Source organism: Salvelinus alpinus, chromosome 21, assembly GCF_045679555.1.
Source record: "Salvelinus alpinus chromosome 21, SLU_Salpinus.1, whole genome shotgun sequence".
NCBI lineage: Eukaryota > Metazoa > Chordata > Actinopteri > Salmoniformes > Salmonidae > Salvelinus > Salvelinus alpinus.
Genome location: NC_092106.1, coordinates 5,491,159 through 5,561,057, shown reverse-complemented (window position 1 = coordinate 5,561,057; position 69,899 = coordinate 5,491,159). Strand labels below are relative to the sequence as shown.

The 69,899-nt window shown below is 43.8% G+C and overlaps 2 protein-coding genes and 1 pseudogene across 6 annotated transcripts; all 3 read left to right on the top strand.

The window, feature by feature from the left end:
• The first annotated feature begins 16,211 nt into the window (after nucleotides 1–16,211).
• On the top strand, nucleotides 16,212–20,593 carry LOC139547483 (NLR family member X1-like; annotated as a pseudogene).
• Nucleotides 20,594–23,807: 3,214 nt separating this feature from the next.
• nherf4a (NHERF family PDZ scaffold protein 4a) lies at nucleotides 23,808–42,468 on the top strand. Its single transcript, XM_071356636.1, has 11 exons — nucleotides 23,808–24,009; nucleotides 25,245–25,427; nucleotides 25,576–25,637; nucleotides 25,812–26,023; nucleotides 26,339–26,543; nucleotides 39,952–40,088; nucleotides 40,248–40,455; nucleotides 40,766–40,962; nucleotides 41,233–41,451; nucleotides 41,728–41,952; nucleotides 42,062–42,468. The coding sequence occupies exons 2-11, from the start codon at nucleotides 25,414–25,416 to the stop codon at nucleotides 42,092–42,094; spliced, it is 1,512 nt and encodes a 503-aa protein (XP_071212737.1). The 5' UTR covers nucleotides 23,808–24,009; nucleotides 25,245–25,413; the 3' UTR covers nucleotides 42,095–42,468.
• Nucleotides 42,469–45,480: 3,012 nt separating this feature from the next.
• On the top strand, nucleotides 45,481–68,345 carry LOC139547654 (ubiquitin conjugation factor E4 A-like). Of its 5 annotated transcripts, none has more exons than XM_071356633.1 (21): nucleotides 45,506–45,591; nucleotides 46,304–46,369; nucleotides 47,379–47,550; nucleotides 47,873–48,043; nucleotides 48,894–49,006; nucleotides 49,347–49,499; nucleotides 50,364–50,523; nucleotides 51,075–51,277; nucleotides 51,490–51,681; nucleotides 58,620–58,953; nucleotides 59,091–59,217; nucleotides 59,749–60,056; nucleotides 61,360–61,492; nucleotides 63,290–63,480; nucleotides 63,597–63,697; nucleotides 63,848–63,961; nucleotides 64,581–64,755; nucleotides 66,006–66,186; nucleotides 66,482–66,629; nucleotides 66,724–66,881; nucleotides 67,138–68,345. In XM_071356633.1, the coding sequence occupies exons 3-21, from the start codon at nucleotides 47,421–47,423 to the stop codon at nucleotides 67,271–67,273; spliced, it is 3,228 nt and encodes a 1,075-aa protein (XP_071212734.1). In that variant the 5' UTR covers nucleotides 45,506–45,591; nucleotides 46,304–46,369; nucleotides 47,379–47,420; the 3' UTR covers nucleotides 67,274–68,345. The 5 variants fall into 5 exon arrangements, 4 of the variants coding, with proteins under 4 accessions (XP_071212733.1, XP_071212734.1, XP_071212735.1 ...); XM_071356635.1 differs by having other exon boundaries at nucleotides 45,521–46,039; nucleotides 46,083–46,369; XM_071356632.1 differs by lacking the exon at nucleotides 46,304–46,369 and having other exon boundaries at nucleotides 45,481–45,591.
• The last annotated feature ends 1,554 nt before the right edge of the window (nucleotides 68,346–69,899 follow it).

Below are 69,899 nucleotides of genomic sequence, written 5' to 3'. Positions count from 1 at the left end.
CACTGCTGGCTTGCTTCTGAAGCTAAGCAGGGTTGGTCCTGGTCAGTCCCTGGATGGGAGACCAGGTGCTGCTGGAAGTGGTGTTGGAGGGCCAGTAGGAGGCACTCTTTCCTCTGGTCTAAACAAAGATCCCAATGCCCCAGGGCAGTGATTGGGGACACTGCTCTGTGTAGGATGCCGTCTTTCGGATGGGACGTTAAACGGGTGTCCTGACTCTCTGAGGTCATTAAAGATCCCATGGCACTTATCGTAAGAGTAGGGGTGTTAACCCCGGTGTCCTGGCTAAATTCCCAATCTGGCCCTCAACCATCACGGTCACCTAATAATCCCCAGTTTACAATTGGCTCATTCATCCCCCTCCTCCCCCCTGTAACTATTCCCCAGGTCGTTGCTGCAAATGAGAACGTGTTCTCAGTCAACTTACCTGGTAAAATAACGGTAAAAAAAAAAAAAAAAAAAAAAAGATGGTGAGGAAGGCACTTTCAAAGAATAACCAGGCATCCTCTACTGACGGGATGAGGTCAATATCCTTCCAGGATACCTGGGCCAGGTCGATTAGAAAGGCCTGCTCGCTGAAGTATTTTAGGGAGCATTTGACAGTGATAAGGGGTGGTCGTTTGACCGCAGACCCATTACGAATGCAGGCAATGAGGCAGTGATCGCTGAGATCTTGGTTGAAAACAGCAGAGGTGTATTTGGAGGGCAAGTTTGTTAGGATGATATCTATGAGGGTGCCCGTGTTTACGCATTTGGCGTTGTACCTGATGGGTTCATTGATAATTTGTGTGAGATTGAGGGCATCAAGCATAGATTGTAGGATGGCCGGGGTGTTAAGCGCGTCCCAGTTTAGGTCACCTAGCAGCACGAGCTTTGAAGATATATGGGGGGCAATCAATTCACATATGGTGTCCAGAGCACAGCTGGGGGCAGAGGGTGGTCTATAGCAAGCGTTAACGGTGAGAGACTTGTTTCTGGAAAGGTGGATTTTTAAAAGTAGAAGCTCAAATTGTTTGGGTACAGACCTGGATAGTAAGACATAACTCTGCAGGCTATCTCTGCAATAGATTGCAACACCGCCCCCTTTGACAGTCTGTGGCTGTCAATGTTCAATACAACACAGTGCACTTCAAAGCAACTTGCCTGCTGGAGGTCATTTTGCAGGGCTCTGGCAGTGCACCTCCTTGCACAAAGGCGGAGGTAGCGGTCCTGCTGCTGGGTTGTTGCCCTCCTACGGCCTCCTCCACGTCTCCTGATGCACTGGCCTGTCTCCTGGTAGTGCCTCCATGCTCTGGACACTACGCTGACAGACACAGCAAACCTTCTTGCCACAGCTCGCATTGATGTGCCATCCTGGATGAGCTGCACTACCTGAGCCACTTGTGTGGGTTGTAGACTCCGTCTCATGCTACCACTAGAGTGAAAGCACCGCCAGCATTCAAAAGTGACCAAAACATCAGCCAGGAAGCATAGGAACTGAGAAGTGGTCTGTGGTCACCACCTGCAGAACCACTCCTTTATTGGGGGTGTCTAGCTAATTGCCTATAATTTCCACCTTTTGTCTATTCCATTTGCACAACAGCATGTGAAATTTATTGTCAATCAGTGTTGCTTCCTAAGTGGACAGTTTGATTTCACAGAAGTGTGATTGACTTGGAGTTACATTGTGTTGTTTAAGTGTTCCCTTTATTTTTTTGAGCAGTGTATATGGAAATTAAAATCAATAGAAGAAGATTGAGGCTCTTCCAACTAAAACCAAACCTGGGCACCAATATAGATTCACACATATCTCAGCCTGAGCTATAGCAAGAAAAATAATAAAAATACGAATATTACTGAACCGGAGCACGTGAGAACTCACACCACTGTTTCATGATCAGATTCAAATTTAAAAAAAGTTATCCAATGCTGCGGAGGTGCAGCTTAAAGTTATTTACCCGAGAGAGTCAATAAACGCAGCAGCCTCTTCAGGTGTGTAGAGTTTCTTAGGCGATCCGTTGACCATAATCTTCAATGGGGCCGGGTACAGCAGTGCGTAGTCCATCTTCATTCTCTTGAGTCGAGCCTTCGCCTCATCAAACCCTTTGCGTCTTCGTACAACCGCTGTGGAGTAATCATTGAAGAATGAGACCTTTGGACCTTTACGTTGACTACCGTCAGAGCCGATGTTTCTAGCCGCATCCATAACGCGCTGCTTGTCGGTGAAGTTGTGGAACTTTATAACCACTGGCCGTGGGCGCTGGTTGGGACCGGGTATCGGTGCTTGAGAGCGATGGGCTCTGTCCAGCTTCACACGACCAGCCTTAGTGTCCATTTGTAGGTAGTCAGGGATCCATTCCTCAAAAAAATTTACTGAACGTGTCCCTTCAGACTTTTCCGGGAGTCCCACAACACGAATATTACATCTGCGTCCTCAATTATCCAAGTCGTCAATGTGCTCCGCCATTTCGCGCACATGTTTCTCAAGTGCTTTTATCTTAGTGTCCATAGATGTAGTTGAAGTTTCCAATGTAGCAATTCTTCCTTCCGCCTCATCAACACGTTTGACAACCCTCTGTAGTTCAGCTGAATGGCCTGCTATTGCTTCCAAGACCGTTCTTATCTTAACATCGATCACTTTAGTAATGTTGTCCGTCATCTTTTGAATCACCAGGTCCATTGTGCCTGGATCCGCAATGGTGTTAGCTTTGCTAACGTTAGCTAGCTCCTCCTGCACATCTACAAGGATGGTGGTTTTGGTCAAGTTCTTAGTAGTTCTGTTGGGCATATTGTCGGAGATTTTTGAGAAATAGCCATCAAGACTCATTGTAGGATAACTTATTTAGCCAATTCTACCACTTTTTCAAGCTAGGAGATTAATGAAAAAATATGCATTTACGAATGCCACGTGAGCTCGCTGAAACACAGTGTTCTCTCTACGGCGCCATTTTGTTTCCCCCATACATTTCTTGTTAACTAACTATAGTTTTGGCAAGTCGGTTAGGACATCTACTTTGTGACATCTAATTTTTCCAACAATTGTTTACAGACAGATTATTTCACTTATAATTCACTGTATCACAATTCCAGTGGGACAGAAGTTGACTGTGCCTTTAAACAGCTTGGAAAATTCCAGAAAATGATGTCATGACTTTAGAAGCTTCTGATAGGCTAATTTACATAATTTGAGTCAATTGGAGGTGTACCTGTCGATGTATTTCAAGGCCTACCTTCAAACTCAGTGCCTCTATAATTGACATCATGGGAAAATCTAAAGAAATCAGCCAAGACCTTAAAAAAACAATTGTAGACCTCCACAAGTCTGGTTCATCCTTGGGAGCAATTTCCAAACGCCTGAAGGTACCATGTTCATCTGTACAAACAATAGTACGCAAGTATAAACACCATGGGACCACGCAGCCGTCATACCGCTCAGGAAGGAGACACGTTCTGTCTCCTAGACATGAACGTACTTTGGTGCGAAAAGTGCAAATCAATTCCAGACCTACAGCAAAGGACCTTGTGAAGATGCTGGAGGAAACGGGTACAAAAGTATCTATATCCACAGTAAAATGAGTCCTATATCAACATAACCTGAAAGGCCACTCAGCAAGGAAGAAGCCACTGCTCCATAACCGCCATAAAAAAGCCAGACTATGTTTTGCAACTGCACATGGGGACAAAGATTCTACTTTTCTGAGAAATATCCTCTGGTCTGATGAAACAAAAATAGAACTGTTTGGCCATAATGACCATCGTTGTGTTTGGAGGAAAAAGGGGAGGCTTGCAAGCTGAAGAACACCATCCCAATCGTGAAGCACGGCAGTGGCAGCATCATGTTGTGGGGGTGCTTTGCTGCAGGAGGGACTGGTGCACTCACAAAATAGATGGCATCATGAGGCAGAAGAATTATGTGGATATATTGAAGCAACATCTCAAGACATCAGTCAGGAAGTTACAGTTTGGTCGCAAATGGGTCTTCCAAATGGACAATGACCCCAAGCATACTTCCAAAGTTGTGGCAAATTGGCTTAAGGACAACAAAATCAAGGTATTGGAGTGGCCTTCACAAAGCTCTGACCTCACTCCTATGGAAAATTTGTGGGCAGAACTGAAAAAGCGTGTGTGAGTAAGGAGGCCTACAAACCTGACTCAGTTACACCAGGTCTGCCAGGAGGAATGGGCCAAAATTCCCCCCAACTTATTATGGGAAGCTTGTGGAAGGCTACCCAAAACGTTTGACCCAAGTTAAACAATTTAAAGGCAATGCTACCAAATACTAATTGAGTGTATGTAAACTTCTGACCCACTGGGAATGTGATGAAAGAAATAAAAGCTGAAATAAATCATTCTCTACTATTATTCTGACATTTCACATTCTTAAAATAAAGTGATGATCCTAACTGACATAAAACAGATTATTATTTACCTGGATTAAATGTCAGGAATTGTGAAAAACTGAGTTTAAATGTATTTGGGTAAGGTGTATGTAAACTTCCGACTTCAACCGTAGTTGATTCAATAAATAACAGTCATCAGATTAATGAAATTAAAGTCACGACATATGTACATTTCTTGTGTTACCTTCTGATTTATAGGATTTTTTTTTTTAAACTCTATAAAACTTTAAAACCTATTTAGTAAATATTATATTACCTTTTTTCTTGAACTGCATTGTTGGTTAAGGGCTTGTAAGTAAGCACTTCACGGTAATGTCTACACCTGTTGTATTCGGCGCATGTGACAAATACAATTTGTTTTGATCTCTCTGTTGATGTTGCCAGCTGTTATTTCAATCCAGATGCAAAGGGTTATACCCGGACCAACAAAACTATGTCACAAAAATCTAGAATCTATTTTTTTCCTAATTTCTCCCTTTTTGTTACAATTTGTTATGGATGTAGATCATCAGTTGGCTCCCTTTTCTGATCCTCATTTGATTTCCCCGAATTTACAAGCTACTAAAAAATACAAAGGTATTCAAGGATATTGGAAATTAAACAACAGACTTCTTAAAGATCCTATTTTCATTGGAAACATCAAGTCGTTAGCCAAAGATATTTCTGCAAGAAAAGACTTGGGTCATGGAAGTAGATGGAAATTCTTCAAATATAAAGTAAACGTGCCAAATAGCTGAAGCACCTTAGAGAAGAAACTTTGATGAGCATGCTTGATAGATTATCTTTCTTTAGAAAACTATCTGAAGAAGAGGAGTCTGTGTTCAAGTCTTTACAACTAGAATTAGAACAGCTTTACACGGATCTGGCAAAGGGCGCCTCTGTCAGATCAAGAGCAAAATGGATTGAAGAGGGCGAAAGAAACGCCAGTTATTTCTTTGCACTTCAAAAGAGAAACTACAAAAGAAAATCTATCACAGCACTCAACATGTATGATGTATTATCCAAAGATCCCATTACAATATCAACATTTGTCAATTCCTTTTATGAAAACCTTTACAACTCACAATTTCAGGAAGATGGTTGTGAAAGCTACATTTGCCACATTCAGAATTATGTCCCTGTAATTGAGGATGATTTCCACTCAGTTGGCGATTCCCCTTTGTCAATTGAAGAAATTAGAGAGGCTCTGAATTCTATGAAAAAAGGGAAATCGTTTTGGGAGTTACTAGAAGACCCTGTTTTTAATATGTTTCAAGATTGCATTGAAAATGTTGAAATGGTCTCCATTATGAAACAGGGCCTTATTTCACTGATTCCGAAGCCCGATAAAGACCCTTCTCTCATTGACAATTGGGGACCAATTACTTTATTAAATATTGATTACAAATGAATTGCTCTGGTTTATGCCAAAAGATTAAAGAAAGGAATAGATACCATTATACATGAGACTCAAACAGGACTTATGAAGGGCCGTCACATAAGATCCAACATTCATTTAGTCTTGGACCTTTTAGATTATTCAGATGCAATTGACTCAGATGCTGTTGTTTTATTTTTGGACTTCTATAAAGCCTTTGACACAATTGAACAGGAATTTTTCTTTCGGTCTCTTAAACTTTTTGGTTTCGTGGAAAATGCTATCAAAGTCATTTGCATGTTTTACAAAGATATAAATAGTTCCGTGTTACTAAATCTCAACACATCCAAAAGATTCAGTATCAACAGAAGTGTACGACAGGGAGGTACAATTTCGCCCTTTTTACTAATTTTGGTTGTGGAACTATCTCTAGATATTCTGAATAATGCAAATCTGCATGGCTTATCCATTTTTAACAGAGAAATCAAAATTTCACAACTGGCTGACGTTACTACTCTTTTTTTTAAAGACAAAAACCAGGTCGCCCATTCCCTTAATTCCCTTTTCACTGCATTCTCTATTGCATCTGCGTTCAAACTGAATGACTCTGATGATACAGAAATATAAATAATTCCTGTAAAGGACTGTGTTAAATGTTTAGCAATACATCTGTCAAAAAACCACTTAGTCAGACAACATATGAACATGAAGAATATATTTAATAATGATCTTTCTATACTTGGGAGAGTGCTTCTGTCCAAGGCAGGGGGACTGTTTCACTTTGTGTACCCCTCATCTTTATTTGTAAATCCTTCTACCTGTAAAGAGATCAACAAGACCTTTGACTTCCTCTGGAAAATAAGTCTCACAGACTAAAAAAGTCAGTCCTCTCAAATAAAAGATCTGAAGAAGTGTTGGATTTTGTTGACATAAATAACACTTTCAAGATCAATTGGTTGAAAAGGTGTTTGGTCAATACAGAATCAATTTGGTATTTAATTCCAAACAATGTGTTTAATAAGTTGGGAGGTCTTACACTTTTACTGAAATGTAATTATATTCCTGAAGGATTACCCGCTAAATTGACTAGGTTTCACCAACAAGCTTTAATGTCCTGGAAAATATGTTTCCTACACATTTTTCCCCACATAAAGCTATTTTGTGGAATAATTCAGACATAACTGTAAGGAATAAGTCATTGTTCCTTTCAGAGAGTTTATTTATGTGATCAAAGCCATTACCAGTGGTCTAAGTACACTAATGAAAACTCATCTTAGCTTTGGTGATGATCACAGAGTTTATCCAGAACTCAGCTTGGAAGGCGTGGGCTTACTTGAGAAATCTTGTCGTAACAAATACATAAGACAAATTTTCCATTCACGGAACCAACTTATGCCCAGGGGAAACACGTTCTGGAACATGCTTATTCCTGACATTGTCTGGAAAAAATCTTGGTTGATCCCTTACAAATATTGTATACCAAACAAATGTAAGGTAGTGCACTTTAAGATTCTACATAAGGTGTATCCATGTTATTCTTTGTTATCCAAATTTGTTGAGATTGATGATATCTGTGTTTTCTGCGAAAAAGGAAGGTGAAAATCTGACTCACTTGTTCTAGGAATGTAAATCTGTGATACATTTTTTTTATACTAATATGTTACTATTGCAATGATAACAAGACCATTGAAATTATGATGATTTTTTAAATTCTTGTTGCCAAATACTTTATACACAAACAAAAATTCCAGAATTCTATCCCAAAATTACAAATATTTTTGATTGAATTTAATTAAGACATTATCAATTGTGAATAACAAAAAGAATAACATCTTCCTGAATCATTATATAGAGATTTTTTTCTGAGTGAATACAATTACACTGGAATTGTAATATATATATTTTTTATGTATATATGTATTGTATGTATTTAGTATGTTCTTGTTTATACCTGCGTTTTGTTTTGTTAGACATGTTTGATGTAGGGATGTAAGTTGTTTGTATAAGGAATAAAACATATAAAACATTTTAAAAACATTTTTAAAAACGATGTAGCCTGTCATGCTTGCCCAAATTGCTAAAATGTATCAAATCAGAATTGCTGGAGTGGGCATGGGACAGTTTTGTTGAGTAACTAAAGAATAGCCTATTATTCAGAAAGTAGCCTAACGCTTTTGCTAATTGATGCAGTTCTATCTACTGTACTTAGTGTCTTTCCATAGAAATCACCCAGTTTACATTTAATGGCAATGCAAGGGGGCATTGAACTATTCCAATCAATTTAGTTGTGTATCCAAATACTTTGCTCTTGATCATGACTCTCAGTTCCATTACAAATAAGAGTCATTGGACGAAGGCATCTTCTGTACAGGGGAGTTTTGTTAAAAGCCCCGACGCTCTGCATCTCATTAATACGGTTTTGGAAGCATAAGGACCTTATCTTTCATATAAGAGAGAAATATTTTTTTTTTTAACTGCAACTGGCAGGTGTCTTCACTGACATTTTCAACATGTCCCTGATTGAGTCTGTAATACCAACATGTTTCAAGCAGACCACCATAGTCCCTGTGCCCAAGAACACTAAGGCAACCTGCCTAAATGACTACAGACCCGTAGCGCTCACGTCCGTAGCCATGAAGTGCTTTGAAAGGCTGGTAATGGCTCACATCAACACCATTATCCCAGATACCCTAGACCCACTCCAATTTGCATACCGCCCAAACAGATTCACAGATGATGCAATCTCTATTGCACTCCACACTGCCCTTTCCCACCTGGACAGAAGGAACACCTACGTGAGAATGCTATTCATTGACTACAGCTCAGCGTTCAACACCATAGTACCCTCAAAGCTCATCACTCACTAAGCTAAGGATCCTGGGACTAAACACCTCCCTCTGCAACTGGATCCTGTACTTCCTGACGGGCCGCCCCCAGGTGGTGAGAGTAGGTAGCAACACATCTGCCACGCTGATCCTCAACACTGGAGCCCCTCAGGGGTGCGTGCTCAGTCCCCTCCTGTTCTCCCTGTTCACCCACGACTGCATGGCCAGGCATGACTCCGACACCATCATTACGTTTGCAGACGACACAACAGTGGTAGGCCTGATCACCGACAACGACGAGACAGCCTATAGGGAGGAGGTCAGAGACCTGGCCGGGTGGTGCCAGAATAACAACCTATCCCTCAACGTAACCAAGACTAATGAGATGATTGTGGACTACAGGAAAAGGAGGACCGAGCATGCCCCCATTCTCATCGATGGGGCTGTAGTGGAGCAGGTTGAGAGCTTCATGTTCCTTGGTGTCCACATCACCAACAAACCAAAATGGTCCAAACACACCAAGATAGTCATGAAGAGGGCACGACAAAGCCTATTCCCCCTCAGGAGACTGAAAAGATTTGGCATGGGTCCTCAGATCCTCAAAAGGTTCTACAGCTGCAACATCGAGAGCATCCTGACTGGTTGCATCACTGCCAGGTACGGCAACTGCTCGGCCTCCGACCGCAGGCACTACAGAGGGTAGTGCGCATGGCCCAGTACATCACTGGGGCTAAGCTGCTTGCCATCCAGGACCTCTATACCAGGCGGTGTCAGAGGAAGGCCCTAAAAATTGTCAAAGACCCCAGCCACCCCAGTCATAGACTGTTCTCTCCACTACCGCATGGCAAGCGGTACCGGAGTGCCAAGTCTAGGACCAAAAGGCTTCTCGACAGTTTTTACCCCCAAGCCAAAAGACTCCTGAACAGGTAATCAAATGGCTACCCGGACTATTTGCATTGTGTGTCCCCCCAACCCCTCCTTTCTGCTGCTGCTACTCTCTGTTTATCATATATGCATAGTCACTTTAACCATACCTACATGTACATACTACCTCAATCAGCCCGACTAACCGGTGCCTGTATATAGCCTCGCTACTGTTATTGCCTCTCTACTGTATAGCCTCGCTACTGTTATTTTCCACTGTCTTTTTTACTGTTGTTTTTTATTTCTTTACTTATCTATTGTTCACCTAATACCTTTTTTGAACTTATAAATTGCACTGTTGGTTAGAGCCTGAAAGTAAGCATTTCACTGTAAGGTCTAGCTACACCTGTTGTATTCGGAGCACGTGACAAATAAACTTTTGTCAACTTTTGTCACGATTTGATACACACCTATAGTTTAGGGTTCCCACACAGCCATATGTCCCATGTTACAGCGCTTGTTTATGGAAAACCGACTGAAGACGGAGGAGACCACCTGTGCAAGAAAACAGCTCAGTTGTGAATTTCCATGAATAAAAAAAAGTCTTAACATCCAAATATTGCAGGTTGTTCCGGTGTTCGGAGCATCTAGCATAACTCGAGAAATGTAGCGGAAGATGTAGTTGTGTCGGATGGAGGCACCCATGTATGGATCTGTGCAAAACTGCTACAGAAAGTGTATCTTTTTTATTTGAATGATTCTTTCTCGCTGATGAAAGATAAGGGCCATATGTTTTGAAAGCAGTATCGTAAGCAATGATTATTGATGTTTTCTAAACGTTAAAACACAGTGTCGGGATTGTAGTTCACATGAGCCAGTCATGGGCGAAGCTAACCGCTGAAAACTGTAGGGAGGAGAAAGAATGCTGCCTAGAGTTTAAGAGCTACCAAATACTGTACCCACCCACAACAAAAGGGGGCATTTGGTTTATGCATTGCACTATAGGCCTACCGCTGGCCAATCGGATGGCTCAGATGACCGTGTCTGCTGTAATGTAGCAGGCATAAAAGAAAGCTACAGCAAAGTTGATACTGTGATATTTCAAAATGTTCAAAACCATGACTAGAGAGACTGTCAATGAATACAGCAAAGAGATGCTGTTTTTTTTGAGTGAGTTCATGTTTAAGTTCTCACTCTGTCAACACTTTGTATTCAACACTTTTATAAGCCATAAAATGCGCGTTCTTCCTATTTCCACTAGTGCTACAACAAGCACTGCAGAAGTAATGAATGAGTAGGAAAGTGTATCTATAGGCTTGTGTTGTTATTATTAGCGGATTGTGTATTTTTTTAATGTCGGTGAATATTTCAATATTTCTGTTCATAGGAGTACCGACATGAATTTGTGCATAATAATGCGGTGCCACTCAAGTTTCAGCTGGAAGACGGTGTCCCTTTTTGGTCAGTGTCACTGGAAGAAAGGGAGAGTGGAGGGATGTTGAGGCAGACCCTCAGACTTGCTTCACAAGTAATACAACAACAGATCTATTTCCGGTGTGATCATATAACCTACCTCAAATTTTGAAATATAATTTTTGGCCCGAACAACAATGCATTGGTAGGGCAATTCAAGCAAAGCCAATATGCAACAATAATGTATTAGCTTACTGCACAAACATCATTGCTACAGTACTGTTTTGAATTGGTTGATGTTGCATAAACTTCAGTTTTTTTTAATCATGTTAAAAAAAACTGAGCGTTAGATCTCGGCTTGCATTTTGACTCAAAGTGACCTTGACTCAGAAAAGATTGGTGATCACTGTTCTAGAGTTTTCCCTGTTAACACTATCAACGTTTCCCATTACTGTGGCATTATGATCAAATCAATGCAATATTAGCCACTTTCAATGCATCATACCAAAACCAAACTAACTATGCAATAGATTTTGTTGTAGGCAGAATGCATCAGAGTAGGATTCTATTGCTTTGACATATTACTAATTGACCCATACTCTACACAGACCAGTGTGGCATAAACAATCAGAGCTGCAGCAGGGCTATATGCAAATAGACCATTGCCATATATAGATCTATGTCATTTACTTTGAACTGGACTGTGTTTACAGCATGAGCAGTAGTGAGTAGATGTGGCTTATTTTGAGATCAAAGCGAGAGCTGCATGTAACTACGTGTGCACATTTTCTTCATATCCTTTGCTAGTTAGTGAGTTCTTAGCCCAGTTATAGATAATTTGTAGTCAGCAATAGGGGAGTGATTGCTTCCTACACGAGCTCTTTGAAAAGCGAGTCAGGTAAAGAGCTTTTTTGTCTTAATGGGCAGTGTTGTATTTTGAGACAGGCTTGAATAAGCTAAGTAGCCAATATGCAGAGGATACCATAATTTGTCTGATTCTCTGTAATAATTTTATAGGAATAATAATGCATTATATTTTGTAAAGTGGTTTCTTGAGTCAAACAACACAACAACATTTTCACTCACCTCCTTGTCTGAAGGACCACTCCCGAGTGGCACAGCCGTCTAAGGCAATGCATCTCAGTGCTAAAGGCGTCACTACACGACATTCTGAACCTTGTTTGAAGTCATTAGGTCACATGACCAAGGAGCTATTGAAATTGTACATTTTGTACAATCTTGTGAGATGAAAATTGACAAACTGTCACGCCCTGACTTTAGTTATATTTGTTTTCTTTATTATTTGGTTAGGTCAGGGTGTGACAAGGGTGGTTTGGTTAGTTTTGTATTGTCTAGGGGTTTTTGTCTTGTCTAGGGGTTTTTTGTTTATCGATGGGGATTTTGTATTGTCTAGGGGAATGTAGGTTTATGGTGGCCTGAATTGGTTCCCAATCAGAGACAGCTGTTTATTGTTGTCTCTGATTGGGGATCCTATTTAGGTTGCCATTTTGGTTTTGTGGGTAGTTGTCCATGTTTAGTTGCCTGTGAGCACTACGTTGGCTTCACGGTTCGTTTGGAGTTTTATTGTTTTGTTGGCGACATCGTTAATAAGTATGTACGCTCACAACACTGCGCCTTGGTCCATTGCTTAAACAGACGGTCGTGACACAAACTAAAGGATGTGCAATGTGTAGGCCCACTGAGTGGACATTCTGAACCTTGTTTGAAGTCAGTAGGTCACATGACCAAGGAACTATTGAATTTTTTTATTTTGAAAAATTCATGTAAAATCTTGTGAGATGAAAATGGACCAACTAAAGCGTGTGCAATATAGAAGGATAGTTAGACAAGGTTCAGAATGTCCACTGAGTCAAGTAGGTCACATGACCAAGGAGCTATTGAAATTCGAATGTAAAAAAAGTTTGTACTTTGTTTACACTCCCTAACTAATTCAACTAGGCATACAAAATGCTGCTCACATTTCCACATGTTTATTAGCTTTGGAAAGCGAATTAATGTCAAAATCGTGAAAAGAAGACCTGTACAATGTTGTGTGCAATTTTTCCAACATCATGACACTTGGAGTTTGTGGCTCAAGTGGTTTGAAAGCGCAAATGTCCGTTGAATATTTATTTATTTTTTATTTTATTTCACCTTTATTATTTCACCTTTACACATGGAATAAACAAACATACAATCAATAATACAGTAGAAAAAGTCTATATACAGCATGTGTGAATGAGGTAGGATACGGGAGGTAAGGCAGTAAATAGGCCATTGTGGGGAAGTAATTACAATATAGCAATTAAACACTGGAATGGTAGAATGTGCAGAAGATGAATGTGCAAGTAGAGATACTGGGGTGCAAAGGAGCAAGATAAATAAATACAGTATGGGGATGAGGTAGTTGGATGGGCTATTTACAGAGGGGCTATGTACAGGTGCAGTGATCTGTGAGCTGCTCTGACAGCTGGTGCTTAAAGCTAGTGAGGGAGATAATATCCAACTTGAAACTGTCTTTACCTCGGATAAATATTGAGGGTCTTATTCTGGTGACAGATGATCGAGGCTTGACAGCCGTTTGACAAGTAAAAATATTATTGCTATTATCCATAATAATCTCATATTGTAGACTAAACCCGCACAGCCTACCCGCACTGTATCTGCAAGATTTTGGATAGAGCGCACGTGCCAGAACAAAGCAGGCACATTTGCTTTTTAACTCAACAGTGTGACAAAACTGTGACAAAACTGTCTGTAGAGTTGAAAATACATTTTGTGTGCATTAGGTCATCACGCACTGATTTGTATCTGCAAAAAGTCATTTTGGTGGAAACACACCACTGGTGGGAGAATGCACATATTTTCTTTAATGCGGATTCTAGAGTATTTCGCATATAAATCTGTCGCCAATTGGATGGAAACCTAGCTAGTGGCAGAATAAATTCAACCACTGTCACGATCGTCTTGTGGAGAGAGAGAGGACCAAGGCGCAGCGTGTGCAAAATACATTCTCTTTTATTTTAGAGAAGGGAAAAAAACACGTAACGAACACTATAACAAAACAACAAACGATCGTGAAGCTATAAACGTTAGTGCACACACAAGCTACAAACGTACAACATAGACAATTACCCACAAAACCCAAATGCCTATGGCTGCCTTAAATATGGCTCTCAATCAGAGACAATAAACCACAGCTGCCCTAATGAGAACCAATTTAGGCAGCCATAGACATACAAACACCTAGACAAGACACTGACCCATTAAACGTACAAACCCCTAGACAAACCAAAACACATACATTCCCCATGTCACACCCTGACCTAACTAAAATAATAATGAAAACAAAGATAACTAAGGCCAGGGTGTGACAATCACACATTTTCTTCATCACATAACCTGAGAACAACCTCTGTCTGGTCCATAAAGCATGCATGTAACAAACAGTTAGCTACAGCATGGTCAATAAAGTTCATGTTTCCGACATTTTCGGACTACCAAACAACTATTGATTTAGAACCACAGAGAGTTACCTCAAGTCGCAAAGAAAGCAGGAGCTGCCTCCAGTAGCTGTGCGTGGGTACCGGGGATGCCAAGCCAGGGGAAAAAAAGACAAATTACAACCTGTTGTGATAATTGTTGTTTGCTCTATAACCAGTTAGTTCATATGCCTTGACACTGTGATATATAGGCCTAAGGCCAAGACAATAAGAAGACAGTGGCAGAATAAATTCAACCACACCTTTGTTTCATCACAAAACCGGAGAGACACCTCTGTCCGGTGAAGTCCACGAAACATATTGAATGTTACAAACAGGTACATGACCTACAGCATGGTCAAGCAAGTACATTTTTCAAACATTTTGGGACTACTAAACAATTATTGATTTAGAACCACGGAAAATTACAGCAAGTCGCAAAGAAAACAGGCCTCCACTATTCCAGGACCATTTCAACTTTAACATAATCTAATCACCTCTGCTGAGTCATAATACAGTGACAACTAAAAGATACCAAAAAACGATTTAGACCAAATCAACGTAAATGAAATATGATGTGGCTGTCCATGGCCCTGATTTATGTGTGTGTGGGGTCTATGACTGTGTCATACAGTACAAGCTTTTAGTTTTTGTTATCCTAGGCTACCTGGCTAAAATGCTTGCTCGCTAGACTAACTTCCTTTCATGGGCAACAATGTGCCAAGCCTACTCAGCTCAACTCAAATCAAGTGAACAGGTCTCGACTTTATAGTGAAATGCTTACTTACGAGCATTCTTCCAACAATGCAGTTAAAAATAAAATATGGATAAGAATAAGAGATAAAAGTAACAAGTAATTAACTACTACATCTAGCTATATGTTGAACTTCCATCATCTCAGTCCAGGGCCACAATGTATACATTAATGGTTGGATCAGAATCGCCACTAGAATCATTTACTCTATACTGTATGTATTATGTATTCCTTATAACCACTGAGAATGATATGATGTGGTGACTGTGTTTGTCTTTATATGTGAACCACTGACAAGCAGAGTCACTCCTAGGAAGATGAGCTCATGTCACAGGTGACTCAACATTCTCTTCCACAGAAGTGCACATTTGACACAAACACCAAACCAACTCCTCAACACCCGGACATTGACATTTTACAGTTCCACCCCTACATACAGTGTAAACAGACAACACATAGGGGCGGTTTCCTGGACACAGATAAAGCATAATACTGGACTAAAAAGCATTTTATTTATGCCGATTCTCCATTGAGCTTTCTTTTTAGTTCAGAACTAGGCTTAATCTCTGTGTCCAGGAAACCACTCCATAATGTACTAGTCTTAGCGCTCGATCAGTATTTTGTGTGTCCTGGAGACATGCTACCTGTTGTGACACGTAAGTAGAGAAATAATCACTGTTGTTGAGTGAGCCTCTGTGTCTACCCCCACAGACAGCTGAGGCTTCCAGGAGGACTATGGAGGAAGTTGAAATACTTAGATTCAGCCAGTGGATTTCATTCAAGGCTTTTTTTTGCTCCAGTGGGCCTGAAACAGGCAAGTCTGGTCCATAATTAAACAGGTAAACCGAGTTTGTACGCATGTCCCATCACTTAAGGTTGAAGTCTGGTCCTCGTCATTCACCCCATCTGTTCTGTAGGTCCCTGCTATGTATTAGGAAACCTCCTTCCCAAGTGAATGGAAAAGATTGGCACCATCTAATTGCATAAGCCTATTCTCTCTTATTATGCCCTTTTCTTTGCATGTTTCAGCCACACGTCACATCACATACCGGGCATTATTTCAGGGTAACTATAAGGAAAATAAGTATGCAATTAACAGACAGGTATTAATAAGCAACAAAAAGTAAGAGCACAGAGGCCATGCACGTGGAGCCACTCATCCTGGGGAGGAAGCCAGAGGAGAGGAAAGGGCCCTTAATCGCCCGCCTCCTCAAGGCATCCCAGGCCCATCAGAGTGCCTCGGTCACAGCGGAGCAGCTCTTTGAGCCCACTCAGCAAGGAGGCAGGGAGCGGGGCTTTAACATGCCACTGTACGGGGTGGTTGGGTCAGGGAAGAGCCCGGTGGTGTGGAAGCTGGTTCTAGACTGGTTCTAGTCTTTTTCCAACCCCAGTAAGTTTTGATGAAAAATGTTTAGTAATGTATATGTGTTGATAATTTAATTACATTTTTTTTAGGCCAGTATTTTGGTAACCACCAGATTGTCTGGCCTTGACCCACATCCCTACGAAGTATGTGAAACGCTACGCAGAGATGTGGCTTCAATGACACAGATCGCCAGCGAGCATACCTCACAAGCCGACTGCTGCAACAGATTGGAGAGAAGCCGAGAAACCAGGAGGCCCAGTCCCTCATCGAGCTGCTTTATCACTTTTGACCTTATTGCTGGCTGACTTGTGCCATCCTCCACTTTTTACATTTCACCAACGTCCAGGCACCCATAAGTACGCTAACTGGTATCCATACCAGCTTCCTGAGGCTCAACGTTGGAGGGGAGGTGCTGGACACGGGTGGAAATGTATCTTCTCTCGAGCACCAGAACTCATTGATGCTCTATGTGGTCCACACTGTGGGCAAACTGGACTGTGACGGAGTCAACAAAAAGCACACTTCCTTCTCCGAAGAGGAACTGGAACAGTTTGTTGGGGGTTAAGACCAAAACAGACAAGGAACTGCGTCAGCTGGCCGTGTTCCGCACTGATATTCTCGACTTCTTTCTGGTGCCCTGCGTCGAGACCAAAGGGTCAGAGGTTGATGAAAAGAAGAAGCACTATGTGTTTGCCATTCCCGACATGCAAGAGTACCTGTCTGCTCTGTACACCGCCCTCGTGAGAACAAGACAGCTCTGGAGAAGCTGAGCAAAGAGGTGACCGTGGCCATCGGACAAGTGGGCGAAGACGTCAACACCCTTATCAGCATCATCTCTAAGTTCATCCCCCGCGGGGTCTTCGCTGTCTTCAACCTGCTCAAGCTCTTTCCAAGCCTGTTAGAGAAGATCAGCAGCAACAGCAAGGGCCGCATCGCCCGCACCCTGGTAGCAGAGATGTTCCACAAGGAGGACAGCTTCAACAAGGACGTGCTGGACCAAGTAAAGCAAAGCCTGCCGGGAGTTCACGGCCCCCAGCCCCAGGAGTGCATGGACAGCCGGTCCTTCGAGCTCTACCCCATCTTCATGGGCGTCCTGCTTCGCTACGGGAACCGGGTTCAGCTGGAGCAACTGGGCTGCAGCATCAAGAGCACAACGGTGGCTCAGATCACACGGAACCTCAAGAAGCACCTGGCAGCGGAGATTGTGAAGTGGCAGCCCTCTGAGGAACTCATGGTCCTCTACGAGGAACTCATGCTCCTCTACGAGTACCAGAATCCCAGGCTCACGGCAGAGGTCCTGCTCTCCATCCGCAGCATCAAGCTGTCCCCCTTGCGCATGACGCCCCTCAAGTGCTTCGTCCTGAGCTCTGTGCTGGCCTGTATACTCTTGAGGTACCACCTGGAGGAGCTGGACCTTTTTTTCCTGTCATCTGACCAACGACCTGCTGACCATTCTGTGACTCGCCTTCTGCCACACCCTCAACCTCAAGTAAGAGGAGGCTCGATGTGTGGGGCTTTAGTCAAGTCAACTTTTTTTTTTTAGGGGCTTGGGAAATAGGATTCTCACCAACTCACAAGATTGACCTCTTGTATCTGTCCATGGTAACAGTCACTACTTACCACAGTAAACCGTCATATTACTAGTGTATTTTTACCTACTAAGTTACATATACCCACTGTTCACGCGATTGAGTTATGTTATAATTTTCAGAATACGGATGGTAAATCGAAGGTGGCCCAAAGCCTTATCAGTAACACTCCAAATCCTCTATTTACTGAGAGGTGTACAAACATGCAGCAATATTTGCTGCTTTTGGCTTGTATTGCTAATTAATGTTTGCCTTAAAATCATTAACTGCCAAGTGACATATCAGGTCCTGACTTGATCCATCCAGTATCATTCATGGATTCATTCATGGTAGGTTTGACATTGTAGCCTAAATGTGTTTGACTTGCTGCGTAAAAAGTGTACTGATATTCTGATGCTGAGTATTGAAAGGAAGGAGCATTGGGAGTAAAAGGAGACTTTACTAGCCATAATATAACCTTTGATATCTATCAGGTTTCAGGTATGACCCAGATGCAGACAGTGTCGATTTTCTAGTACAGGGGCAGGCAAACGACAGGTCAAAGTCAGGCAGAGGTCAGTAATCCAGACAGGGTGCAAAAGGTCCAGAATAGCAGGCAGTCTCAGGGTCAGGGCAGGCAGGGGTCAATAATCCAGTGAGGTGGTGCAAGGTATAGAACTGCAGGCAGGCTCAGGGCAGGCAGAAAGGTCAAAACCAGGAAGGACTAGAAAACAGGTGCAAGAACAGACAGGAGCATGGGAACAGCTGCTGGTAGGTTTCACGAAACAAAACAAACTGGCAACAGACAAACAGAGAACACAGATTTAAATACACTGGGGATAATGGGGAGATGGGCAACACCTGGAGGGGGGTGGAGACAAGCACAAAGACAGGTGAAACAGATCAGGGTGTGAGATGTCTATTTTAGTGTTATCAGGTTATTGAGCCTGGCCTGCTCTTTGGTTGTGGTTGTAAAAAAAAGCATGGTGTTACTTCAACAAGACCTGCAACATGGAGTTTAATCTGTGTTCAAGCTTTTAATCTGGAGTTCACAAGTTTAAAAGGAGTGTAATCTGTGTTTTTTAAAATATGTTATTGTTGTTCTATTGACAGTACCTGGAGATTCGTGGTTTGCAGGCTAACACGTGTGTGGGCATGTGTTTGTGATAGCTGTGTATGCTTTTTTTTCTCTGTTGTCTCCAGTTTAATAGCCTGGGTCCTGAGTCCTGTATTCTCCTGAAAGATATACTACTTGACCCCAACAGTACTATTAGATCTCTAAGCTTTAAATAAATATTGCCTTATTTATTCATTTGCTTTGGTCAGAAAGGGGCAATTTCTCTCATTTAAGAACTTGCTCACTTTACACTTCAAATAAGATATTGAATGTATGAAGATACAGACAACTTGTCCAAATGAGTGTTGGTCTAATGTCTAACTAACAGGTAACATGCTGCTTCAACCAGTCTTCACTTGTCCAGTCTGAATGCTGATACAGTGCCCTGTGACTGTCCCTCTGTAGCCTGTGTTATAACCCCCTGTTGATGTCCAGGGCTCGCTGTCTGCTGGACACTCTGCCAGGGAACCAGTCTCTCATGCTGCTGTCCCTGATGCACATGGGCATGGGCAATACAGGGGCCCGCGAGCTTGACGAGAGGCTCAACAAGCACACTGGCCTGCAGGAGCTCAACGTGGCCTACAACAACATCGGGGACAACGCTGCTCTGACCCTGGTGGACGCCTGCAGTGAGCACCCGAGCATCCACACTGTGCAGTAAGCTAATCATCACTGTATCAACATGTCCTGGAATTACAGTAAATGGGATTAGGTGGGGCATAAAATTATTCTGTGGGGGCCAGATTTTGCTCGTGGGCCTACAGCTGCAGACCACTATACTAAAAAAAAGAATTTACGTGACTCAACCACTATGGTTTCTTTAGTATTTTATTTGGGCTATTTTCTTTTCATCATGCACTTATTATGTATCGTCTGTTTGAATCAAATCGAACTTTATTTGCCACATGCGCTGAATACAACAAGTGTAGACTTTACCGTGAAATGCTTACTTACAAGCCCTTAACCAACAGCGCAGTTCAATAAGAAAATATTTACCAAGTAGGCTAAAATAAAAAGTAATAATCCAAAGTAACTCTAAGAATAACAATAACCACAAGAATGTGTCTATATGTAGGTTATGTGTATACATTAATTCCATTGTGTTCCACAGATTGTACCCGAATCCTCTCAGCAACGTCAGGAAGCAGTCCCTGTACGTGCGAGAAGTCCCATTGGAGCAGGGAGGCACGAGGCGGCGCGTGAAGGTGCTGGCCTCCGTCACCGAATGCTCAGACATCTCGGAGGACTGGCACCCCATCCTGAGCGTCATCAGTAAGAAAGCCTCGTCCTGGGAGCGAGAACTCATCTGGGAACAGCTGCAGATCTTCCACCGAGACCTGGAGTGGGGCAGGCAGCAGGCGCCAAGCTTCTGGCAAAGATGCACTTCCGCAGGGTGGAGAACGGCGTCAGGCAGACCCTGCAGATGCTACTGAAGAAGATACCTACAGGGACTGACGAGAGTGCCAAATAATGGAAAAGCAATGTTTGGGGATTTTAACTTCTAGTTGCACACAATCCCGGATCCGGGAGCACCCCCATCAGTAAAAAAGCTGACTAGCATAGCCTAGCATAGCGTCACAAGTAAATACTAGCATCTAAATATCATTAAATCACAAGTCCAAGACACCAGATGAAAGATACACATCTTGTGAATCCAGCCATCATTTCTGATTTTTAAAATGTTTTACAGGGAAGACACAATATGTAAATCTATTAGCTAACCACGATAGCAAAAGACACCACTTTTTTTCCACAATTTTTTTCCTGCATAGGTAGCTATCACAATTTCGACCAAATAAAGATATAAATAGCCACTAACCAAGAAACAACTTCCTCAAATGACAGTCTGATAACATATTTATTGTATAGCATATGTTTTGTTAGAAAAATGTGCATATTTCAGGTATAAATCACAGTTCTACATTGCAGCTGCAATCTGAAATAGTGCTGAAGCAGCCAGAATAATTACAGAGACCAACGTCAAATACCTATATACTCATCATAAAACATTTCTGAAAAATACACAGCGTACAGCAAATGAAAGACCAACATCTTGTGAATCCAGCCAATATTTCAGATTTTTTAAGTGTTTTACAGCGAAAACACAATATAGCATTATATTAGCTTACCACAATAGCCAGAAACACAAGCCGTTTACCAGCAGCAAAGGTTAGCGATCCTAACAAACCAGCAAAAGATATATAATTTTTGACTAACCTTCATATACTTCATCAGATGACAGTCCTGTAACATCATATTACACAATGCATATAGGATTTGTTCGAAAATGTGCATATTTAATGGCACAAATCGTGGTTATACAATGTGATTAGTAGTCAAACTTCAAGCAATCTGTCCGGCGCCATCTTGGAGAGGCACCTAATCTAATCGATAACTAATCATAAACTTGACTAAAAAATACAGGTTGGACAGCAAATGAAAGATACATTAGTTCTTAATGCAATCGCTGTGTTAGATTTTTAAAATTAACGTTACTACGATATACAGCGTGCGCTAAAGCGAGACCGCACCGCAATTCATGGCGGAATTATTGTTTCACATTTTTCAACATAAATACGAATTAATAGCATGAAGACCTCTTACTATTTGTTGAGCTTCCATCAGAATCTTGGGCAAGGTGTCCTTTGTCCAGAACAATCGTCTTTTGGTTGAAAGATGTCCTCTTCAACCGTGTAATTAGCAGCTAACGTTAGCCATATGCCGGAGAGGTGTCCAACTCGTGACGACGCATGACAAAGAAATTCCAGAAAATCGCAATAAACTGCTATAAGTCGGTTTAAATTAACTACCTTATGAAGTTTTTAAGACAAAAAACAAATTAAATCAGAGCCGGAGATATAGAACTGCTAAACCGAAAGCTTTTCAGGACGCCATGCTTGGTGTCCCTCCTGCGTCAGGCCCCGCGTCGAAAAGGTCGGTACTTCCGTTCCAAGAGGCTTTATACTCCCCCAGATGGTGCTATCCACTCCATTCAAAGTCTTACCGCTTACTGACATCTAGGGGAAGGCGTATGCAGTGCATGTAGCCCTGTAGCTTACAAGGGAATTTATAAACCGACCCTGGAACAGAGACCTCGATATCAGAAATCTCACTTCTTGACAGGAAGTGAGCTGCAGAATGAGTTCTGTTTCACTCAGAGAAATAATTCAAACGGTTTTAGAAACTAGAGAGTGTTTTCTATCCAATAGTAATAATAATATGCATATTGTACGAGCAAGAATTGAGTACGAGGCAGTTTAATTTGGGAACGAATTTTTTTCAAAGTGTAAACAGCACCCCCTATTGACAAAAAAAAACCTATTGACATCATGAGCCATGATGTACTGTTGTAACTTTAATGTGTTACAGAGTTAATGTTTAAGTTAATTCATTGAGCTGTATCTAAAGATATGTAATTACATATGTAATTGTATTGGTTAGTATTGAATTACGCTTTTGACTGCAAGTTCCAGAATGCCTTGCGACAGGAAGTAGAGAGCGAACGCTAGTTAATTAAGTGCAATTGACAGGTGATTATTGATGGCTCCTTTCCGCTAGCATCTTGTTTGCATTGCTCTGTAGAATCTAAAGTTGTTAAATGTAACGAGAACAAGTATTATTACTAAAAGAAGCTTTCATTTCAAACCCGACGTCCTGAGTCATTACTTTGAAGATAGTTATTCTGTATGTTCAATGTGCGGTATTCAGTATTTACAAAGTCTTCCACTTTCAACCATAGCATAAGCCCACGTATCCATAGCCTTGAAGAATTTTAGCATGTGAGAAGTGGAACAGCCAAATCTATGCTAAATTGATTGAATAACATATATTAATGGTGTGAAACAAAGTGTCCTTTTCAAGCCTAAGTAGGAAGGTGTCATACCCAATTATGCAAGTAGATATATTTGTTTTGGGCCTCCTTGTGTACTCTGTGTTCCAAATTTGTAGTATTTTGTATTTTCTCCCAGTTTTTTTGCTTAAGTATGTCTGTTGGTGTTTAAGAGATATTCAAGTAGGTTTGAAAGGAAATGTGTTGTGTTTGTGCTCATTAATTCGTGTTTCGCTGTTTTAATTAGGAACAATCAATTGATAAAATGGAGCAACATGGATTGATGCTTGAAAATACATTAAGTGTTGCATGTAATGTATTCAGTGCAGGCTGTGCTGTGCTGCATCATCAAACCTCCTTTGCTTACAAAAAAATAAATAATCATAGTTTATTGACCAATAGGATTACTTTTTTGCTCTTGCCACAATATAGAGAAGTAATGTGCACTTTTATTAAATTTAATTGAAGATCACCCATGAACTTCAAAGTCCAAATCAATGTCATTACAGTATGTCTATTTTGAAATTAATTACATCAGGTTTAGAATGGACAATGATCTACTCAAGGTCCCCGCACCAACACATTGAAACAAGAGGGCTAACCTAGATCCTCATATAATTTCCAGATAGGCTCATTGCTGTTTTAGTCTCATTGTGCCACTAATCAACCACCAACGTTTTGAACCATTCTTTCACCTGCAGTGTAGCACTCATGACCCCCAGTGGCTTTAACAGTGTAGTCAATATTGTCAAATTGTTGGTATCAGCTTAAAGTTGTTTAAGCTCGTAAACCATTTTATGATAGCACTTATCTAAGAAACCTGGGGAGTGTTTAGTGTTGTGATGGGTTACCAGGTCTGGTCACAGGTTAGCTAAACATTAAGCCTAGGAGGCCTAGTGTTATGGTGGAGGAAGAAGGAGTTACCGTCTCAAATGCTGACATAACAGAGGAATCTTAACGTCCCAATCTGCTGTGCACCTTGCACCTCCACACAACGTCGGGCAGCCAGGAGGACGTCCAGACACAAGGACAGACAGCAGCCATGAGGTACACCACAGGTAAGAGTCTGTTTTTCTAGGTCTAGACACAAGGACAAGAGGATATAATGTTCAATGTACAAGTTTTGGCGCAAGGCCTTTCTAAAGACCAGTCTCCATTGTTTTCTATGTCAAGACACAGACATGCTTCTCCGTTTCCCAAGGCTGGTCTTGCATTAGAAATCGAACGAGTACACAATATGAGATTTGTATATTCGAATAGCATTTTACATTACAATAGCCTTGTGAGTGTGTTTTAAAGTGTGTTTTAATCATTGGTGATTAAAGGTAGCCTTCTGTGCTGTGTGACAGTGCTACGAAGTAACAAGTTTGATTCTAAAATCAAAACTGTATTGTACATTTTGTGTTTTTTTGGATGAATAATGAATTGTTAACTGCTACCCCCTCAGCACACATGAATATGCTAGCCTACATTGACTGCTGAATCCAAAATAAACATGTTGATAGTCAACATACAACATGGGCAGTCCTTTCTAGGTCTACCTATAATAGAGAATGAAAAAAGGTAGCATTCCTTTAATAAAAAGCCCTGTGATGAAAGCTGTCCGGTCCCGCCACAGCTAGAATAATGACAGTCAGCAGATAGCTGGGAACATGACACTGCAGATATCACCACTAACAACCTGACAGCCTGCACAGATCTCTCCTTGCCAAGAGGTTGAATGTGGGTGTGTGTCGTCTCTCTCTGTCTGTCGTCTCTCTGTCTGTGTGTGTGTGTGTGTCTGTGTGTGTGTCTGTGTCTGTGTCTGTGTCTGTGTGTGTGTGTGTGTGTGTGTGCGCGCGCAACAGTCGAGCAGGAGGGGAAGGGATGAATTCTGTATACAAATGAGAAATGCTTGTATAAGGACTGGCATGCTGGGGCGTGTGAGTGTCCTCCTCATCCTAATGTTAGTCATTAGGCCAGGTTAGGATATTCATGATGAAAGACGAAGCCAAACCTTAGAATGACGTTACAGTAATAAGTAATGAATGACTTGACTGTGCCTCTCAAATGCTATGCTGCGACACGGGTCACAAGTTTTTCTCTCACTACGATTCATTCATCAAAGTAATCTGTAAGGACATTTACTGTACAGCTCGACATAGAAACATAGAAGGGCTGGACGCTGGAGAGACGGTATATCTTTGAGCTAATGATCACCTTTGATTGTGTCCGGACATGGCCTGGGGAACATACAGTGCCTTCAGAAAGTATTCATACCCCTTGACTTATTCCACATTTTGTTGTGTTACAGGCTGAATACTTTCTGAAGGCACTGGATTTCAGTTGGAGATGAGTAAACTGGATGTTTGGACCAAGGACACACAGCCACAGGGAGAAGGTCATTCCTGGAATCATTACTGCGGAGAAAACAAACTTGAGGGATTTTTCTTTTTTCTGTCATTCTAGGTCTTGAGGATGCAATGGAATTTCCAAGGTACGTTTTTTTTTTTTTTTTTTTGATGGCTATGAATTGGACTAGAGACAATTGTCATAATACAAAATAGGACATTACCGAATATGTCCTTAACACACATCCTTAAAGCCAATTCATGTTAAAACCTTTTTATTTTCCTTACTCAAAGATTCACCTTCAATCCGAAAGAGGGGATCGACAATCCAGCCTTGGTCATCTCAGACGACCCTGGTAAGGTTTGAAAACGAACACATCCAAAATCATCCATCATTTCCCAACGCATGGAAGATGGTCTGACTAGCAGTAGTTCATCAATCATAGTAATCAAGATAAGCCTGACTTCTTTAGGTATCCACACACAATGCCCATGCTATGTCAATGGCAGTGTTTTGTCTTGCCCTCCAGAGCCAGACCCCAGTCCGGTACCCCGCCTGTGCCAGATAAAGTGCAAAGAGGGCCAGAGTTTTGGCTTCCATCTGCGTATGGAGAGGAGCTGCCGGGGCTATGTTGTCCGCCAGGTGGATCCGTGGAGTCCTGCAGCGCTCAGTGGGCTCATGGACGGGGACCGTGTACTGGAGGTCAACGAGGACTTTGTCGACAACATGGAGTTCCCCAGGGTGAGAACCAGACGTACCGTTATGCCAGTGGAATCATTGTGTACACGTTTCTTAAAGCTTTGGCACACAGATGTGAGTTCTGTATGTCATGTGGGTCTGCTTCATCACATGTGGGTCAGAACCAGACTTTAAGAGATCTGAGAGAACCTCTTCTCTTATAATGTCTCCGACAGTGTCCTCTGCACATAAAGCTGCCACACACTACATAAACAGGCTCCTGCCCTATGAGCCATTCTGGCTCGGACAAGGCTTACCTACTTGGTCTAAACAGAGTCTTTGTTTCTTAGCTGCAGCATGTTCTTCTCTGATTTACAGGTGGTGCAGAAGATCCAGGCGTGTGGACTGCAGCTGTTCCTGCTGGTTCTGAAGGGGGAGGAGTATAATGAGGCGCTGGCCCAGGGACTGGACCTCCAGGCTCTGACCAGGGCTTACCGAGGGGAGACGTGTTCCCGGCCCAGGCTGTGTCACATCACCAGAGACCCTGTCTTAGGTCTGGGAATCAGCATCATCCCCATTGAAGGTAGTTATGAGTTATTCATTCCGTAATCTTTTTTGGCAGATGATTTGCTAAACAGTAGGAAGGAGAACGGGGGAGACGGGAAGACAGAAAAGCGTGGAGTCAAATTTGAGAAATGGCGGACTGTGGAATTGAACCCAGGTTATCAACCTAGGTTGATTTAGGGTTAGTCGAGAGACGGCCGAGAGATGATGAGATGTTTGCTACTCAATCAAACTCTGGCATCTTTCTCATCTTTTCAATATCAAAATATTGTGCAGAGTTAATGTAAATTTTAAGGCCTGCATAGTATGATTATGAGACTGAAAATATTTGGCATGGGCCCTGAGCTGCACCATTGAGAGCATCTTGACTTCGCTCTTAGAAAATAGGGTTCCAAAAGGGTTCTTCGGCTATCCCCATAGGAGAACCCTTTTTGGTTCCAGGTGGGAACCCTTTTTTGTTCCAGGTAGAACTCTTTTGGGTTCCATGTAGAACCTTCTGTGTAAAGGGTTCTACCTGGAACCAAAAAGGGTTCTCCTATTCTACTAGATTGGAGTCCACCTGTGGTAAATTCTATTGATTGGACATCATTTGGAAAGGCACACACCTGTCTATATAAGGCCCCACACATGTGTCACATCACCAGAGACCCTGTCTTAGGTGATGTGACACATCACCATTTACCACAGTTGACAGTGCATGTCAGAGCAAAAACAAAACCATGAGGTCGGAATTGTCCGTAGAGCTCTGAGGCTGCCACACCCTGATCTATTTCACCTGTCATTGTGCTTGTCTCCACCCCCCTACAGGTGTCGCCCATCTTCCCCATTATCCCCAGTGTATTTATACCTGTGTTCTCTGTTGCCAGTTCGTTTTGTTCGTCAAACGTACCAGCGTTGTCCCCCTTGCTCCTGTCTGTTTCTATTTTTCCCAGTTTTGATCATTCTGCCTGCCCTGACCCTAAGCCTGCCTGCCATTCTGTACCTTGTCACATCACACTGGATTATTGACCTCTGCCTGCCCTAACCCTGAGACTGCCTGCCTTTCTGTACTTTAGGGGACTCTGATCTGGATTACCGACCTTTGCCTGCCTTTGACCTGTTGTTTTGCCTGCCCCCTGTTCTAGTAATAAACTTTTGTTACTTCGACACTGTCTGCATCTGGGTTTTCCCTAAAACGTGATAGTAGGAACTGGCCATGACTGACCCAGCAGACTCGGACCAGTTCCGCAACACCATCTCCCCCCAAGGAGCCACCATTGGAAGGCACGAGGAGTTGCTTTGTGGTCTTATGGAAGGGTTCCAGACCTTGGCCGAACGCCATGACCGAGCGTTGAACACATTGCTGGAGCAATTCCACGGATTGTCTGTTAGGCAGCCTACCATGACGTTAACCTCCCAGCCCCTCAGTAACCTGGCTGTTACCAGCAACGCCTCCCCGGACCACCCCGGTTTACTGGGAAATCTGCTTACCTCCCCCGGAATGCTTCGATGGAGAGTCGAGTACGTGTCGGGCATTTCTCGCTCAGTGTTCCCTTATCATCAAATTGCAGCCCTCCTCCTTCCCCTCGGACCGCTCTAGGATAGCGTACCTCGTCATGCTAATGTCTGCGAGGGCTCTCGCCTGGCCAACGGCAGTATGGGAACAACAGTTGGCCGTATGCTTCAGTCTGGAGGAGTTCGTGGCGGAGGTAAAGAAAGTTTCGATGCTCCATTGTCCGGGAGAGAGGCTGCCTGGAAGTTACTCCAGCTTCGGACTCCCGCAGTGTGGTGGCAGACTATGCGGTGGATTTCTGCACGTTGGCAGCTGAGAGTGCCAGAACCTGGAAGCACTGTTCGACATGTTCCCGCACAGAGTTTCGGAGGAAGTAAAGGACGCGCTTGCAGCCAGGGAACTACCAACGGATCTTGACTATTCGGATCGATGGGCGACTACGGGAATGAATGAAGGAGAAGAGAGGAGATTCCACCTCGCCTCCGAGGCATCCCGGAGGTCCCCGTCGCCTCCGTTACCGAGAGAACCCAAGGCTACCTGAGTTCCCCCGAGAGTCTCCGAAGTCTGCCGATTCACCTCTTCCCAAGCCAATGCAACTTGTCTCCAGCCGAACAGCTATACAGGCTTCACACTAAGATTTGCCTGTATTGCGGGACTACTGGTAATTTTGTCTCCACCTGTCCACTAAAAGACCAAGCTCACCGGTAGGAACGAGTACTCTGGTGGGCCATACGGATAACTTTTCCTCTCCCTGTACTCGCACCACCTTTTCATGCCATTTTTCTGCAGCCCCTCTCCATTCCCATGGACGTTAGAGCAGTGGCCGGGCGCTCTATAGGCCGGGTTACCCACAATACCACCCCCATCAACCTAGGTGTGTCAGGGAACCACAGCGAGATGATCCAATTCCTGCTTATTAACCTCTCTGGTGTAGCGTCCCACCTCGACAACAGCCAGTGAAATTGCTGGGCGCCAAATTCAAAACAACAGAAATCCCATAATTACAATTCCTCAAACATACAAGTATTATACACCATTTTAAAGATAAACTTCTTGTAAATCCAACCACTGTGTCAGATTTAAAAAAGGCTTTACGGCAAAAGCACACCGTGCGATTAGGTTAGATCAGCGCCTAGCCACAGAAAACCATACAGCCATTTTCCAACCAAGAGAGGTGTCACAAAAGTCAGAAATAACGTAAAATTAATCACTTACCTTTGATGATCTTCATCTGATGGCACTCCCAGGTCTCCATGTTAGACAACAAATGTTTGTTTTGTTCGATAAAGTTCATCTTTATGTCCAAATACCTCCTTTTTGTTCACGCGTTTAGTCCAGTAATTCAAATGCACAAGACGCGGGCACTAAGTCCAGACGAAAAGTCAAAAAACTTTCCATTACAGTTCGTAGAAACATGTCAAACGATGTATGTAATCAATCTTTAGAATGTTTTTATCATAAATCTTCAATAATATTCCAACCGGACAATTCCTTTGTCTTTAGAAATGAAAAGGAACGGAACTCGCGTGACTAAACTAAAGGCTTTCAGCTTGACCCCTGATTCAAACAGCTCTTATCCTCTCCCCCTTCACAGTAGAAGCCTAAAACAACGTTCTAAAGACTGTTGCCATCTAGTGGAAGCCTTAGGAAGTGGAATCTGACCCCATAGACACAGTATATTGGATAGGCATTCACTTGAAAAACTACAGACCTCAGATTTCCCACTTCCCTGTTGGATTTTTCTCAGGTTTTCGCCCGCCATATGAGTTCTGTTATACTCACAGACATCATTCAAACAGTTTTAGAAACGTCAGAGTGTTTTCTATCCAAATCTACTAATAATATGCATATCCTAGCCTCTGGGCCTGAGTAGCAGGCAGTTTACTCTGGGCACGCTTTTAATCCGGACGTGAAAATACTGCCCCCTACACCAGTGAGGTTAAGTCTCCTCAGGTTCCTGTGGTATTGGGATTCTCTTGGCTCCAGTGACACAATCCCATCATTGACTGGACTGCTGGTGCCATGCTCAATGCCTGAAGTCAGCGCAGCCTGCCCCGGGACGTCTTTCTGGGGGCTTGGAAGTTGTTCCTGACCTCTTCGACCTCTCCGTGTTCAGTAAGGCCCGGCCATTTTTCTTCCGCCGCACCGACCCTATGAATGCGGGATTGACCTTTTCCCAGGAACCACTCCGCCCCGGGGACAGAGACCAAGGCTATGGAGACATACATTGAGGATTCCCTAGCTGCAGGGTTCATCTGTCCTTTTGCCTCCCCCACCGTCGCAGGGTTCTTCTTTGTGGAGAAGGACAAAACCCTGCGCCTGTGCATCGACTACCGGGGCCTCAACGACATCACAGTGAAGAACCGCTACCTGCTACCACTCATCTCCTCGGCTTTCAAAGCCTCTCCAGGGCCCCCGTGTTCTCCAAGCTGGACCTATGGAACACCTACCACCTGATGCGGATACGGGAAGGGGGTGAGTGGAAGACTGCCTTCAACACAACCAGTGGTCACTATGAGTATCTGGTCATGCATTTTGGCCTTACCAACGCCCCAGCTGTGTTCCAGGCTCTGGTTAAGGATGTTCTCCGCAACATGTTGATCCAGTTCGTTTTCGTCTACCTCGACTTCCTCGTCTTCTCCCGCCGAGAACATGTGCTCCACGTCTGACAGGTTCTCCAACGCCTCCTGGAGAACCAGCTTTTTGTGAAAGCAGAGAATTGAAAATTCCATCGCTCCATATCTCCTTCCTGGGTTACATCATCACTGGAGGGAGTGTACAGAGGGAGAGAATTAGAGGGAGCATGCTTAAATTCACACAGGACATCGGATAAGACAGGAGAAATACTCCAGATATAACAGACTGACCCTAGCCCGCCGACACAAACTACTGCAGCATAAATACTGGAGGCTGAGACAAGAGGGGTCGGGAGACACTGTGGCCCCATCTGACGATACCCCCAGACAGGGCCACCCAGGCAGGATATAACCCCACCCACTTTGGACAAAGCACAGCCCCCACACCACAGAGGGATATCTTCAACCACCAACTTACTACCCTGAAACAAGGCTGAGTATAGCCCACGAAGATCTCCGCCACGGCACGAACCCGAGTGGGCGCCAATCCGGGCAGGAAGACACGTCAGTGACTCAACCCACTCAAGTGATGCACCCCCCCTAGGTACGGCATGGAAGAGCACCAGTAAGCCAGTGACTCAGCCCCCGTAATAGGGTTAGAGCCAGAGAATCCCGGTGGAGGGAGGGGAACCGGCCAGGCAGAGACAGCAAGGGCGGTTCGTCGCTCCAGTGCCTTTCCGCTCACCTTCACACCCCCTGGGCCTCTCAATCATAGGACCTACTGAAGAGAAAATTCAGTACTACTTCCGGTGCCAACAGAGACGGCTGCCTCGCTTCGCGTTCCTAGGAAACTATGCAGTATTTTGTTTTTTTACATGTTATTTCTTACATTGGTACCCCAGGTAATCTTAGATTTTATTACATACAGTCGGGAGGAACTACTGAATATAAGAGCAACGTCAACTCACCATCATTACGACCAGGAATATGACTTTCCCGAAGCGGATCCTGTGTTTTGCCTTTCACCCAGGACAATGGATCTGATCCCAGCCGGCGAACCTAAACAACGTCGCCGTAAAAGGGGCAAACGGAGCGGTCTTCTGGTCAGGCTCCGGAGACGGGCACATCGCGCACCACTCCCTAGCATACTACTCGCCAATGTCCAGTCTCTTGACAACAAGGTTGATGAAATCCGAGCAAGGGTTGCCTTCCAGAGAGACATCAGAGACTGTAACGTTCTTTGCTTCACGGAAACATGGCTCACTCGAGAGACGCTATCGGAGTCGGTGCTGCCAGCTGTTTCTTCACGCATCGTGCCGACAGAAACAAGCATCTTTCTGGTAAGAAGAGGGGCGGGGGGGGGGGGGGGGTATGCCTTATGATTAACGAGACGTGGTGTGATCATAACAACATACAGGAACTCAAGTCCTTCTGCTCACCTGACTTAGAATTCCTCACAATCAAATGTCGACCGCATTATCTACCAAGGGAATTCTCTTCGATTATAATCTCAGCCGTATATATTCCCCCCCAAGCAGACACATCGATGGCCCTGAACGAACTTTATTTGACTCTATGTAAACTGGAAACCACATATCCTGAGGCTGCATTCATTGTAGCTGGGGATTTTAACAAGGCTAATCTGAAAACAAGACTCCCTAAATTCTATCAGCATATCGATTGCGCAACCAGGGCTGGTAAAACCCTGGATCATTGTTATTCTAACTTCCGCAACGCATATAAGGCCCTCCCCCGCCCTCCTTTAAGAAAAGCTGACCACAACTCCATTTTGTTGCTTCCAGCCTACAGACAGAAACTAAAACAAGAAGCTCCCGCGCTCAGGTCTGTTCAACGCTGGTCCGACCAATCTGATTCCACGCTTCAAGACTGCTTCGATCACGTGGATTGGGATATGTTCCGCATTGCGTCCAACAACAACATTGACGAATACGCTGATTCGGTGAGCGAGTTCATTAGAAAGTGCATCGGTAATGTCGTACCCACAACAACTATTAAAACATTCCCAAACCAGAAACCGTGGATTGATGGCAGCATTCGTGCAAAACTGAGAGCGCGAACCACTGCTTTTAACCAGGGCAAGGTGACCGGAAACATGACCGAATACAAACAGTGTAGCTATTCCCTCCGCAAGGCAATCAAACAAGCTAAGCGTCAGTATAGAGACAAAGTAGAGTCGCAATTCAACTGCTCAGACACAAGAGGTATGTGGCAGGGTCTACAGTCAATCACGGATTACAAAAAGAAAACCAGCCCCGTCGCGGACCAGGATGTCTTGCTCCCAGACAGACTAAATAACTTCTTTGCTCACTTTGAGGACAATACAGTGCCACTGACACGGCCCGCTACCGCTTCCGTAATCTTGAAGTGCTTTGAGAGACTAGTCAAGGACCATATCACCTCCACCCTACCTGACACCCTAGACCCACTTCAATTTTCTTACCGCCCCAATAGTTCCACAGACGACGCAATCGCAACCACACTGCACACTGCCCTAACCCATCTGGACAAGAGGAATACCTGTGTGAGAATGCTGTTCATCGACTACAGCTCAGCATTTAATACCATAGTACCCTCCAAACTCGTCATCAAGCTCGAGACCCTGGGTCTCGACCCCGCCCTGTGCAACTGGGTACTGGACTTCCTGGCGGGCCGCCCCCAGGTGGTGAGGGTAGGTAACAACATCTCCACCCCGCTGATCCTCAACACTGGGGCCCCACAAGGGTGCGTTCTGAGCCCTCTCCTGTACTTCCTGTTCACCCACGACTGCGTGGCCATGCACTTTATGTACATATTCTTTATCCCTTTACACTTGTGTGTATAAGGTAGTAGTTGTGGAATTGTTAGGTTAGATTACTCGTTGGTTATTACTGCATTGTCGGAACTAGAAGCACAAGCATTTCGTTACACTCGCATTAACATCTGCTAACCATGTGTATATGACAAATAAAATTTGATTTGATTTGAGAGATGAGTCTTCAATAAAGACTTAAAGGTCGAGACAGAGTCTGCGTCCTCTCACAAGGATAGGCAGATCATTCCATAAAAATGTAAACTGCCTCCAGCTGTTTGCTTAGAAATTCTAGGGACAATAAGGAGTTCTGCGTCTTGTGACCGTAGCCTACGTGTAGGTATGCACGGCAGGACCAAATCGGAGGGATAGGTAGGCGCAAGCCCATGTAATGCTTTGTAGGTTAGCAGTAAAACCTTGAAATCAGCCCTAGTCTTAACAGGAAGCCAGCGTAGAGAGGCTAGCACTGGAGTAATATGATCACATTTTTTGGTTCTAGTCAAGATTCTATCAGCTGTGTTTAGCACTAACTGAAGTTTATTTAGTGCTTTATCCGGGTAGCCGGAAAGTAGAGCATTGCAGTAGTCTAATGTAGAAGTGACAAAAGCATGGATTAACATTTCTGCATTATTTTTGGACAAAATGTTTCTGATATGTTACATATATATGTTACATAGATGGAAAAAAGCTGTCCTTGAAATAGTCTTGATATGTTCGTCAAAAGAGAGATCAGGGTCCAGAGTAACGCTGAGGTTCTACACAGTTTTATTTGAGACGACTGTACAATCATCAGATTAATTGTCAGATCAGAAGATCTCTTTGTTTCTTGGGACCTAGAACTAGCATCTCTGTTTTGTCCGAGTTTAAAAGTAAATCATTTGCTGCCATCCACTTCCTTATGTCTGTAACACAGGCTTCCAGGGAGGGCAATTTTGGGGCTTCACCATGTTTCATCGAAATATACAGCTGTGTATCGTCCGCATAGCAGTGAAAGTTAACATTATGTTTCTGAATGACATCACCAAGAGGTAAAATATATAGTGAAAACAATAGTGGTCCTAAAACAGAACCTTGAGGAACACTGAAACTTACAGTTGATTTGTCAGAGGACAAACCATCCACAGAGACAAATTGATATCTTTCAGACAGATAAGATCTAAACCAGGCCAGAACTTGTCGGTGTAGACCAATTTGGGTTTCCAATCTCTCCAAATCGATGGTGTCAAAAGCAGCACTAAGGTCTAGGAGAACGAGGACAGACGCAGAGCCTTGGTCTGACGCCAATTAAAGGTCATTTACCACCACCTCAGTGCTATGATGGGGTCTAAAACCAGACTGAGGCATTTCGTATACATTGTTTGTCTTCAGGAAGGCAGTGAGTTGCTGCGCAACAGCTTGAAGGTTTAGAGACCATTACTATTTTCATGAATGTCTCAGGAGATATAGGATTACAAAAACTTGAGTGTCTCCCTTGATCGTAGGTCTTGGCAGTGTTGTGCAGACTCAGGACAACTGAGCTTTGGAGAAATACGCAGATTTAAAGAGAAGTCCATAATTTGCTTTCTAATGATCATGATCTTTTCGTGAAAGAAGTTCATGAATTTATCACTGCCGAAGTGAAAGCCATCCTCTCTTGGGGAATGCTGCTTTTTAGTTAGCTTTGCTACACTATCAAAAATAAATGTTGGCTTATTCTTATTCTCCTCAATTAAGTTGGATAAACAGGATGATCGAGCAGCAGTGCGGGCTCTTCGATATCGCACAGTACTGTCTTTCCAAGCTAGTCGGAAGACTTCAAGTTGGGTAGCACCATTTCCATTCCAATTTTCTGGAAGCTTGCTTCAGGGCTCTGGTATTTTCTGTATACCAGGGAGCTAGTTTCTCATGACAATTTTTTTTTTAGGGCTGCGACTGCATCTAGGATATTAAGCAAGGTTAAATTTAGTTCCTCAGTTAGGTGGTTAACCGATTTTTGTACTCTGACGTCCTTGGGTAGGTGGAGAGAGTCTGTAAGGGCATCCATGAATCTTTGAGTTGTCCGAGAATTTATCGCACGGCTTTTGATGATCCTTAGTTGAGTTCTAAGCAGATTATTTGTTGTGATTGCAAACATAATAAAATGGTGGTCCGATATACCAGGATTACGAGGAAAAACATTAAGATCCACAATATTTATTCCACGGGACAAAATTTGGTCCAGAGTATGACTGTGGCAGTGAGTAGGTCCAGAGACATGTTAAACAAAACCCACTGACTGGATGATGGCTCCGAAAGCCTTTTGGAGTGGGTCTGTGGACTTTTCCATGTGAATATTAAAGTCACAAAATTTGAATATTATCTGCCATGACTACAAGGTCTGATAGGAATTCAGGGAACTCAGTAAGGAACACTGTATACGACCCAGGAGGCCTGTAAACAGTAGCTATAAAAAGTGATTGAGTAGGCTGCATAGATTTCATGACTAGAAGCTCAAAAGACAAAAATGCATTTTGTTTTTTTTGTAAATTGAAATTTACTGTCGTAAATGTTAGCAACACCTCCGCCTTTGCAGGATGTGCGGGTATATAGTCACTAGTGTAACCAGGAGGAGAGGCCTCATTTAACATAGTATATTCTTCAGGCTTAAGCCATGTTTCAGTCAGGCCAATCACATCAAGGTTGTGATCAGTTCATTGACTATAACTGCCTTGAGTCCTCCCGGGTGGCGCAGTCGTCTAGGGCACTGCATCGCAGCGCTAGCTGCACCACCAGAGACTCTGGGTTCGCACCCAGGCTCTGTCGCAGCCGGGAGGTCCGTGGGGCGACGCACAATTGGCCTAGCGTCGTCCGGGTTAGGGAGGGTTTGGCCGGTAGGGATATCCTTGTCTCATCGCGCACCAGCGACTCCTGTGGCGGGCCGGGCGCAGTGTGCGCTAACCAAGGTAGCCAGGTGCACGGTGTTTCCTCCGACACATTGGTGCGCCTGGCTTCCGGGTTGGAGGGGCGCTGTGTTAAGAAGCAGTTAAGAAACACAACCTTGGTTGGGTTGTGTTTCGGGGGACGCATGGCTTTCGACCTTCGTCTCTCCCAAGCCTGTACGGGAGTTGTAGCGATGAGACAAGATAGTAATTACTAACAATTGGATACCATGAAAATTGGGGAGAAAAGGGGGTAAAAAAAGACTAACTGCCTTACTTACATTAAGTAGCCCAATTTTGAGATGTGAAATCTCACAATCTCTTTCAATAATGACAGGAATGGAGGAGGTCTTTATTCCAGTGAGATTACTAAGGCGAACACAGCCATGGTAAGTTTTGCACGATCTAGATCGAGGCACAGATACGGCCTCAATGGGGATAGCTCAGCTGACTACACTGACTGTGCTAGTGGCAGACTCTACTAAGCTGGCAGGTTAACAGCCTGCTGCCTGGCCTGCGCCCTATCTCATTGTGGAGCTAGAGGAGTTAGGGCCCTGTCTATGTTGATAGATAAGATGAGGGCACCTCTCCAGCTAGGATGGAGTCCGTCACTCCTCAGCAGGCCAGGCTTGGTCCTGTTTGTCCCAGAAAAAGGGCCAATTATCCACAAATTCTATCTTTTGGAGGGGCAGAAAACAGTTTTCAACCAAATATATAGTTGTGAGACTGTTGTAGAGCTCATCACTCCCCCTAACTGGGATGGGGCCAGAGACAATTATTCAATGCCGACACATCTTTCTAGCTGATTTAAACGCTGGAGTTATGTTGCACTTGGTGATCTCTGACTGTTTCATCCTAACATCGTTGGTGCTGACGTGGATAACATTAATCCTATACCCTCGCCAGTTTTAGCCTTAGCCAGCACCATTTTCAGATTAGCCTTTACTTCAGTAGCCCTGCCCCCTGGTAAACAATGTATGATCGCTGGATGATTCTTTTTAAGTCTAATATTGCAGGTAATGGAGTCGCCAATGACTAGGGTTTTCAATTTGTCAGAGCTAATTGTGGGAGGCTTCGGCGGCTCAGACCACGTAACAGGTGGAGGAGAGACCAGAGAAGGCTCGGCCTCCGACTCCGACTCGTTGCTTAATGGGAAGAACCGGTTAAATGTTTCTGTCGGCTGAATGAGCGACACCGGTTGAGCATTCCGACAGCGTTTCCTTCTAGAAGCCAAGAGAAAATTGTCCGGCTGCGTGGACTTTGCGAAGGGATTTATACTACTATCTGTACTTATTGGTTAAATAGATGCTGTTTCATCCTTTCCTTCACTTAAATTGCCCTTGCCTAACGATTGCATCTGAAGCTGGGCTTGCAACATCGCTATCCTCACCATAAGGTGAGAGTTCTCCTGTATATTATGAGTACAGCGACTGCAATTAGATGGCATAATGTTAATGTTACTACTTAGCTTCGGCTGGTGGAGGTCCTGTAGAACCATGTCCAGATAAAGCGTCCGAGGTGAAAAAGTAGAGCGAGGGGGAAAAAATATATATAAAATGGTTATTAAAAATTCGAACGTAAAAAACGTAAAGTTGTCAGGTAGCAAAGTAACGTCAGCAACAAAGTAACAACAAACCGCACAGCAGCACGTAAACAAGTCCATCGGCCCTTTCCCCATCTACAAGGTCATTAGCCCCTCTGCAAACCGCACAGCAGCACGTAAACAAGTCCATCGGCCCTTTCCCCATCTACAAGGTCATTAGCCCCTCTGCTGTTCGTCTTCTGTTGCCCCGTACCCTCCGTATACAACCCACTTTTCATGTGTCTAGAATCAAACCCATGTTTCACAGTCTCCTGTTCTGCCTGCCCTGAACCTGAGCCTGCCTGCCGTTCTGTACCTTGTCACATCACACTGGATTATTGACCTCTGCCTGCCCTGACCCTGAGACTGCCTGCCATTCTGTACCTTTTGGACTCTGATCTGGTTTACTGACATCTGCCTGCCCTTGACCTGTCGTTTTACCTGCCCCCTGTTCTAGTAATAAACTTTTGTTACTTCGACACTGTCTGCATCTGGGTCTTCCCTAAAACGTGATAGAGACAGAATTGTTGCGAGGCACAAATCTGGGGAAGGGTACCAAAACATTTATGCAGCATTGAAGGTCCCGAAGAACACAGTGGCCTCCATCATTCTTAAATGGAAGAAGTTTGGAACCACAAAGACTCTTCCTTGAGCTGGCCACCCGGCAAAACTGAGCAATCGGGGGAGAAGGGCCTTGGTCAGGGAGGTGACCGAGGACCCGATGGCCACTCTGACAGAGCTCTAGAATTCCTCTGTGGAGATGGGAGAACCTTCCAGAAGGACAACCATCTCTGCAGCACTCCACCAATCAAGTCTTTATGGTAGAGTGGCCAGACGGAAGCCACTCCTCAGTAAAAGGCACATGACAGCCCGCTTGGAATTTGCCAAAAGGCACCTAAAGACTCTCAGACCATGAGAAACAAGATTGTCTGGTCTGATGAAACCAAGATTGAATTATTTTTCCTGAATGCCAAGTCTCACATCTGGAGGAAACCTTAGACTATCCCTACGGTGAAGGATGGTGGTGGCAGAACATGATGTGGGGATGTTTTTCAGCGGCAGGGACTGGGAAACTTTTCAGGATCGAGGCAAAGATGAACGGAGCAAAGTACAGAGAGATCCTTGATGAAAACCTGCTCCAGAGTGCTCAGGACCTCAGACTGGGCGACGGTTCACCTTCCAACAGTTCAACGACCCTAAGCACACAGCCAAGACAACGCAGGAGTGGCTTTGGGACATGTCTCTGAATGTCATTGAGTGGCCCAGCCAGAGCCCGGACTGGAACCCGATCGAACATCTCTGGAGAGACCTGAAAATAGCTGTGCAGCAACGCTCCCCATCCAACCTGACAGAGCTTGAGATGATCTGCAGAGAAGAATGGGAGAAACTCTCCAAATACAGGTGTGCCAAGCTTGTAACGTCATACCCAAGAAGACTCGAGGCTGTAATAGCTGCCAAAGGTACTTCAACAAAATACTGAGTGAAGAGTCTGAATACTTATGTAAATGTAATATTTCTGTTTTTATTTGTATTAAATTAGCAAAAATGTCTAAACCTGTTTTTGCTTTGTCATCATGGGGTATTGTGTGTAGATTGATGAGGGAACAACTATTTAATCCATTATAGAATAAGGCTGGAACCTAACAAAATGTGGAAAGGTCAAGGGGTCTGAATACTTTCCGAAGGCACTGTACATACGCGAACACACACATGCATATTGACGCCACACACATACTGTACACGCACAGAGACACACTTTCACACTTTTCACATATGCTGCTTTTACTTTGTTTATTATCTATCCGGATTGCCCAGTCACTTTTACCCCTACCTACACGAACATAATTACCTCAACTACCTCGTATCCCTGCACATTGACTCGGTACCTTGTACATAGCCTCGTTATTGTTATTTTACATACTTTTTAACTCTGCTTTGTTGGTAAAGAGCTCGTAAGTAAGCATTTCACGGTAGAGTCTACACCTCTGTTGTATTCGGCGTATGTGACAAATATTGCCGAAGAGAGGATCTCTGTGGAGATGTTTGTTTGTGTCTGTTTTTATCTCTCCAGGTCAGAAGGGTCAATACATGTTGAGCACAGTAAGTGAGGGTCCTGCAAAGAGGGCAGGGGTGCGTAGCGGAGATAGACTGGTGTGGATCAACGGTGCCATGGCATCAACGCTCACCCATTCAGCTATCAGTAGAATGGTAAGCATACAGACCCTCCTTCTCAGAACTGCTCTTGGTAAACAAACCCACATGGCAGATGTGTGTGTGTCTCTGTATGTGTCTTAGTATGTCTGTGTGTGTGCACGTGCAAGCATGTTCCTCACTTCTCCCTCAAGTTTATCTCTGTGTACTGCTCAGGTGAAGAAATGTAGCGTCCATGTGACCGTCCTAGTCATCGACAGAGAAAGTGAAGCGAGCTACATCCGACGGAAACTGCCCATCTTGCCTATCATGGCCGGCTCTCACAACCTGCCACACAGACCCACAACGATGCATCTGGTCCAGGGGTCAGATGGATACGGCTTCTTATTACGACAAGAGAGGTTGACTTCAGGGAGGCGTATTGGTGAGAATGATGCACACACATCATCTAACAATACACTTTTTTTGATAGAAACTTTCGTTTGTATAAGCATGCATGACCATGTTACAAGCACCTACTATGACCACCTTATTATAATATCTTATTATCATCTCTTAATGATCCTAACTAAATAACAGTCATTTTAAGTCCGTAGAAAATGTGCTGCATAGAAAGACATACTATACACATTACAAACCTTGTAATAGGACATTAGAAAGACTCGTACATGCTTATAACAAGTAATAAAAATTATACCTGCTGGCTGAGCCGAATTGTTTGTTGTTGGGTCCAGCTAACCTACTCCGTGAGGTGGATGTGGGGAGTCCAGCAGAAGAGGCTGGTATGCAGGATGGAGACTTGCTGCTGGCGGTCAATGGGCAGCCTTCAGAGTCTATGGAGCATGAGGATATTGTCAGGACAGTAAGGAAGAGTGGCAACCAGGTTAGCCTCACCACCATGCCCATACACGGAAGAGACTTCTACACACAGGTGTGTAAGCGGACGGAGGTCATGTGCAGTTTGGAAATGAGGAGTTATGCAAGTTCTGGTGTTAGAATACTGATACTGTAGTCAGTAGGATCCTCTGAGTTCTCCTGGATTTTATTTTATTGAACCTCACGAGGAAATGACAGTAAGATGATGATTATGTTAAGATGTTGCTGAGATCAATGCTGACACCAAATACAAGACTGTCTAAGAATTATGTCAACTAAAAATACCTTCCCAGTCAAAAACAGTCTATTCTGTTCCCCACCGCAGTTGGGTCTATCTCCCCTGCTATTCCATGAGGACAGTCTGCCAGAAGGAGAGAGGATGAGGAAGACACAGTCCCCTTGCACTGAGATTCAGGACGGGCTGAGTAAAAACGAGCATGGCTCACTTCCTTGTCCAAGACTCTGTGTCCTCGAGAGAGAAGAATCAGGCTTCGGGTTTAATCTGGGCTGTGTTCAACATGAGCCAGGGACTTTCATAGGCCAGGTATTCCTTCGAACATCAACACCATAACACCCTTATCATCGATCTCTCGCTCATTTATTTGTTGTAATCTCAATCATTATGTTTCCTGACATAAATAGGCCATTTGAAACATCCCCAATCAAAGTTGTGCTAATGAGTAACAGCTATCACCAATCAAAAGTTCCCGATATTGATCTGCTGTGTGGTTTTCCACATGCATCGCTATAATGAGGGCAGGTGTTGAGATGGTTCTATGAGAAATGAGTGGCACGGTTACAGTTTTCTTTTGTCCTCCAGGTGGTGGTAAAGGGCTCAGGACATAGGGCCGGACTGTGGGAAGGGGATGTGGTTGTGGAGGTGAATGGCCAGAATGTCGAGAATGAGTACTTCGAGGACGTTGTGATGCTGATAAAGAAGAGCGAGTCGTCTTTGAAATTACTGGTTGTGGAGAGGTCAGGGTATGAGAGACTCAAACATAGTGGGCTTCCAATCACTCCTGGGGTCATACTCCACAGCACTCAGGTGAGGAACACTCACACACCCACATGCACTCACACACCCACACACACAGATACAAATATTAATACTACAGATTGAGATAAATAATACTTATTAATCTAATACGTTGCAGGTTTCAGAGAAAACGAATGAGGCTTTCTTGTGATGGAATGCCGAGAAGTGATCCAAGTCGTTATAAAGACAACATTAGGCATCTCACCTAACAAAGGATCTGGCACTGGCACAGCATCAACAACAAACAGCTGCAGTCATTGGGGGCACTGCCATGGGGAGTCTGCTTCCATCTGAAACAGAGGATTTAATCCCTTCGCTCCACATCTCCCAATCTCACATGTCCTCTTTGTCAGGACTGTGCCGATAGAGCTATGCTATGACCTGCTTCTTGCAAAGGAGGATTTGCAGAGTAGATTCCACACGGTTTCAATTATTAATATCTCATGTGTATATGATGGGATAATGAAGTTTAGGTTTATTCCAAGGTGAAATCAGGATAAACAAAATAAAATGGGAAAAACATCAGTGAGGCTCAGTTGAGAATCTATGATCGGTATTGTATGCGATGATTCAAGGAGGTGCACAAAGTTTAAAGATCTATCACTAAGCACTTGACGAGCCATACAATTGCATAAAACTAGTTCAAATCTACAGTATATAGCTATGCAAGTATAGTATAAAATGATATCTTGTTTATTTTGAGTATTTACATTGTTGTACTTGTACTGTGTTGATCCTTGTCTGTGTCATCAAACACATGATAAAACGTCCATTACAAGCTGAATTCTGATGGGTAAAGGTGGAAGGAGATTCAGTGAGTATCTACAGTGCACGCGCAAGACCTACTTTAGCCTTTGCAGAATTTCATATAAAAGCAAATTCCTAACATGGATTCCTTTGACATCTTTACCATTACACCAATAGAGGTCTTAACCTCTTGACGAGGTCATGCAATCACTAAGGTCGCACTCATGCATTGAGTGCTATTCAAGCTCACCAGCCTGCCATTTCCTCATCGTCACTATTTCTAATTTCTGCTGCAATGATCTGAGGTTTAGTTTATCCTAGATTTAGTCGAGGCCTACTTTATCAGTCCAGACAAGGATACGCGGAGAGGAAACCTATTTAGACTATTGAAATAAACCCCTGGATAGTGCAATAGCTTCGTGGTGGATGACTCGGCGTATGCGAACGTGGGCGGGTTTCTTAAGGGAGCATGACAGCAGCAGGAAGCTTGATAGTGAGTTTCCTGAAGTCTCACAAGGAGATGGAAGACATGTCGGAGGACCGGGCGAGGAAGAGGGTGGATGGCGAGAAGAAACGAGACAGAAAGAAGGGCGCAAGGTACAAACCCAAACCGACTGCAAAATACAGAGTACTTTCTCCTTTGGTTCAAGTACAGGACAGAAAAATGCATGTTATGCGCCTGAAGACCCTGAGCAGTCGATGGATAGTGAACTTGAAATTGATCCTGACAAAAGTGAGGAGAAAGAACCTTCGTCATCAGGTGAGGTGAAGGCTTCCGAGAAAATGTCCAAGTTGACTCTAGCACAGTGGGAGTACGATTAGTGGAGAAAGTGGATCCATGCCTTTGGCCTACGCGTTTGTGGTATCAGTCTGGGTGAAGAAGGAGTTGGCTTCTGTCAATTAGGTCAAAGTATCCAGAGGTGGACATGTGTTGATTTTTTGTGTGTCTGCTGCTAAGAGGGAAAGGGCGCTGCGCTTTTCGAGAGGAAAGTGGTGTCCTGCTTTGCTCTCCAGCGCCATTGAAAGGAGTGATAACTGGGGTGGGGTTTGAGTGTTAAGGGGGATCAATTGAAGTTGGGGATCCCTGGTGTCTGTGATGCACACGCCGTTTGGTGCGACTGAGGAAACCCTGTCAGTCCTTCTGAGTTCTGATGCCGAGTGTTTGCCGGATAAAGTCATGCTGCGCTATATAGGTTATCCCGTGAGAGCTTTTGTTCCAAATCCACTATGTTGTTTCAGGTGCCAGGTTTATGGTAATGTTGCAGCAGTATGTAGGAGGGAGATTCCAAGGTGTGAGATATGTGCCGGGGGCCATAGGACAAAAGACTGTGCTTGTAATCGTAAGGACTAAGGAGTTTTTCAGGATAAAAAAAATAAAACTGAATGGAGTTAAGCACAGGCAAAAACCTAGAGGAAAATCTGGTTCAGTCTGCTTTCCACCAGACACAGGGAGATGAATTCACCTTTCAGCAGGACAATAACCTAAAACACAAGGCCAAATCTACACTGGAGTTGCTTATCAAGAAGACCGTGAATGTTCCTGATTGGCCGAGTTACAGTTTTGACTGAAATCTACTTTAAAATCTATGGCAAGACCTGAAAATGGTTGTCTAGCAATGATCAACAACCAATTTGACAGAGCTTGAAGAATTCTGAAAATAATAATGGACAAGTGATTTCTCAATCCAGGTGTGGAAATGCTCCTTAAGTGAGTTGCTGATGAACATGAATGCAACATTTAAAGTAAGTTGTATTTCAGTAAAGACACAACATGATGACACATGGATACAGAAATAATGTCAATGCTCATTTTTATTTGATGCTACTTTGAAATATCTATTTTCCAAAGGGAAGTGAAAAAACAAAAACCCATTTAAGCCAATGTTGGAGAAACTGTTAAAAAAATTCCATGATCGCATTTAAGACAATCGAGCAACCTCTTGTAAAAAAACGAATCACGAACAATAACTAAACTATTTACATGGAAATGTATGTTAAAATACCTGTAAAAATAGGGGCTTATTACAACAACAACAAAAAACTATTTATAGCCAAACCTACAATAATCAGACTTAGGAACTAGTACTTATTCTGGTCCAACCTGCTCTTAAGGAACCGCAAGGTGTGCAAGCCTTTGTTTAAGCCCAGTTCTACCAAACATGTTTGTACTAATAAACTGATTAGTAGAATCTGATACAGAAGACATGTACAAAAGCACAATTTTTTTTATTGGATTTAAGTTGATGGGCCACTCTATAAAAGCCACCAAATGAGCAGCAACGGTCCTTTGGGAGTAAACTATGGATTTGGAAACTAGAAGTGTTCCTGAGTAGATTGGACCCCCCTTTTACTGTGACACAATTTACAGATAATTTTGTATGGTGCAATATGTATATCCAATATGAAAAAAATTATTGGATTTCAGTTGATGGGCCACTACAAGCAACGCTCCTCTGGGTGTAAACTCTGTGGATTTGGAAACTAAAAGTGCTCCTGATTAGAATGGACCCCTCTTTTACTGCGACACAATGTACAGATTATTTTGTACGGTGCAATAAATGATAGGAGTACACACACAAAAAACATTGTTGACCATTTAGGCTTGAACAAATAGAGAACAAACAAATAAATTACATATCTTATAGAAATACTTTGTATTATTCTTTGTATGATAACTAGTATATAATATATCGATAGTTGTGCACATTTTCCATCATTTTCGTTCGAATTATGAATTGACAAATTATACAGGACGGGACATTTATTGTGAAGAGTTATAACGATCCGTGACCCGGACGTACTTAGTTATCCCTGCCTGCTTCACAGCGGTGCGAGAACCAAAGCAGAGGAAAGAAAGCTTTTCTAGCTAATTGAAATACACGTTATCTGCTGTTGTTTCAGGTATGACAATATTCCGACATTTGAATATCTGCTTTTTTGTTTGACATCTGTCAAAAGAGTCAAGTTTTGCACCGTAACTGACAAAGTACAGCGGGCTTGACAACTTACCTGGATCATGTGCAGTCCATCTGCTAGCGTAAAGTTAACTAGCTTGCCAGCTAAATACGGCGACTGCTAGCTAGCTAGCTACTTGAGTGGAACCGGTGATTCACTGACAACTAGCTAGCTACATTATCAGCTTGCTTATTGAGTTATTATGCAATTGATTCGAGTTATCGAAAGATAAGTGGCTAGTTAGCTATGTGCCCTTCCTTCAAATAACACATCACTTAATTCGTTTGTTGTGATATAGTTACATCATCACTTGACAGCTCGTTAATTAGCTAGCCAGGTGCTAGCTAGTTAGTTAGCAATCTAACCCGCTATGCGACTAACTAGCATGTTACAGGTGTCCAGGTTACCACCACTTGCGACTAACTAGCATGTTACAGGTGTCCAGGTTACCACCACTTGACGTTGACAGACCCTTTCCTACGCATCATAATGATGATGATAATAATGTACTTACATTATGCAAAATAAAAGTGTAAGATGGAAGACGTCCATCTGTTGGCAGTCTGTCTATGCTGCCTTATTTCAGTCAAACCGTAAACATCCGCATTGATTCAGGACTCTGTACTGTAACACATGTGCTCTTCTGCCTTTATTTCAGTAAAACAGTAAACATCGGCATTCAATCAGGACTCTACTGTGACACGGGTTCTACGTTTTGAAAAATGTAGGAGCACACAAAGATATGTAGGAGCTTAATGAAAAATATTTGAGGTATTACAGCAGCAATCCACAGTTGAAACAATAACAAAGAATGGTCCCCGCCACAGTTTCCGTCAAAGGTTGAGAGATGGGTCTGGGGAAATATAACCACAAATGTATAGACAGAGCTATGGCTGCAAGGACAGACTAGATATCAACGTTATAGTTTTAACCATGTTTTGAGGCTATACAGAGTTTGTTTACATTTACTCTGTTTACAAACATTGGAAAAGCAAGCTATGTTTTGCCTTCTGATGGGGTAAGACAGTTGAACTAAGCTCATGGGGCATTATGTAATACTTTTCAAGAATCAATGGGTTTATATAATACATTTTATATGTTAAAATACAGGGTTTAGGAGCACAAGTAAAAAAAACATTTTTAAGATTGAGATATAGCCTGTATGATTCCTAGCTGCTTTTGAAGCTCATCTAGAGAAGTTCTCCCTTTTCCTTTCTTTCGGTGCCACCACGTTTGAATGCCACTGAGGCTGTGAGCAGAGGGACAGCAAAGAATTCAATACAACAATTATTACCTGGGGGATTTTTATTTTTTTCTTGGGGCACTGGTGCTACCAAAATTCCAGGTAGCACAGCAAAATATTTTGGGATCTTATGCCCCCAAAATGGTAGCACTGTAGAGCCCTGTCAATAAGCTAACCAGTCAGGCTGTGGTTCACGAATTAACATTGGGTTTCTGTTATTCCTCTGGCCTGAATGAAACTGCACACTGTCTGGGTTTAGCCTCGGGGGTACCAGTCTGTTCTGAGTTATCATTCCACTCCCTGGCACTCCTTGACACAGAGTAGCATATAAGGAGTGGATCGTTAGCAAACAGGTTCGGGATTTCAGAGTCTGGGTTCCCGTGCATCCCCTGATTGCCCTCACAGACTGACACACTTGAAACAACTTCTATAGATTTGTTTGAACTCACCTAGTCCAGTGTTCCATACCACAGTGTACCTCTCTGTCCAGGCTGGTGCCAGCACCTGTTGATGGAGTCTATGCTCCAGTGAGATGACTGACCAGGGCAACAACAACCGAAACATCTCCCGCAACCCCTTCGCTGCCCTTTTCAGCTCCCTCGCCGACGCCAAGCAGTTTGCATCGGGCCAGAAACCACCTTTGCACCATGGCGAACCACCCTGTGAGTTACCCTCCCAAGGAGGAGTTACAGGGCACGCAGGCTTTTGCTCCAGCCCAGCTCTAGCACATATGACCTGACTAATCGGCTGCATGGCAGGACCTTGATTATTTCAATTGGTGGTGTTTTAGTGCTGGGTTGGAATAAAGGCCTGCAAAACCACGTGGCCACTCCAGCTCTAATGGTTCACTGTGCCACTTATATAGGCTATAGCCTGTCTGTATAACTTAAACACCACTGATATGATGCAGCACGCTCACTGACTTGATGTTTGACAATGACCTCATGCGGTTTCTTATATTTGCTGGCTTATCTCGTATTGCAGCGGAGGACTCGGAGGGAAGTCAGTCCGAGTCGGAGAACTCGGACAGCATCGAGGACAATGACGACTCGGTGGCCGAGATCAGCCGCTCCTTCCTGTCGCGGCAGGAGCTGTGCGAGCAGCTCAACATCAACCACATGATCCAGAGGATCTTCCTCATCACCTTGGACAACAGTGAGTGCAGGAAGTTAGATTGGAGCGTATTAGGGCTTTTACACCGTGTTTGTTCTTCATTTAGGACACCTTTTTCCATTGGAGTGGCAGCGTGATGCCACTTGTCCCTTCTAGTTTACTGAATCTTGTTGTCATGTCAACAACCCTTAATGTTGCCTGGCTGGGTCTATATGATGTACCGTAGTGGTATGAACTATAGCAAATCAGTCTGTTTCCCAGGCAACCCTTTGTGTGCCCATACACAAGCGATGGCTTGATTAATCACCCATCAACATCCCCCTGTTTTAATAACCAGGCCCCAATTTTGACTGCCTTCTTTATTCCCCTCTGTTTTCTGTTGATTGATCTGAGGTGCTGTATTGAGGCGTGGTCAATGTGTGATTTACAGCTTTCTTCAACTCTTTCTTCAACTCATGGGGATTCAGTACAACCATCCTTCCTGGCGGTCTTTTCTTCACGCCGTCACTGTGCGTACTAGATTAGACAGAGCGTGATCGGCTTGGCATCAGCCAACTGGCTGATTCAGGCTGTGTCATCAAGGGGGTCTACAGGTCCCAGATTACTGTCCGCCGCCTCCTCTTTTCCCGCTCATCATCCCTCACTGACTGCCATGAAAGTGCCCCGATGACGGAGCCCCTGTCTGTCCATTTCTAGTCTTAATCTAATCTGTTCGTGCTCTTTGGTGCTGCTGGACCGCTGGCCTCTCTTAGGATTCCATTTCAGGGCTATCCAGTAAACAGTAAATGACTTACCCCAGCTCAATACTCATAAACTAGATGCTGGAATGAGTCATGAATGACCGTGTTTGCTCTAAGTGAAAAGTAAAACATGAACTATTGTTTGACCTCAGGTGACCCCAGTCTGAGAGGAGGCAATGGGATTCCTCCACGCTGTGTGTTCCTGGAGGAAATGGCCGCTGAGATGGACGGTCAAGATTGGCTGGACATGGACAACATTGAGCAGGTACAATAAGACTGGACATTGGTAATGGTGGTGGCGAACTGTTCGCTGGTCAGCTCAGTTGACCTCGATGCCATAAGATCCACATGTACTGTATCCTCTTCTCATACCGATTTCCTCGCTGGCTTGTAGTTTCAGGGGACTAGGCCTATTAAGTATACAGTGTATCGTCTACTCTAAGAAGATGGAATAGTGAAAAATGCATAGTGAACAAAGTTCATAGAGACCATATGCTCCACAAGAAGCAGAGATCAGTAAGTAAGTACATGAAGTTCATAGCACAGAATGTTGGCTAAGTTCTTTTTTTTTTTTTTTTTTTTTATATATTTTTTTTTTATATCAGGCACTCTTCAACAGATTACTGATGCTGGAGCCAGGAAACCACCTCATCTACATGACCTCGTGTAATGCTGTAAATCTCTCTGCCGACCGAGACGCTGGGGACAAGTCCGCCATACCGTTCCTCTACGCCTGCTACCAGAGAGCCAAGGAAGAGGTGGGGTCACATACACAGCACTCACTCTCATTCCTAATTTCTTTCTCCACGAATTCCCAGACATAATTCAGTCAGGAAAAGTGTGCTGTATAGGACAGTTTTAAAAGGCAAACACGGACTGTACAAAACATTAGGAACACCTGCTCTTTCAATGACTTGCCAAGTGAATCCAGGTGAAAGCTATGATCCCTTATTGATATCACTTGTTAAATCCACTTCAATCAGTATAGATGAAGGGGAGACAGGTTAAAGAAAGATTTTTAAGCCTTGAGACAATTGATTGTGTATGTGTGTCATTTAGAGGGTGAATGGTTAAGACAACAGATTGAAGTGCCTTCAAACGGGGTATGGTAGTAGGTGCCAGGCGCACCGGTTGTGTGTCAAGAACTGCAACGCTGCTGGGTTTTTCACGCTCAACAGTTTCCCATGTGTATCAAGAATGGTCCGTCACCCAAAGGACATCAAACCAACTTGACACCACTGTGGGAAGCATTGGAGTCAACATGGACCAGCATCCCTGTGGAACGCTTTCGACACCTTGTAGAGTCCATGCCCCGACGAATTAAGGCTGTTCTGAGGGCAAAAGGGGGGGTGCAACTCAATATGAGGAAAGTGTTCCTAATGTTTTGTACACTGTCTAAACCGTGCTGCATGGGACAATGTAAAGCAAAATAGTGTGACAAGGTAAATAGGCTTACTGAACATAATGAATGACCTGTCTAAGGTTAAATCTGCTGTTTATTTTTAGATAATTTCAATCTGCATATAGGCTAAATAATGCATGTTTAGTTTGTGCTCCATTGCTGACAATGATGTGACAAATTCTTAACCTCCCTGCTCCCTCCTGACATTACACACCCTCAGGTCACCAAAGTACCGGAGAAGCTGCTGTCGTACGCAGTGCGCTGTAAGAACCTGGCGGTGTCCAACACACGCACGGTCCTGCTCACCCCCGAGATCTACATCAGACAGAACGTGTACGAGCAGCTACTGGATTTGCTGCTAGAGGGAGTCGGCGGAGCCCGTGAGTCCATTCAATTATTAAAGCCCCCCGACTGTCTGAGGATCCCGGTTCTGTTCCATCTCAGTAGCCAAAGAAAGTGGTGTTTGCTGCTCAGGTATCAACTGTTGAGGCCTCCCAAGACAGGATGTGCTGTAACTTAGTCTAGTCTGCACCCGCTGATGAAAGAACTGGTTTAGACTGGTTTGAACTTGTCTATCTGTATTTATTAGTGCATAATAGCCTCACTTTGCTGTGTGTTGTCGTATAAGGTCCTGATGATGTTGCGTGTGGTTTGTGTCCAGAAAAGGGTGGGAAAGATGCCTGTACAATACAGAGAGTATACTTTACTGAACTGTGTAGGCTATATATACAGGTTATTTTTTTCTGCTATATATACCTAAGCCCTTTTTTGAGCCAGGAAAAACCCTGTACACGTCTTGTTCTGTAAAGTACAGCATCTTTTCTGCATTATACAGGGCTATTATACCAGGTTTTTACTTACCTATACCTAAGCCCCTTTTTGAGCCAAGAAAAACCCTGACATTAAGTGTGCTTTCTGTTGTGCGTTGCAGAGCTGGACGAGGTGGTGGAGTTCATGGAGGAGGTGATCGCTGGCCTGTTGGCTGATCAGGAGGTGCGCACCTTCAGCGAGGTGATCGGCCCCGTGCTCGATATCTTCCAAGGCCGTGTGAAAGACTTGGATCTCTGCCAGCGGCTGCTCTTCTCCTACCTCGACCTGCTCCTCTACTTCAGCCGCCAAAAAGATATCGCTACGGTCAGGGGCCGTAATGCATCGTCACCATTCCTCTGGACTGTTTTGTACAACCATGATTATTACTTGATTATATTCTGTACTATTCTATTGTATTCTATTCATAACAAGATTATTATTATTTTTACAACTGCATTCATATGTCTGAGATAGACAACCTTGATCTCAAAAGTAGTTTACTCTTTGTTAATATACTTCAAATTGCCTTCCTCCAGGTATTGGTGGAGCACATCCAACCCAAAGATCCCGACAATGGGCTTCAGTATCAGAAGACCCTCCTTGGCACTGTGTTGAGTATCTCTTGCTTGCTGAAGACCCCGGGAGTGGTGGAGGGTCACGGCTTCTTCCTCAACCCATCACGCTCCAGTCCACAGGAAATGAAGGTGCAGGAGTCCAACATACACCAGGTAAGGGCACTAGAGTCTTTGGTCAAAGTAGTGCACTATATATAGGGAATAGAGTGTTATTTGGGACGGACCCCTAACCTTCTCGTCTTCTGTGTCTCCAAAACCCCACTTAGGCCTACATCTAGCTTACTGCCAATGGTCAGACACTAGCTTAGTCTAAGTTACACAATGTGTAGAATAGCAGGAAATTTGCTTTAAAACTGCAAAAACAATTATTCACCTCATAATATCCTGCAATTCTACACATTTTGCTATAACATTTTCTCTCTACCCCATGGCAGAATTTGTAGAATTGCATGTAATTAGTTTTAAAACAGCAACATTTTCTCTACACCGCATGCCAAAATGTAAAGAATTGCTGAAAATGTTACTTTAACAATGCATAATAATTATGCAATTATCTACTGCCAAGAAGGCAGGCACTAAAATGTTTTGTTCCACCCCAAAAGGCTAGAGGCACTTCTGCCTGATGAGTTTCCCTGAGGTTTTCCTGAACTTTCCAATATCGTCACCATATTTAAAGCTGCAATATGTAACTTTTTGGGGTATCCAACCAAATTCACATAGAAATGTAAGTTATAGATCTGTCATTCTTGTTGAAAGCAAGTCTAAGAAGCAGTAGATTTGTTCTATGTGCTCTATTTCTATGCTTCCAGTCTTAAATTTCATTTTTGCGTCTTTTGGTTTTCTACACCAGCTGAAAATACAATATTTTTGGTTATGGAAAATATATTCCGCAGCGGTTTAGATGGTACAATGATTCGCTACACTATACTTGCTTGTTTTGTCACAAACTGAAATTAGGAGAACTGGTGGAGGGATTTCTGCATAGTGCATCTTTAAGTCGTTTGAAACATATTCAAGTTATTAACCTTAGGAACATAGCCACGCCAAGCCCAAAAGTTTGAGCACCCCTGTTCTAAATACCACTTCAATAGGTTTCAGACAATAACAGGGTATCATAGCATTCAGGGGTATTTTTTAAATCTGAATTTAACAAGAAATGTCATGCCAAAATTATCCACTGACAACATAACATGGGGCTTTGTCCAGAGAGTTCACCACAAGATCTTATAAACACCCCAGTAGAATAACAAGTGTAGGTTACAGTGTTGTTAAGTGATCACCTCCCGTGCCAGACTATGTGAGTGGAGCTGGAGCGGAGTGTGCCTAATTTCACTGGAGTGCGGCGCGAGATTCCCAAAGGCTGGAGCATCGGCTGTCTTACCCACTCCAATTTCGTTCCAGGAGAGAGATTCAGTAGCGCTCACTTCACGAGCTCTGGGCAGGCCCGACCCAGCATGCATTTGTAGTCTATTGGGTGCTGCTATAGCCCCTTGCTTTAGCTACTGTCATGGAGTTTGTGAAACATTTTCATAAAGGAACTGATAAAACACACAGGTGCTGTGTGGTGATGTAGTGTCCACAACTAACGAATCATGATGGTGTACTTACTACGTGCACATGCTAAAATAAAGGAACGAGGTGGGTAGGTAACTAAGTGTGTCATTGTAGCAAAGTATTTCTCAAGTAAAAATCTGATCTCTGAAGTGTTCTTCATTGTTGTTATTTTATCTATACAATAGGCCATAATTTATTTTGGTCCAATAGGCCTAGCATATTCCTACTTTCAAGGAGGCTGTCCCAGACAAATAAAAATCTTGATCGACCGAAAGTCGTCTGTTCTTTCGACCAATCAATTGAGCACACCTTATGTGTTTTTATAAAATCAAATATGTGCATTGAGCTTGTCTAATGCTTTAAGCTTACAGTTTGATGCCTCGAGGGCGCCAGAGCCAACCAGTAGAAATGAAAAACTTAACCTGACCCAACTATTCTCCTTCTGCTCCTGCTGGCTTTGCCAGTAATAGGCTACACAAGGAGTCAGCCATCTTTCTCATGTGGGATGCCAATTTATCTTACAATTTCTACCGATCTGCGTGCCAGGTATGGTTTTCATATGCAAATTTTCATGACAGTTTAATTTAATTTATAACGTCTTCATATCTCAAATTGTGGTTAATCAAAAATGATCTCAATCTAAATGAAAATGATACAAACCTAAAAAGTAACTTCTATAGCCATTGCCATCTATGTAAAAAAATAACCTACATAAAGCCAACAAATAAAAACATTGCAGCCTGCAGGTAGAAAATATCCAGATTAAAAATAAATATCCTATAAATCACATTGGCTACACATGGCCTGTCTGCAACGAACTTGAACATTGGGTCCGGCTCACAGACTGTGCTAGCGAATACACAGCTGTAGGCTATTTGCGCAAGGGATAAGAAGCCATGCTTGACTTGGGCAGGAGCTCACTGGAGCTGAGTACCGGCACCTCAAACCCTGTTAGTCTTACAGAATATTAGTTTCAAAGTATTGTGGAGCTCCTGCATCCAAATTTCAACAGTACCAGCACCCAAAATGAGTACCGGAACCTATTTCAGTCCAAGTCGAGCACTGATAAGAAGCCTATTTTATGACGTTTCCACTGGATCAGAGCATTCAATTTTTCCCCTTCATGCTGAGTGGTCATCGAAAGGGAGAGGGCTGGAAAGATTTTTCAGATACATTGAGGAAGTATGAGAATTCTCAATGGATGTAAAAACAGACTTTGTTTGCTTGCTGTTTGAGGTGAAGAAAACATTACTTTGAGAAGCTCCACAGGTCATTAGTGGTGGTGCGTTAAGCCAATCAGAAATACTATCAGATCCCCAAATGGGCACATTTATATGCCTACATTTGCGCACAAGCCAGGTAGCCTCGTAAATGGAATTAAATCAACCAAAATGTGTTTCTCACAAGTGTAGCATAGGTTGTGCACTCTGCAAACAATGTGTCCACTCAGACAATGAGAACAGGAAGACTGGAATAATATTGAATGCATTAAAAGAAATGACTGTAACCTAAGTAACAAACATTGTAGATTAGGAATTAACGATAAATGTACAACTGGTGATATATGTAATGGGCACTTCATAGACACTAACAATCAAACGCAAACAATTCACACAGTGAAGTTATGAAACAATACTGTGCACAAATTGGCGGGATTGAGCGCATTCTGGAGAGAGAAGTGCATCTGGGCACATGGTCAATCCAACGTCAGGGCAACAATGGCCTCAGCAGAAGTCAGTGGATTCATACTTCTTGCGCTTCGCGGAGCAGTGCAGAACTGTTGTCAAAGAAGTGAGTTTGTGTTTATACAGGATGTACCGCCCCCACCTACCGTCAACCAATCATGTCAATGCGGTGCTATACAGTGCCCTCCGCATTGTTACAACATTTGGGAGGCGCCTGTCGATGTACAGAGCTCGATTTGGCCTCTTCATACCTCTGGAGGCTCCGCAATTGCGTCACACCCTCCATATGGAACATCCGACCACATTTTTAGAATCAAGCATAAATTGGCTAGGCCTCCGCAATGGATTAGTTCACTGAGATGGGTGCAAATATACAGGACCAGTTTAAAGTTTGGACACACCTACTCATTCAAGGGTTTCTTTATTTTTACTATTTTCTACATTGTAGAGTAATAGTGAAGATATCATCAAAACTATGAAATAACACACACAGAATCATGTATCAAATCAAAGTTTATTTGTCACGTGCGCCGAATACAACAGGTGTAGACCTTACAGTGAAATGCTTACTTACAGGCTCTAACCAATAGTGCAAAAAAGGTATTAGGTGAACCATAGGTATGTAAAGACATAAAACAACAGTAAAAAGACAGGCTGTATACAGTAGTGAGGCTATAAAAGTAGCGACGCTACATACAGACACCGGTTAGTCAGGCTGATTGAGGTAGTATGTACATGTAGATATGGTTAAAGTGACTATGCATATATGATGAACAGAGAGTAGCAGTAGCGTAAAAGAGGGGTTGGCGGGTGGTGGGTGGCGGGACACAATGTAGATAGCCCGGTTTGCCAATGTGCGGGAGCACTGGTTGGTCGGCCCAATTGAGGTAGTATGTACATGAATGTATAGTTAAAGTGACTATGCATATATGATAAACAGAGAGTAGCAGCAGTGTGAAAAAGAGGGGTTGGGGGGGGAGGGCACACAATGCAAATAGTCCGGGTAGCCATTTGATTACCTGTTCAGGAGTCTTATGGCTTGGGGTAAAAACTGTCTTTTTGTCCTAGACTTGGCACTCCGGTACCGCTTGCCATGCGGTAGTGGAGAGAACAGTCTATGACTGGGGTGGCTGGGGTCAGTGACAATTTTTAGGGCCTTCCTCTGACACCGCCTGGTGTAGAGGTCCTGGATGGCAGGCAGCTTAGCCCCATTGATGTACTGGGCCGTACGCACTACCCTCTGTAGTGCCTTGCGGTCAGAGGCCGAGCAATTGCCGTACCAGGCAGTGATGCAACCAGTCAGGATGCTCTCGATGTTGCAGCTGTAGAACCTTTTGAGGATCTGAGGACCCATGCCAAATCTTTTTAGTTTCCTGAGGGGAAATAGGCTTTGTCGTGCCCTCTTCCTCTTCACGACCGTCTTGGTGTGTTTGGACCATGTTAGTTTGTTGGTGATGTGGACACCAAGGAACTTGAAGCTCTCAACCTGCTCCACTACAGCCCTGTCGATGAGAATGGGGGCATGCTCGGTTCTCCTTTTCCTGTAGTCCACAATCATCTCCTTAGTCTTGGTTACGTTGAGGGATAGGTTGTTATTCTGGCACCACCCGGCCAGGTCTCTGACCTCCTCCCTATAGGCTGTCTCATCGTTGTCGGTGATCAGGCCTACCACTGTTGTGTCGTCTGCAAACTTAATGAGGGTGTCGGAGTTGTGCCTGGCCATGCAGTCGTGGGTGAACAGGGAGAACAGGAGGGGACTGAGCACGCACCCCTGGGGAGCTCCAGTGTTGAGGATCAGCGTGGCAGATGTGTTGCTACCTACCCTCACCACCTGGGAGCGGCCCGTCAGGAAGTCCAGGATCCAGTTGCAGAGGGAAGTGTTTAGTCCCAGGGTCCTTAGCTTAGTGATGAGCTTTGAGGGTACTATGGTGTTGAACGCTGGGCTGTAGTCAATGAATGGCATTCTCACGTAGGTGTTCCTTTTGTCCAGGTGGGAAAGGGCAGTGTGGAGTGCAATAGAGAGAGCATCATCTGTGGATCTGTTTGGGCGGTATGCAAATTGGAGTAGGTCTAGGGTTTCTGGGATAATGCTGTTGATGTGAGCCATTACCAACCTTTCAAAGCACTTCATGGCTACGGACGTGAGTGCTACGGGTCTATAGTCATTTAGGCAGGTTGCCTTTCTTGGGCACAGGGACTATGGTGGTCTGCTTGAAACATGTTGGTATTACAGACCCAATCAGGGACATGTTGAAAATGTCAGTGAAGACACCTGCCAGTTGGTAACCAAAAAAGTTATACAAATTAAAATATATTTGAGATTCTTCAAAGTAGCCACCCTTTGCCTTGACAGCTTTGCACACACTTAGCATTCTCTCAACCAGCTTCAAGAGGAATGCTTTTCCAACTGTCTTGAATGAGTTCCCACATTTGCTGAGCACTTGTTGGCTGCTTTTCCTTCACTCCACAGTCCAACTGATCCCAAACCAACTCAATTGGGTTGATGTCGGGTGATTGTGAAGGCCAGGTCATCTGATGCAGCACTCCATCACTCTCCTTCTTGGTCAAATAGCCCTTACACAGCCTGGAGGTGTGTTTTGGGTCATTGTCCTATTGAAAAACAAATGATAGTCCCACTAAGCGCAAACCAGATGGGATGGTGTGTTGCTGCAGAATGCTGTGGTAGTCATGCTGGTTAAGTGTGCCTTGAATTCTAAATAAATCACAGACAGTGTCACCAGGAAAGCACCCCCACACCATCACACCACCACCTCCATGGTTCACGGGGGGAACCACACATGCAGAGTTCATCAGTTCACTTACTCTGCGTCTCACAAATACATGGTTGTTGGAACCAAAAATCTCAAATTTGGACAGATTTCCAACGGTCTAATGTCCATTGCTCGTGTTTCTTTGCCAAAGCAAGTTTCTTCTTATTATTAGTGTCCTTTTTAATAGTGGTTTCTTTACAGCAATTCGACCATGAAGGCCTGATTCACGCAGTCTCCTCTGAACCGTTGATGTTGAGATGTGTCTGTTACTTGAACTCTGTGAAGCATTTATTTGGGCTGCAATTTCTGAGGCTGGTAACACTAATGAACTTTTCCTCTGCAGCGGAGGTAACTCTGGGTCTTCCTTTCCTGTGGCGGTCCTCATGAGAGCCAGTTTCATCATAGCACTTGATGGTTTTTGCGACTGCACAATTTTCCGGATTGACTGAGCTTCTTGTCTTAAAGTAACGGACTGTCCTTTCTCTTTGCTTATTTGAGCTGTTCTTGCCATAATATGGACTTAGACCTATTTGGTAAAAGACCATCTTCTGTATACCCCCCCTTCCTTGTCACAACACAACTGATTGGCTCAAACGCATTAAGAAGGAAATAAATTCCACAAATTAACTTTTAACAAGGCACACCTAGAAAATAGTCCAAATAAAGAGAAACCCTTGAATGAGTAGGTGTGTCCAAACTTTTGACTGGCACTTTGTGTGTATAGAATTTGTATTTAATTATAAGTAAGTCACAGCCTATATATGCAATTTATAGACTTATGGTTTAATACAACAAAATGTTTTTTTGAGTGCTTTATGTCCCTATCAGAATTTGTGTCGCACTCGCAAGTGCTTCACAATTTATTTATTTGTAGGCTATAGCCTTGAAATAATATAGGGATTTTAATAAATGTAGCCAATCTGGATCAGCAGTTTTTGAGCTCAGAGACGTTTTTAGCGGAGCGGTTGGAAAAGACTTGGAGTGCCGGTGAGTGATGAGCGGGATTTCAGACCGCTCAACTCCGCTCACATACTCTGCTCCCGTCTACTTATTGACATATCCTGTCCTCCTTTCGTCCCAGTTCATGGGCCAGTTCCATGACAAGCTGCACCAGCTCCTGAAGAACCTGCTGCAGCAATCGGGTGAGACGCGCCACCTGCTGCTCTCCTGGCTGGGCGGCTGCCTGCATGCCAACGCCGGGCGCACCAAGATCTGGGCCAACCAGATGCCCGAGATCTACTTCCAGATGTACGCCTCAGACGCCTTCTTCCTCAATCTGGGCGCCGCGCTGCTCAAGCTGTGCCAGCCCTTCTGCCGACCGCGCTCGCCCAAGCTGCTCACCTTCAACCCCACCTACTGCGCCTTCAAGGAGCTCAGCGAGGAGGAGCGGCACAACCGCAACGTGCATGCCAGAGGTTTGTGTGCATGTTTGTATGTGCACTCTTGTATATACGTGCACGTGGGTATGGATCATTGGATGTCCTTTTTACATAGTTGATTCTCTATTTTATGTTAGTAAATATGAACCTATCATTTTCTCATTGATCATTAGGTCTGGACAAAGAGACGTGTCTTGTCCCCCTTCCCCCCCAGCAGTCGGTGGAGTACGCCCAGTCGTACAGCCTCCTCACTGAGAACCTCATCCTCACCCAGATGACCCTTCACCTGGGCTTCCACAGGTAACTAACTGGCAACGTTACAGAACATTTAGATATAATTAAAATGATAGGATAGATATGATTGTCTTTCAAGTAGAATAGGGAATCATGTCCGGTCTATTCAATGCTTTTCTATCTGCAAATATGTGAACATATCTCCTCACTGAATATACCCCTGACCTAGCAATGCTGTATCCATATGATGAACATTAGTATATTACTTGGTTTTGGGTTTGTGCATGAAGGAAGTTCTACTTACCGTGTTAGTACACAATACCTTTGGTGCTGTTTTTCTGACCTAGATTAAGCCTGTTCCTTGACACACAAAATACCTCTCAGTGGAGGTTCTCCATTGAGCATGGGTTTAAGTCCAGGAGTCGGCTCGATCTGGCCCTTGGACTAGACTTGTGATAACATCTCAGTGTTATCCTTCATAACGGCTGAGCAATATGTACTGTGTCTAACGTTGTGAACTGGACCATGACAAATTTCAAGTGTTCACTGTGACATATGGTTAAGAAAGTTGTATTGTGTCTTCTTGCTTCTCCCTAGACTCCACGAGCAGATGGTGAAGATGAACCAGTCGCTCCACCGGCTGCAGGGTACGTGGCGGGAGGCCCAGCTCACGGGCGGCACGGCGGCCGAGCAGCTCCGCGAGCAGTTTGAGCGCCTCATGACGGTCTACCTGTCGACCAAGGCAGCAGCCACCCAGCCGGGCATGCTGCAGTGCTGCCTCAACCTGCAGGCGTCCAGCGCCACACTCTTGGTTCAACTGGGCCTCAGCAACCAGGGGCCCGAGCACGCCCAGCTCTCCTTCCCCCTGCCACCGCTACACAACAGCCTGCTCTGTCACATGCCAGGTTGCTACCCCTCCCTCCCGCTTTGTCATTTTGACCCTTTTTTTTGCGACTTAGTCAGAGTATTTAACTACGGTAGGAAAGGCAACCAAGTATCCCAGTCATTGCAGGTAAAGCGTTCCGTCAACCTTGCTTGTTTACTTACTTAGACCAATCGCCCCAGGAGTAGAAAAGGCCATCAACAACTCAACTTTTGCCAGTCTTCTCAATGTTGCGCCATCAACCTTGACGTCACGTTTTCAGTCATTTGACAGATGCTCGTATGCTGACTTGCGGTCAGTGCGTACAATAGAGGTGCTAAATCAGTGGTTTTCAACCAGGTGTGCCGTAAATGGCTTCCTAATCTTGATCATTGTGTTGAACACTCACTTATAAACATGACCTGTGGAGTGGGAGCAGCGGTGCCGCTCAGATAATACATTGAATGGCCCATGGTTTTATCTGTATTGTGGTTTCAGGTCCAGTTCGCACAGGCTGTTGTAACATTTGTATCTTTTTTGAGGGGCACGCATCACGAACAAAGTCATTTGTATCATTTTACTTCGCCTGTGAGAACCATTTAGCACAGGCAAGTCTGATTTAGGCGTAGCTGTATCACAGCCTCTGCCATAGAAACAAACGGATGCAAATTGGAGTGGGCTTTGTGGTTGCACCTTTACAATGCAGAAAAGCGCTCGTCTCTAGCTCAAACCTTTAACATTTTCAGACCTATTTTAACAGAGTTTTTGTTTTTGGTTTTTCACATATTGCGGGACCCTCTTAAAGGGGTACACACAAATGAGTCCTCAGTAAGGTACTATAAAAAAAATAGTTCAAATAATCCCCATTTTAATCTATAAAATAATGTTTGTCACGGAAAATAGATGATTTGGAGTAAGGATCCGATAAGATGGAGGTCGTTACCACAATATTAATTAATAGGGCCATTTTAGGTGTGCCACAGAATTGTTTTATCCCATCAAGATGTGCCACGGTTCATAAAAGGTTGGGAACCACTGTGCTAAATAACAGCAAAAAGAAATAATAATTTGCACAATGACAGGGCTATAGAAGAGTTGTGAGAGAATAACACAAGTAGAGAGCAGAGGAGGCTGGCGGGAGTAGCTATAGGAGTACGGGCTCATTGTTATTGCTGGAATGGAATTAATGGAAACATCAAACACACGGAAACAACGTGTTTGCCTCCATTCCAGCCATTAAAAGAGCCCGTCCTCATGTAGCCCCTCCAACCAGCCTCCTCTGGTAGATAGTTTATTAAGACTACTAAGAGGGGTTGGTTATCAAAAGGATTCTTGTACGTCTGCAGAGTTCTTTGCGGAGAACTTGGGAGATTTCTTTGTCTTCCTCCGCCGCTTTGCCGACGAGGTCCTGGAGTCTTCTGCCGAGAGCTTGGAGCAGGTCCTCAACTTCATCACTGTGTTCATGGGAAACGTGGAGAGGTAGGGGAAAGAGGGGGAGGCATTGAGTTCACCCGTGCGCACACACAGTACCAGGCCAAATGTTTGTGCATAATATTAATGTATCCTGGTACATACACTACTGTTCAAAATGTTGGGGTCATTTATACATTTCCTTGTTTATTTGAAAGAAAAGCAAATTTTTTGGTCCATTAAAATAACATCAAATTGATCAGAAATACAGTGTAGACATTGTTAATGTTGTAAATGATTATTGTAGCTGGAAACGGCAGATTTTTCATGGAATATCTACATAGGCGTACAGAGGCCCATTATCAGCAACCATCACTCCTGTGTTCCAATGGCATGTTGTGTTAGCCTTTTAAAATTATAAACTTGAATTAGCTAACTGATCATTAGAAACCCTTTTGCAATTATGTTAGAACAGCTGAAAACTGTTGTTCTGATTTAAAGAAGCAATAAAACTGTATTTCTTTAGACTAGTTGAGTGTCTGGAGCATCCGCATTTGTGGGTTTGATTACAGGCTCAAAATGGCCAGAAACCAAGAACTTTCTTCTGGAACTCGTCAGTCTGTTCTTGTTCTGAGAAATGAAGGCTATTCCATGCAAGAAATTGCTAAGAAACTGAAGAACTCGTACAATGCTGTGTACTACTCCTTTCATAGAACAGCGCAAACTGGCGCTAACCAGAATAGAAAGAGTGGGAGGCCCCGGTGCACAACTGAGCAAGAGGACAAGTACATGAGAGTGTCTAGTTTGGGAAACAGACGCCTCACAAGTCCTCAACTGGCAGCTTCAAAACACCAGTCTCAACGTCAACAGTGAAGAGGCAACTCCGGGATGCTGGCCTTCTAGGCAGAGTTGCAAAGAAAAAGCCATATCTCAGACTGGCCAATAAAAAGAAAAGGTTAAGATGTGCAAAAGAACAGACACGACCGAGAAAGATTGGAAAAAAGGGTTATGGACAGACAAATCTAAGTTTGAGGTGTACGAATCACAAAGAAGAACATTTATGAGACGCAGAAGAAATGAAAAGATGCTAGAGCAGTGCTTGACGCCATCTGTCACGCATGGTGGAGGCAGTTTGATGGTCTGGGGGTGCTTTGGTTGTGGTAAAGTGGGAGATTTGTACAGGGTTCAAGGGATCTTGAAGAAGGAAGGCTATCAAGCCATTTTGCAACGCCATGCCATACCCTGTGGACGGCGCTTAATTGGAGCCAATTTCCAACTACAACAGGACAATGACCCAAAGCACTGCTCCAAACTATGCAATAACTATTTAGGGAAGAAGCAGTCAGCTGGTATTCTGTCTATAATGGAGTGGCACAGTATCATCTCAACCCTATTGAGCTGTTGTGGGAGCAGCTTGACTGTTTGGTATGTAAGAAGTGCCCATCAAGCCAATCCAATTTGTGGGAGGTGCTTCAGGATGCATGGGGCGAAATCTCTTCAGATTACCTCAAATTGACAATTAGAATGCCAAAGATCTGCAAGGCTGTAATTGCTGCAAATGGAGGATTCTTTGACGAAAGCAAAGTTTGAAGGACGATATTATTATTTCAATTAAAAATCATTATTTATAACCTTGTCAACGTCTTGACTATATTTCCTATTAATTCTGCAAGGACATTTATAAGTGACCCCAAAACATTTGAACGGTAGTGTACAATACCCTGAGGACTGTTTATCTCAATTGTGGATCGCCATTGGCTGTTACAACAGTCACTCTTCTGGATGTGATATTCCTAAGGGTTTTATGCGTCTACCATTCGGACTCATCGATGTTCCTATTGTGTTACTCTTTACCCATGTTCCCAGGATGAAGAACCCTCATTTGCGGGCGAAGCTGGCAGAGGTGCTGGAGGCGGTGATGCCCCACATGGAACCGGTGTCGGCTGGCACAGCCCAGCCAATCATGTTCCAGCGTCAAAGGGTCTTCTGCTCCTACCACCATGCACCTCACCTGGCTGAGGCACTCATTGCTGTGTTTGTGGACATTGAGTTCACTGGTGGGTTTAGTGTGTGTGTCTTGCGCACATGCGTTTGTGTGTGTTAGAATCTAAACCTTTGTAATGAAGCTCAAGTGCATGCATGTGACTTGTATGTTATTGACTTTTCTCCTCAGGTGACCCTCACCAGTTTGAACAGAAGTTCAACTACAGGAGACCTATGTATCCCATCCTCAAGTACATGTGGGGGAAGGAGAGCTACAGAGAGAGCATTAAGGCAAGCTTGTTTCCCTTTTTTCTCTCAGTTATTTAGATGGTACCACATTTAGAGTAGTCCTTATTGAAGACCGCTGAAAACACACGGCTATTGGTTTTTCAGTTCTGCACCATAACGCCCCGAAATTCTTATGTGGAATGTTTACTTCAGAGTCTTGCTGTTTATGCATCCGAGAACCTCGAGGCCATGAATCCTCCACTCTTCCTGCGGTATCTGAATCTCCTGATGAACGACGCCATCTTCCTACTCGACGAAGCTATACAGGTGAGAAACTGTCAGCGTTTCGCTCTCGTTTTATGAAAAGGACATTCCTACCGTTGACTTATATCCATCTCAGTAGTGGCTGATGACACTTTAAATCGGCGGGCGGGCTCATTGTAATGCCGGGAATGGAATCAACGAATGGTATTAAGCACATGGTTTCTATACGTTTTATACCATTCCATTCCGACCATTACGATGAGTCGTCCTCACCTCACCAGCCTCTACTGATCTATCTTTTTATTCATTTTTTGGGGGACCTAAAAGACTGTTAAAAACATCCGCAAATCAGCTCCAATTGGTTTTCATTTTGGAAATCTGTTCCAAAGTATTCCCACGCACAATGGAGAGTTACCGTATATGTGATCGTGTACAAATGTAAGCAAGGTTTGAAATGATTATGTTTAAATAAAATATGTCTGTTTGGGCTTCTTGCAGTCAATTTGCAGTCTACAAATAATTTATTATTATGTTCCGGCCGCCTGACTATCCGCTCAAGAAGAAATTGGCCCTCGGCTGAATCTAGTTGTGTATTCCCTGGTTTATCCGAAGATCCTACGTTTTAAACTAGGCCCAATTTTTCTCACTACTTCTCTCTGATCTGGTCCTTTTTCTGTGGTAGTACCTGAGCAAGATTAAGCTTCTGCAGCTGGAGAAGGACCATGATGAGTGGGAGGGCCTGGCTCCTGATGCCCTCAGGGAGAAGGAGTCCAGTTTGCATATGTTGGGACAGCTGGCACGCTTCCATAACATCATGTCCAACGAGACCATCGGCACACTGGCTTTCCTCACATCGGGTTAGTTGGAGAGGGAGGATGAATGGATAACAATGAGTGGATAATGTCTTGGACATGCGTCTCTACCTAGAGCTACACAAACTATGGGTGTTTGTGTATATATTTTTTTAGACATCATTGTCCAATTCATTGAGCAGAATTAAGAGTTTGCCCTGTTTAAGGTAAATGGCAATACTTTATATTTGATGGCACTGTGTTGTACACTGAGGATACAAAATATTAGGAACACCTTTCTCATATTGAGTTACACCCCCTTTTGCCCTCAGAACAGCCTCAATTTGTCAGGACAAACGCGTTACACAGGCATGCTGGCCCATGTTGACTCCAATTTTGCCCACAGTTGTGTCAAGTTGGTTTGATGTCCTTTGGGTGGTGGACCATTCTTGATACACATGGGAAACTGTTGAGCGTGAAAAACCCAGCAGCGTTGCAGTTCTTTTTTTATTTATATTTTTTACTCCTTTTTTCTCCCTAATTTCATGGTATCCAATTGGTAGTAGTTAGTCTTGTCTCATCGCTGGAACTCCCGTACGGACTCGGGAGAGGTGAAGGTCGAGAGCCATGCGTCCTCCGAAACCCAACCAAGCCGCAATGCTTCTTGAACACAATGCCCATCCAACCCGGAAGCCAGCCGCACCAATGTGTCGGAGGAAACACCTGGCGACCTGGTCAGCGTGCACTGCGCTCGGCCCGCCACAGGAGTCGCTAGTGCGCGATGAGACAAGGATATCTCTGCCGGCCAAACCCTCCCTAACCCGGATGACGCTGGACCAATTGTGCGCCGCCCCATAGGCCTCCCGGTCGCGGCCAGCTGCGACAGAGCCTGGACTCGAACCCAGAATCTCTGGTGGCACAGCTAGCACTGCGATGCAGTGCCTTAGACCACTGCGCGACCCGGGAGGCTCAGCGTTGCAGTTCTTGACACTCAAATTGGTGCGCCTGGCACATATTACCATACCCCGTTCAAAGGCACTTAAATATTTTGTCTTGCCCATTCAACCTCTGAATGGCACACATACACAATCCATGTCTCAATTGTCTCAAGGGTTAAAAATACTTATTTAACCGGTCTCCTCCCCTTCTTCTACACTGATTTGAAGTGGATTTAACCAGTGACATCAATAAGGGATCATAGCTTTCACCTGGATTCACCTGGTCGGTCTGTCAGGGAAAGAGCAGGTGTTTGTACACTCTGTATATATGAATATATTGAAACTCCTGCTCGCTTCTCCCTCTCCATGATATCCCAGAGATCAAGGGTATTTTTGTGCACCCTTTCATGGCCGAGAGGATCATCTCCATGCTCAACCACTTCCTGCAGCACCTGGTTGGCCCCAAGATGGGTGCCCTGAAGGTGAAAGACTTCAGCGAGTTTGACTTCAAGCCTCAACAACTGGTCTCCGATATCTGCACCATCTACCTTAACCTGGGGTAGGTTTCAAAAAGGCAGTATTTCAAGGCTAATACAAGGCTCAGAAGTTTTTCGGGGTTGAAATTCACTTGCTTTTTCCATCTGTACTTCAGTCGATCAAATATTTTGAGCGTTTGCCTGGAGTGCCAGGTGGGTGGTGTTTGCATGTTTTGGATGGTTCAATTGTGCCAGGCAAGCATAGCTAAATTAGTTGAACCTTTATTTTTTTTAAGTACAATTTGTATCCATGTGTGGCATATAAGGTGGCTATTTGGTTTCTAGTGACTCTAACCATGTCTGTTTTGTCTTCGGCAGTGATGAAGATAATTTCTGTGCCACTGTCCCAAAAGACGGGCGCTCCTACTCTCCCACGCTCTTCTCTCAGACTGTCCGAGTCCTGAAGAAGATCAACAAGCCCGGAGAAGTTATTGTGGGTTTCGGTCTCCTTGCTGACAAAATAAAGGTTAGATCTGTATAAAATCACATTACACTGTACCACTATGCCCTCTCCATACCATAACCCTAAATGAATAACTACTGCCTGTCTCCTGTCTTAGTCTCATGCAGACCAACAGCTGCAGGATGAGGAAACGTACGCGGACGCCCCAGACGACTTCCTGGACCCCATTATGTCCACACTGATGCTCGACCCTGTGCTGCTCCCCTCCTCCAATGTCACGGTTGATCGCTCGACCATAGCACGGCATTTACTCAGGTGAGTGATCCCTTAGCAGTAGTATGTCTACGTGCTGCTGGTTTATTCCAGGGACTGCATGCATCAAGCATCTCAGAATAGGAGTGCTGATCTAGGATCAGGTCCCCCCCCCCCTGTCCATGTAGTCTTATTCATTGTGATCTAAAAGGCAAAACTGGTCCTAAATCAGCAGTCTTACTTTGAGCGGCTTGAAATATATGGCCCGAGATCAAGTTTTTTTGTACGATATTGAGTATCAATTTTCATTTCCCTACAGCGATCAGACAGACCCGTTCAACCGCAGCCCACTCACCATGGACCAGATCCGGCCCAACGAGGAGCGGAAGCAACAGATCTTACAGTGGCTGGCCCAGCATAAGCAGGAGCGGCTGCAGATGGGCCCTAGTGGCTAGCCCTGGGATCTTCTCAAACAAACTATGACTGTACCATACCTTCCCTCACCTCCTTACTGACAGTAGTATGCTCCACTTTGACTCATCTCCATGTGTGCTTGCCTTCAAGCTTTGGACTTCAAACCACGTGAGACATTGGTATCTCCCTCTCATGCAGAGCACATCACTCAAATACCGTCACTGGTCAATGGAAGATCCCAGGTCTCAAAAACTGTCAAGAGAGCAGGTAGTGGTGCAATTTGAAAACCGAGTTGCACTGCTACATTCATGTGCCCTATGGTGGTTTCAGAATTCTGCGCCCTGCTACAGAGAATATGCTGTTTACCATTAGTGGTTGCAGTCTGGTCAGAACCACTGGTCTAACTGGACAGTAATCGTTTAGCAATTCCTAAATGATCATCAGCTCTGCCAAATGTTTTATATTTTAAAAGTAGAACTTGGACTTCAGAACAAGAAAATGTCATATGTCTTATTAATTGCCCCTTGTCTCTATAGTACCCATAAGGTACCCATAAGGCACCATCCATCTACGAACCTAAACAAGATTATCTGACGTTATTTAGCATTTACAATTGAAATAATTTCTTACGCAAGCATATAATACCCATTGTAATAAAACGTGGGCAAACCAATCTTAATTTAAAGAATCGGTGCCTAAAACCACCAGCCTTGCTTTAATTTCATTGACCAGACATTTTTCAAGTTATTATATTGTCTTTGTTGCATTTGTGGTATCAAATGCCCTGTCAATGGATATGTCTTATATCCTAAACAAGAGATGGTATGGACAATGTAGGAGTTGGGGTGTCACTTGCTTTGGTTATTTACAAAGCAGTTTGTAACTTGTGCGAGTTGCTCTTGTTTGGAATTTGTGACTTAATGCAAAGTGAAGTGTGATTTGCTGAAGAAATGAGTAGAACATGTGTGAAAGAATACCCATTTGATAGCATGCATTTGTATGTGGTATATCTACTAACTTGATGATTACCCGAGTGAAATTATAATGCAATATTTTAACTGTCAATGTATTTTGAATGTACTAATAAATAAAAAGCTTTGATGTGTTACAGTATCCATCTTTTGCATTACTTCTTCCAGTAGCCTAATAACAGGCAATAACTCATTTATTTCCAATACTCATTCATTAAGTACTAAAGTTCACATAACATAAGGATAATTGTATGGTGTATTAGGAACTGAACAAGGTTTTTACCAACCAACACTATCCAATTACGCTGAACAGAAATATAAACACAACATGCAAAGTGTTGGTCACATGTTTAATGAGCAGACATTTGTTTACATCCCTGTTAGTGAGCCTTTCTCCTTTGAATGTTCAATTCTCTACCATAAGCTGCCTCCAACGTAGTTTTAGAGAATTTGGCTGTACGTCCAACTGGCCTCAGCCGCAGACCATGTGTAACCGCGCAAGCCCAGGACCTCCACATCCGGCTTCTTCACCTGGGGAATGGTCTGAGACCAGATACCCGGACAGCTGATGAAACTGTGGGTTTGCACAACTGAAGAATTTCTGCACAAACTGTCAGAAACCATCTCAGGGAAGCTCATCTGCGTGTTTGTCGTCCTCACCAGGGTCTTGACCTGACTGCAGTTTGGCATCGTAACTGACTTCAGTGGGCTCACCTTTGATGGCCACTGGCACGCTGGAGAAGCGTGCTCTTCGTGGATGAATCCAGGTTTCAACTGTACCGAGCATACGAGTGGGCGAGCGGTTTGCTGATGTCAACGTTGTGAACAGAGTGCCCCATGGTGGCGGTGAGGTAATGGTATGGGATGGCGTAAACTACGGACAATGAACACAATTGCATTTTATCAATGACAATTTGAATGCACAGAGATACCGTGAGGAGATTGAGGCTCATCGTTGTGCCATTCATTCGCCGCCATCACGTTTCAGCACAATAGTGCACGGCCCCATGTCACAAGGCTCTGTACACAATTCCTGGAAGCTGAAAATGCCCCAGTTCTTCCATGGCCTGCATACTCACCAGACATGTCACCCATTGAGCATGTTTGGGATAATCTGAATCGACGTGTACGACAGCGTGTTCCAGTTCCCGCCAATATCCAGCAACATCGCACAGCCATTGAAGAGGAGTGGGACAATATTAAACAGGCCACAATCAATCAGCCTGATCAATTCTATGCAAATTAGATTTGTCACGCTGCATGAGGCAAATGGTGGTCACACAGATAGTGACTGGTTTACTGATCCATGCCCCTTCCTTTTATTCAAGTACAGTGCCTTTGGAAAGTATTCAGACCCCTTGTCTTCAGACCCTTTGCTATGAGACTTGAAATTGAGCTCAGGTGCATCCTGTTTCCATTGATCCTCCTTGAGATGTTTCTACAACTTGGAGTCCACCTGTGATAAATTCAATTGATTGGTCATTATTTGGAAAGGCACATACCTGTCTATACAAGGTCCCACAGTTGACAGTGCATGTCAGAGCAAAAACCAAGGGGGAGAAGTGCCTTGGTCAGGGAGGTGACCAAGAACCCTATGGTCACTCTGACAGAGGTCCAGAGTTCCTCTGTGGAGATGGGGGAACCTTCCAGAAGGACAAACATCTCTGCAGCAGGAAGCCATTCCTCAGTAAAAGGT

What these genes read in the sequence shown, in the direction of transcription:
- nherf4a (XM_071356636.1), top strand. An exon ending in CAGCATCATCCCCATTGAAG is followed by an intron (nt 26,544 to 39,951) that starts GTAGTTATGAGT and finishes TTATCTCTCCAG; the next exon opens with GTCAGAAGGGTCAATACATG. An exon ending in GACTTCAGGGAGGCGTATTG is followed by an intron (nt 40,456 to 40,765) that starts GTGAGAATGATG and finishes TGTTGGGTCCAG; the next exon opens with CTAACCTACTCCGTGAGGTG.
- LOC139547654 (XM_071356632.1), top strand. Translation starts at nt 47,421, where the DNA reads ATGACTGACCAGGGCAACAACAACCGAAACATCTCCCGCAACCCCTTC. An exon ending in GCACCATGGCGAACCACCCT is followed by an intron (nt 47,551 to 47,872) that starts GTGAGTTACCCT and finishes CTCGTATTGCAG; the next exon opens with CGGAGGACTCGGAGGGAAGT. An exon ending in TCCTTGCTGACAAAATAAAG is followed by an intron (nt 66,630 to 66,723) that starts GTTAGATCTGTA and finishes CTCCTGTCTTAG; the next exon opens with TCTCATGCAGACCAACAGCT.